This window comes from Vicia villosa, linkage group LG1, assembly GCF_029867415.1.
Source record: "Vicia villosa cultivar HV-30 ecotype Madison, WI linkage group LG1, Vvil1.0, whole genome shotgun sequence".
Taxonomy (NCBI): domain Eukaryota; kingdom Viridiplantae; phylum Streptophyta; class Magnoliopsida; order Fabales; family Fabaceae; genus Vicia; species Vicia villosa.
The window spans coordinates 77,774,159-77,846,247 of NC_081180.1; the positions used below are offsets into that span (position 1 = coordinate 77,774,159).

A 72,089-nucleotide genomic window follows, 5' to 3' on the forward strand; every position below is an offset into this window, starting at 1 on the left:
CATTTTCTTTTCGCCACAAGACTTCATTTGATTGGTCAACAACACCAATCATGAACAAAAATATGTAACTTCCTCGCCTTCATTCATCTGTAACATTTCACTTCCTTCATACCCCCCTTCTTATTAATTTTTTGATTATGAGAAACACTATTCTTGCTTGTCTCTCCTTGAAAATTTGAATTCTTACCAACACCTTCATCATCCTACCTCTTATTTCTCTCATCTTCCTGAAGTACTTGACTTGCAGGGCTTGTTCTATTACCTTCTCATAATTCCTCTACCGCAACTTTAACTCATGAGCCTCCAAGGAATGCTTGTAATTCTTCAAACTTAATCTTAATTAGGTTCTTTGACTCTTCAATTTCCAAACTATATGATTGGATTTTGTAGTTAGAGCTCTCAACACCTTCTTAACTTTATGCACTTCAGTTATCTTTTCACCACAAGACTTAATTTGATTGGTCAACAACACCAATCATGAAAAAACTGTAACTTCCTCGCCTTCATTCGTCTACTTGTTCTCGTATTGTTAACTCAAGGATTGCAATTTGACCTTCTTCAACTTCTCATCACCTTCATACAACTTCTTAAGTGTATGCTACACACCCTTTGTCGTTTCTTTCTCAATTATCTTCTCAAAGATATTTGCATTCACACATTAATGGATCAAGAACAATTTTTTCCATTCTTGCTCAACTCGTGATGATCAGTCTTTTGTGCTTCTGTTGCACTGACTTCCAATATTGAGAACTTATCATTCATTATTTCAATCACATCTTGAAATCTGAATATGACATTCGTTTTCAAACACCATCTGGCATAGTGTTCTCCCTTGAACGCTCTTAGATTTGTTGAGAGATGATTGGAGGTTGTGCTTCCATTTCCCGTTAATGAAAGTTTTGGATCGAACTAGTCCTCTTAATGCCAATTTATTATGATAACTTGTCATACAAGGTAATAAGCATAAAGAATAATATACGAAATTAAAGAGGGTTATAATGAAATTAAATGAAGAGAGTTTAGATGATTTCATAGAGTTACAAAGAATGAAGAGAGTATATATAATTAGAAAACCAACTAATTGATTTTCAAAATTACGAAGTTGTGACATTTTGCTTGTGTTGCAAGTCACTTAACAAAAGAGGCTATGGAAGTAGAACCCAATTCTGCCAAAACCCACAACACAGTCAAACTGTCATTATTGTTGAATTATAATTTTTTTTTTTTAAATGTACTTTACATATAGTTTTTTTTTAATTATATATATTTTAAAATGTACTCCACTTTGCATATAGTTTTTTTAGGAACTATTTAATTGTATTTAACCTTTAGGTTACATGTACTATTATTATATATTAAAAGAAATAGATCCGCGCACTTATAAATGTTTAATGTTGACTCAATCATTTAATATAAGTCGCACATAAGAATTTTTCAACAAACTAGAAAAGTGTAGATTGATGTTTAATTTGTGTGGCAATTGTTAGTTGCAATCTTTCCATGAGTTTGAACATATTGTGCGATATGACCAATTAAAACCTTAGCAGCTGGCTTGATGCATTGATCAACTAATCAAATTATTTTGTGCTAATCAAGAATTTAACTCAACTTAAACATCAAGTCATTTCATACCAAATTCAATTATCACCCATACATTATCTCTTCATGATGCTCATTGCTCAGTCATAGCACCCTTTAATTAGAGCTATATATGATTTTAATTCGTCAACTTTTTATTAATAATTTCAGTCTTTCAAAATTTTAGTTGTTATTTAATGTCTCAATCTATTTTATATTTGCTGTGTCAAAAAAATTCTCCATCTACTGTTGACACCTACTACTTGTTGAACCGATCTCATACAAAGAATTTCTGAAACCAATCGTAATCGCAAGTCTTATGTCTGCATGTCTTAAATATTGGACTCTTCCATACCTTATAATTTCTTTGCCACTTTTAGTATCAATTATGCCTTGGCATGCCGACATCTTCACCCACCACCCACCACCAAATGCATATACATATCTCTAGAAAAAAGTGGAAACTACGTACCCTACAATAAGAAAGAGCTTTCATTATATATAACAGAATCCAACATCCTAAGAAAACTATATATGAGGCTCAAAACTAATCTAACATGCCGTCCCACTTAGTATGACTTGTAGGATCGAGTGGTCCATGGCATAAAAATGTATACTTATTATGGGAAGTAATTAAGTTTATATATGGTTGACGGTTGAAACTGCTTTTATTAGATGCGGCATGAACTGTTGGAGGTCGTTGGATTGGATCTGATCTGATGGCTTAAGACAAGCTCGTGGCCCGACTCTAGTGTACAATTTCGTCGTGCAAGTATATCGGTTTGTCTGAGATGAATATAAATATTTTGAATTTGACCTTTTATATTAATCCGGTTTTATTGGACTGTTTGGTCGGCCCAAAAGAAAACAGACATTTATGTTTACTTCTTCTCTTCCCACATGTCATCACTTACCATGTTGTCTATTTTTGGTGACTAAAGTCAAAGCAAGAACAAGCTTCCAAACACCTACCTAGCCAAAAGAATTGTTCATACTAGTACTATACTATAGATATGAATGTGCATGAAAAAAAATTAAAAGTAAACATATGTATACACTTCATGTGTAAATTGTCTAAAAGGACATTTGAATGTCTATGACATGGAGGACATTTGAATGAATATCATAATGCTCAGGTGAGTGTTTACTAAACTTTAAGGTTTGGGTCCCCCACCACCATTACGTGTTGTACTACATGATGAATTATTGTTTATGATGTTTGCGTGATTGACGTTGAAATTCTACTATTTTTATTGGTTTCCTAGCTTTGAGAGAGATCTATCCGAATCTTACTAACTCCAAAGATAGTGAGAGCTTTTTGTAGGTTTGTAATCTCCCACTTAAAAAGTTTAATTAATTTATCATTATCATAAGGTTTTTTCTTTGGCCACCTCCCTATGGGGGTCACTCCCAGCGAAAATCCCAAAATACCCCTGCTTCGGAAATGAACTTCCGAAGCGCTTTTTTATTTTAAAAAATTTCCTTAATTCGGAAGTGCATCTCCGAAAACACCCCATGGGGGGTGCCTTCGGAGATGAACTTCCGAAAACACCTCATGGGGGGTGTCTTCGGAAATGAACTTCCGAATTATGCAGAAACTGTGTTTTTTTTTTATGTTTTTTCATAACAGTCTCGCATTTTAATTAAACGCAAACGCCAAATAAAATAAGCAATAGATAAACTGAAAATACTAATATGATAAATAAACAAAAAAAAAAAATACTAATCCGATGAAAATAATATATACAAACCGAAAAAAATAAAAATAGTGTGCTAAAGATACAATCCGATAACAAAAAATATATAAACCCGACCACTACTGGGTGTGCCTAAACCTCTCCCCCTGAGACCTCCTCTGCCGCCTGTATGTCGCCGCACGGTCCGCTTCAGTGACGATCATCTCCATCACGGCGACTGCCTCTGGACCGCCCCGCTCCACGATACCTCGATCCAACGCGTCTCGCCCAAGCATCGATATCCGCTGGCAGATCGGCATGAGATCAATGGCGTGATCATCCTCGGCCTGCTGGTTCTCCAGGATCTCCTCGTGTGCTGGCCTAGGAGCGCCGGGAATGTCGGGTCTCAGAAGAGGATGTGACACCCGGTAGAACCATGTGACGTATCCCTCCTCACTGTGCCAGTCCTGGGTGACCCGAGTGAGACGGTACTCCAGCGGTACCACATGATCCTCCCAATGCTCCCATATGGCAGTGAGCTGCACTCGAGTCACAGTGTCGGGAGCAGCCTCAAAGGGTGACCTGGGTATCCGCTGCACGAATCCGAACTGACGCATGCACCGCTCAGGGAGATATCGAACCATGATGCCGGTCCCGCATGCCAACCAGCCTGAATATAGAGCAATGCCGTCAAAGGGGACAATCTGAGCGTAGTCGACGAACGGCCTCCAGGGGACGTCGTCGTGCATCGTGCGGTCCAGGTATCCACGGTATGGTCCCATCGCATCGTTCCCCCTCTGGAGAACGTATCTGGCGGCCCTGGGCATGGCGTCCACGTACGCAGGATCTATGTGAAAGCCGTGGATGCGGGAGAAGTAGGAGATGATCCAGCTCTGAAACAGAAACAAGATAATGTATTAAAATTAAATACGAAACATATATAAATAAATAAATACGATAATGTATTAAAATAAAACGTACCGTAAGCAGTGTGCAGGATCCGACCAACTGCCTCGTCCTCCAGTTGGAGGCCTCATTCAGCTTCTGGTAGAGATATGCCAGAGTAGCTGACCCCCAGTTCCACTGGTGAACGGTATCCAGGTCCATGAAATAGCGGAGGTAGGCCACGTCGACGTATCTGGCACTCTTGTCCACAAAGCATGCAGCGCCTACCACATGCATGTACCAGCACCGGAGAGCGCAGCCGCGGTGGTACTCCCTGAATAGGTCGTTACCCTCCTGCTCGGCCTCGGCCGCCGCGTCCAGGTGGATTTCAAAATAGAGGCTCAGTGTGTTGAACCGGACATGAGGCCCAGAAGTCGAGACGCACTCCAGGTGAGCAACCTCGTGCGGCATGCCCAAATAGTGCATCATCCACTCAATGGCCTCGACCCTCTGGATCCTGGAGTGGTCCAACAGCGGCCCCCTAATAGGCAGGTGGAGAAGACACTGGACGTCATGCAAGGTGATCGTCAACTCCCCCACCGGCAAGTGGAAAGAAGACGTCTCCTTGTGCCAGCGCTCCACAAATGCCCCCTGCATGCTGGTGCTGATGGTGGTGTACCCGGTCATGCAGAGCCCGCTAAGCCCTGAACCTCGCACATGGTCGTTAAACCACTGAGCTGATGGTTTAAACAGACCTAAAATCTTCCTGGAGTGGTTCACCATTTTCAATGGCTCTCTCTCCTGTTACAAAGAAAAAAACAAATAAGCGAGAAATAAACGGTAAAATTATAAAAAATGGTGACAAATAAACGGCTAAGTTAAAAAAAATACCTCTCCCTCCCAGATCCGCCGAGCGACGTGATCCTGGTAGTGAATCAGCAGGGAAGTGTCAAAAGGCCCTCCCGGATAGCTATCCACCTCCTGCTCCTCCTCCTCCCCGACTGGAGGGTCAAAATCCGGTATGACCTCCTCCTCCTCCTCATCCTCATCCTCCTCCTCTCGTTGGCGGGAAGAAGATACCCGAGCCAGCCTACTCCTAGAGCCTGAAGCAGATGAACTCTCCACCAAGTCCTGTGGAACGTGCACACGGCGTCCCCGGCCCCGCCCGCGTGTCGACGCCAGCTGCGCCGCCGCCCGCTCGCGTCTAGCCGACGCAGTCTGGGACTCCCTGCCCTGTCTGATGCGTGCTGGTTGGTTGCCTGACATGTTCCTGTAAACAATCGAAATCGATTAATATGCGAGACAAATGAAAAAACAAAAAAAAATGCACTTCTGATACAGTTCGGAAGTTCATTTCCGAAACTGGGATGGAGGTGTTTTCGGAAATGAACTTCCGAAACACCCCTGCGCAGAGCTTTTCTGCAACCTACAATGGCAGACCCCAAAATCAAACTTTAAACCTATGTCTACACATTCTAAACATCCTAAATACCAGTACCAACCTAACCTAATACATATTTTCCTATTTGTAAACACCCTAATATCAATTTTAAGCATAGATCTAAAACTCATAATGCTTACCGATTGAAGAGGTTGGAGTGCTTTTTAATGTAGTATAGGAAGCTTGTTGGAGCCTTTGATGTTGCCTTGGAAGTCTTTTAACAAAATTTCGCCTTTGGTGTTGTTTGATGTTGGATTAGGGTAAATGAATGGGGGAGGGGGAGTGTTCTGCTTAATCTGCAGAACGCGCATTGTTTCGGAAGTTCATTTCCGAAATGCTATTTTCGGAAATGAACTTCCGAAATGAGACAATTTTTTTTAAAAAAAAGGCGCTTTCGGAGATGAACTTCCGAAAACACTTTTTTTATGCAGTTCGGAAGTTCATTTCCGAAGTCAGGGGTAGTTTGGGTTTTTCACCAAAGGTTAACTAGAAGGTTGGGAGGTTGGCAAAGAAATTTTCTTATCATAATGGCTTATACCACCAGGCTTTTATAAGATTTTTATATCAATATACATTCTTTTCCCATTTTAAATATCAATAGAATTAGTATGTCCTCTTTTTTCATTTTCTTTTTATATTTTAGTTTTTTTTTCGGATCTTTCTTTGGAAATTTACTCATACAAATAAAAAATAAAACCCGCATTTTATAAATAAAGCTTATTCAAATCAATTTTGATGAATAAGAATCAATCTTTCAAATTGATTACACCACTTGTTCTTCATCCTTCACTCGCGTGAATCAACTATATCTTGGTTGCAAGATGATTCACGCTGCACAGAAATTTTAAGAAGAAAGAAAAGAGAAACTAGGGTTTGTGAGAAAATGGGAGGAAGAAGAAGATTCTGCAGAGTTTCTCTCTGCTTTCAAACTGAAGTTTTATTCAACTTTTCTTCACACTTAACAATGATAGGGTACCTTCCTATTTATAGTTGAGTTTGTTTGTTCACCAAGCAAACTCTAACCAACTAACTCAATTAAAACATAAAAAAATACTAAGTTTAATTTTGTCAAGGCTAGCTCTTTAGATGGCTACATGATTCGACTACTACATGCATTTCGATAACTACTTGATGTATTTGATTCTCAATCAAACACAACAAATACATACTCTGTCGAATTCTTGCTTTGACACAAAAAATTACACTTTCAACACACCACATAACTCATTGTGTTTAAGCTATATATATTCATCATAGTTCTCAATTTCTTGAACATTTCGACCTACCCACCCTTCGTCGTGATGTTTGCAGTTTGATTCTCAGCTATGTAGTGTTCTATGTTTAGTTTTCCATTTGCTACTTTTTCTCGAAGATAATGGAACATTTTCTCGATGTGTTTGCTTCTTCCGTGTGCTATTATCCAGATTGATAGCAGACATGCTGTCAATTTTCATGGTCATTGCTTCATGATTCTTTATTGTAATCTCTTCAACCAAATTTACCATCCACGTTTCTTGACATGCATAAAGAAAAGCAGCTACGTACTCTAATTCATACGATGACAGTGCTACTATTGGTTATTTCCTTGAGCTCTAAGCAATTGGTGCACCACCGAGCATAAACACATAACCATCAGTGAATTTTCTATCCTCAGCACCACTACACCAAATTGAGTCGGTGTAAGTTTTAACCCACTAGCTTGCATTATTTTCCTTCATCAAATGCAGGAAGCAAAATTCCATAGTCGAGAGTTCCTTTGAGATACCTTAGTATCCTCTTCGTAGTTATGAGATGAGAAACATTTGGCCTTTGCATGAATCTACTTACCATACCTACATTGTATGCTGGATTAGGCCTAGTGTGACAAAGGAATCTTAATGATCCAATAAGTCTTATGTACAGTATTGGGTTGACTTCATCGTCATCAGAGTCTTTCGACAGTTGTTGTGTTGGTTTAGAAGGTGTCGAAGTTGCATTACAATCTTCCATCTCAAATATTATGAGTATTTCACTTGCATATCTTCTTTGATACATCATTAGGCCTCTACTACTCTTGTAGAATTTGATACCAAGGAAGTATGAAATGTTTCCCAAATTCGACATTTTGAATTCCTTGATGAGATCACCTTTTAAGTCTTCGATCTATTTCTTTCAGCTACCTGTTATTAACAATTCATCAACGTAGAGACACTATATAAGCAGTTCACTTCTACTTCTTCTAATGTATACTCCATGCTCAATTGCGAACTTCACAAATTCCTTCTCTACTAGGAAACTATGTATCTTCTTATTTCAAGCTCTTGGAGCTTGTTTAAGTCCATGCAATGCTTTGTGTAGCCTGTATACCTTGCTTTCTTGACCTTGTTTCACAAACCCAACTGGTTGTGCGACATAAACTTCTTCATCTAAGGGGCCATTCAGGAATGCACATTTCACATCCATCTGACACATATACCATTTTTCATGTTTTCTAGACCAACAATCAACCTAATTTTTTTTATCCTAGCAACTAGTGCAAAAACTTTATCAAAGCCAATTCCTTCTTACTGAAGAAATTCTTTTGCTACAAGTCTTGTCTTGTGTCAAGTTACTTCTCCTTTAGGATTCAGATTTATATTGTATACCCGCTTCACATTGATTACCTTCTTGCCTTATAGAAATTCGACTAGTTACCTAGTGTTTTTGACTTCGATGGACTTCAATTCCTCCTTCATTGTTTGCATACACTTTGAGTTCTTTAATGTCTCAGTTACATTGACTAGCTTAACGTCTGCATAGAAAGCATAGTGAACAAGTTCACCTTTGTCATCGGCCACACCATATGATGTAATCACACATTCTTGCAACCTTGCGGGAATGTTTCTTGTTTTTTGAGATTTGCTTGTGCCTACTTGACCTCTGACTTCTTCGTATTTAACTTCTCTTTCAACTTCACTAGCTGGTTCTTTACATAAGATTCTTACTGAACCTTTCTTGACATTTTCAGTCCAATGTCATTCCTTAAGATCATCTATGATCACGTCCATATTGATCACAACTTGTTGGTTCATTGGGTCAAACAGCTTGTATCCACCAGTCGAATGATATCCTATTAGAATCATTTGACTCGACTTGTCATCAAGTTTTCTTCTTAACTGATCAGGCACAATCTATGTGCTATAGATCCAAATACCTTTAGATGGCTTAAGCTAGGCTTGACACCAGACTAACATTCTTATGGTGTGATTCCTTCTAGCTTCTTTGTCGAACATTTGTACAGGATGTATGTTGGAGTTGACACAACTTCACCCCAAAATTCATTCGGTAAATGCTTTCCTTTTAACATACTTCTCACCATATTCATGATGATTCTATTCTTTCTTTTCGCAGTTCCAGTTTGCTGTGGAATGTAGGGTGGCACCACCTCATGTACAATCCCTTCTTTTTCAGACAGTGCATTAAAATCTTTCGACGCATATTTTCCACCACCATCATTCCTTAGAGTCTTGAGCTTTCCACAACTTTGTCTCTCAACCACAGATTTAAACTTGGCAAATACCTCAATCACTTCATTTTTCTTCTTGATCAGGTAAGTCCACAGTTTTCGACTGAAATCATCTATCAATGTGACAAAGTATCTGTTACCTCCAATCAAATCCACCTGAATAGGACCACGCACATCAGAATTTATGACTTCAAGAATTACCTTCGACTTGCTTCCTGCATCTTTGTTGAAGGTATTCTTGTGTTTATTTGCCTGAATTCATTCTTCACATACTTCATTTGGAATGTCAATTTCTGGTAACCATGAAACCATATTTCCTTTTTTCAAATTTATGATGTCATTGAAGTAAATATGGTTAAGTCTGTAATGCCATAGCCATTCATCTCTGCAAGTTGTTTGGTCCATCAAATTAAGTTCGATCTTGTAGGTTTTATTCTAAGACATAGGAGCCTTCAAGATTAATCTACCACGTGAGTCAAGAACTTTCATCTTTCTATCTTCGATTAACACTTTGTAATTCTTCTTGATTAGTTACCCTATGTTGAGCAAATATCTTTTCATGCCTGGTATGTATAATACATTTGAAATTACTGACCTTTTGTCATCTTTCCTCATAATCAAAACTTCACTAGCACCTTCAACTTCTAGAGTACTGTCAATTGCGAATTTTACCTTGTTCTTCATTGAGGGACTCATGTTGACACACCAATCTTTTCTACTCATCATAACTGAAGAGCATCATGAGTCCAATTACTATTGGTCCTTGAATGTTTCTTCATCAGTTGTTGTGACCATCAGCAACATCTCTTTTTCTTCATGTTTTGCAAGCCTTGCATCATTTTCTTCATTCTTTTATTTTCAAGACAATCACTTTAATAGTGACCATACTTTTGTTAATTGTAACATTGAATGTGATTTTTTTCGGGTTTTCTTCCACCACCTCTTCCTCTACCTGCAGTACCACCTCTATGGTTGCTCTGGTTTTAATATCTTCTTTGATTTGACGAGTTTCCTTCTTGCTGATTTCGTCTACCATTCAAATTGTTGTAGCCTCCTTTACCTTTGTTGTCAAACCACCTTCCTTTGCCTTTCTTTTTATTTTGCTTATTGCGTCTGCAGAGTTATATCGCTTTTCGAATTACTTGCAGATCTTTTAGCCATTCTTTATTCATAAGATTTAAGTGTCCCTTGAAGCTCTTCCTTTGTCAAGTTGACAAATCTTTCAATTTTTTATGACTACTACCATGTGATCGAACTTCGGAGCCAATGACCTCAAGATCTTTGCGACAAATGATCTTGATGTCAACGTTTCTCCATATATCTTGATTTGATTCATAAGTTTCATAAACCTAGTGAAGAAATTAGTTATACTTTCACTTTCTTCCATCTGAAGTAGTTCATACGTTCTTTTGTGAGTTTGTAACCTCACCTCTTTCATTGATTCTTTCGTTGATTCTACATTACAATGCTTTTCAAAGTTATCTAGTTCAACACATTGATGAATTATAAAGAGAGTTTTATAATCTTTCTTCTTTAATTCTTTATGTGCAGCCTTTTGTTCATCCATAGAATCTTCTCCAATTGGCGTTACCCCTTCATTCACAAGATCCCAAAGATCTTGATAGCATAAAATAATCTTCATCTTGGATCTAATGGGTACATGCATCAAAACCGAATCCACCATTGATTCAGGGTTAGTCCATGGAGATAGAATCCCACTTCCACACAGGTATCTCCAACGGCTGCAACATTCCGCCTGGTCGCTGATGTTCAATCTTAACCTGTTGGCAGATAGGACACTGTGCCACATATTCTGCAATCTCCTTCTTCATTCTTGGCCACCAAAAGTCTTTCTTCAAATCTTGATACATTTTGGTCGATCCAGGATGAATAGAAAATTTACTCTGATACCAACTGTAACACCCCACACATATTTGTCTAGAATAATATGCATAAAGTATTAAATATGGTTTCATAAAGACAACGATTACATAATGTCGCAGCGGAAAGATAATGAAAACAACACAAGCACGAAGTACAAAAGCCGAATGTATCATGGCCAAAATGATAATACATCCAAAATAGTACAATATCCAATAAGGTACTACAAAAGCACAAAACGCAAACAAAAGATAATGTCTAGCAACAACGCCAAAGGACTAATCCGCCTTGCCTTTGCCACGATCTTGCCTTGAACCACCTGAAAAAGATAGAATTGGAATGGGATGAGATTACTAAATCTCAGTGAGTCCACCTATCCTATTAGTCCACTCGGATCTAATGGGTACATGCATCAAAACCGAATGCACCATTGATTCAGGGTTTATCCTCACATCCGGTACAAGTACGGAGTAAACAAGTGATTCATCCACCATTGGACTCATCTTATACAAATACACAAGTATATCAACAAACAAGTATGCCAAAACCCATACCCATGTACGGGGAATCCAGAAGTGTCACAAACCTCGGCTAGATTATAGAATGAACGCACCCTCGATGAGTTCACCCATGCATATTGTCAAGTGACTCGTACAAGCACACTGCAAGAGTAGTTAAGCGGGTTCGCACAAGCCTATTTGGCCGCGGGATGACATTAGCCTAAATGGCGTCATTGTCCCGGTAACTACCTGTACGCTCGTGTGTTCACACCAAGTACCGAACCGCCATCTTGACGCATGAGCCCACCGGGCGAAAGCCTAGTAGTAGTCTACATGACTTCACTAGAGGTGAGTTACCGAAAATGTATTGGCCTACGTGGCCACATAATCCCACCATACCGAGCACGCAGGTGTGTTAACGCCAAGTGAGTAAAACCCCGTACGGAAACTCACGAGCACACCGCAGCGGTAGCTCAGGTGCGCGACCTATGATCACATCATCGGACTATTCTACGGAATCCATGGCCCGGGAAAATACCTTGACTTCATAGTAAGAGGTATATCCCAATCTAGCCACCGGCCACTTCGATTCAAGCATACGTACATACAACAAGCGTAAGGTCATAAACCAAACCAATTAGAATGTTTAACCAAAACATTTGGATATCAACATATTTCCATACTTGTTCTCATCATAGTATTCAGAATTAATCACAATTGAATAGACAAGAACTATAGAATAAACATATTCACTATTACGCATAACATTCCACGTAAGCAGTCGAATTGAAATAAAGGCAATGCGTGTCATAAAACAGCACACATTAAACGTACATAATTGTACTAATGGTTAAGGAGGAGCTTGGTTACCATTAGGAACCCAAAACTGCTCTCAGGGAAAGAAAAATAAAATTCTGCTCAGCACTGGCCGCTTAGCGGGCTGTAAGCGGGCTTTCCAGTGGCGAACCCCAACTGTTCCTCCGCTTAGCGGCCTCGCGTCGCTTAGCGGCCTCGCGATAATTATTTTCTACAAACAGCATCCTCCGCTTAGCGGCCTGGGTGGGTCCGCTCAGCGGGATTGCAAATTTCTGGAAAAATGCTCAGCATCCGCTCAGCGGCCTTAGTCCGCTCAGCGGACCATAGCAGATGCAGAAAAACGCAGAACTCATCAGTTCTGTCCTGGGGTACCCTAACCCCTTAAATCCACCTGCATGCACGAATTAAATACATATCCAGCCAGCACATGGTATAAACAAGTGATAAACAACATTAAAACATGTTATTAGCAACAATTTGGGCATAATCTCTCAAAACCCTTAAACCCCAAGGTTCCCAATTGAATCAAAACCCCATTTTCTATCTAGGGACTCACCTTTAGATGGAAGAAGTAGTCGAAACTGAGATGACTGGGACGAAAATCGGAGCTTGGAGATGGTACTTGGTGCATGCAATGGTTGAAGAATGACAAGCCTCCCTCTTCCCCCTTCTATTTCACGCTTCTTTCTTCCTCTCCCTCTCCAAGAATCTGTTTTTCTGGAACAAGAGAGACCAAACAAGCCTTAAGACTTATGGTGAGGGGAAATGTCACAACTGCCCTTTAACTAAGTCATAATAGCCATTTTGCCCTTAGTTCTATCTCAACTAATATCATTACCATTTATTCTAAAAGAAATAAATAGGATATTACAACCTAACAAACCAGGATATGAGAAAAAGGAAAAAAGTAGCAAAGAAGGAAATAACCACTATGGAGAGTTTATCACAATATCAACCTCAATCATAGATTTTGTCATAGGTAATAATCTATCACTTCTACTTCTACATGGACTTTATTTCAATCTAATGTTATGTTAATATTTAAGTAGCGGGAATCACCATAACCATCAACTATAAGACCTTCTTTTTTAAGGCATTCTCTTGTTAGGCCAACACTTCTTCATGTTAGACTACCACTGCATCCTCATGCTATGTCACCATCTCTTCATGTTAAGCCACCATAACCTCATTTAATTACATGTCTTTCAGAACTTGAAACTTCATCAATTTGACCACCGGCAACTCATTTCAACCTCCACGTTCATCTCAACCTCTACAAAGTGGACCTAGTTGTCCTGGACTCATGCCTACTCTTGGATATACACATAGGCAGTCTACTTGATGTTTCCTTCTATTTTAATTAGTTTGTCTTTTGGATTTGATGACATTATGATGTTTGGTTTTGAAGTTGTAATTGTTGGTGCAATTTTCTTTGAAATTTTATGGTACTTTGTTTGTAAATTTTATTTTGATGTTACCAAAGGTTTTGAATTTAGAAGTTCTAATTGTTGATACAATGGTCTTTGGAATGTGATGGTACTATAATATTTTAAATTTTAAAGTAATTGTTAGTACAATTATATTTTGTGTTTGATGATTTCATAATATGCATGGTAATGTATGGGTTTCGATAGAACTTTTGATCTGATTTTAATATAATGGTACAAAAATATATCTATAAATATAGGGACTAACATAATCCAATTAAATTTTGTAAGAAATTAAATATGATTTTTTTTTAAGGATTAATTTGAATTTTGTAGTTTTTATGAGGGGGCAAAATATGTGATAATTTGATCCTTAAAATTTAAAAAATGTAAGTTTTGATTTTTATTTTTTTATGAACTTTTAACAAATTTGATTTTATTTTAAAAACATTTATGGGACCAAATTGTACAAAAAATAATGTAAGGCTTAAATGTCTCTTATATTTATAAATAATAAACGTGGCAATTCAGTCACAGCTCAAAAATAAAATAAAAAACAAATTATTTGAAAAAAAATATATTGATAGAAAGAGTAACATATCCCAGTTAAAAATAAATTTTTTTTTTTTTAGAATTAATTTGGATTTTACAATTTTTGTGAGAAATTAGAATGAATTTCTATTATAAAAGTTATAGACACAAATAATACATGGTAAAAGTTAATTTTAATTAACTTATTAATAAAAAAAGTATTAGTTTTTAATGTTTTACAGTAGAAACTCTTTAAATTAATAATGTTAGGACTGGAGAAATTTATTAATTTAGAGAGTTATTAATTTATCGATAAATTAATAATTATTAATTTAAAGAGTTTTTAAGTAATTATACTCTACATATCAAACAAAAAGGAAAATTAGTTTATGCCTCTTAGAATTACGTTGCAGCGAACCTTTAGACTCACCGTAAATTAGTAACTACTATGTTCATATGCATTGGAAATCAATAATGACTTTTGAACTTTAAAGGAAAATAGAAAAAACTATTGAATCATATTTCAATAGAGTGTAATATTATTTTTTCAGTTTCTATGAATTATTAATTTATGATTTTCTTAGGACCGAAAATTATAAAGGGATCTCCCGAAAAGTTATTATCTTATTATTTTATCGAGTTTTTCAATTTTTTATATTGGTCCAAGTCGGGACCGGACAAATTTATTATTTTAGAGAATTTATTAATTTACCGAGTATTAATTTAAAGAGTTTCTACTGTATAAGCAAATTGTTAGCTTTTTTTAATAGATTAGAGTATATATTTACAAAAAACATATATTTTAATTATTAATTCCTTAATATTCATAAATTTAAGTTGAATATCGGTATTTCTAAAATAATTTATTATAAAATTTAAATTAATTTTAATAATAATTCTAAAATTTAAATTAATTTTAAAATAAATTAAAATTAAAAAGTGACGAGAGATAAAATTATACTATATAATTTTATTGGTTAAGATACTTGTACCTAATTAAATTCAAGGTATTGGACTTAAGAAATAAAGTCATCTTACTTCTAAGTCTTTAATTATAAAAAAGCTTTTAAAAAAAAGCATAATGTGACTTAAGAAATAAAGTCATCTTACTTCTAAGTCTTTATCGCAACTCTTAATATGACCCACTATGTCCCCTCTTTCTTGTATGTGCGCTCAGTTTTAAACCCCACTTTCTAAATTAGTCAAATTTTCCCATGTAACCAAAACATTTATAATTCGCCGTGACACACAAATTCACCTTTGGAGCTGAAAAATATATTCGTTTTCAATTATCATGAACCATGAATACTTTTTTCTTTTATATAAGTGGGGTCAAATATATCCGTATTATATCTACGAAAAAAATCAGATATAAAAAATTAGAAAAATTAATATTACAATGATAAAAACAACATTCATAGATTAAAATTAGCAATATGATTTTCATAGAAAATTAAATATTGCATTTCAATAGTCTGGTGGATGCTTGCACATCTCTAAGATTTGTTCGACTGTTCTTTGTACCGTCGCTACGAACTCGAGTGGGATTTTCTCTTCAAAATCGTAATACGTTTGCCACATCGTCAAAACATCCTCTTGGTTCTTGAGCTGTTGTAAACGACGTTCCCTCCGTTGTCAACTGAAGGTGAATAATACTCGAGCTTCACACCCTTTCGTTTGTCTTCGTAAGGTAGGCAATAGTGGATTTCGTCAATGATATCGTCGAGCGAGGTGTAATCGTTGAGCTTGAATGTTCGCTTGGGTGTTCTGCCGTCGGAGTATGAGACACTTGTGACATACCAACGGATGTTGATATCATATTGAGATATTTGTGTTTGTGTGAAATACAACGTAAGAAACCCTAAACTTATCGAAAACCTAGGTGAATATGGACCGCTCATTTTCTGTCATAGAATATTCTGTAGGTATATCCGCGGAAAGAACTTAAATATTTTGTTTTAGTATGTATATATACAGAAAAAACTCAGAGTTTGCAAAATAAGTAACTTCTGTAAATACATCTATGGAACTTTCACTATTAATTTTTTTAGAAGAACTGAATGGAATTGCATAACAGAATAGTTTTGGAGCTACTTAACCTTCCATTAGAATTTAGAATTGGCAAAAAATTGCAATGTTAAATAGTGCCTATTTACACTTTCAAAATTCAAAACAAATCAAAATAATTGTCGCTGGCTAAATCTATTGTTGGTTCCATTTTTTACTTTTCCGCATTCAATTCTTTTTTGATGTTGTTCAATCTTTCGAATTCATGCATTCTATCAACATAAAGATTTGACCACGTCTCGACATCTGCGGTAGAATGAAGCGTCCATTTCGGTAACTTGTGTGGTATGGGGCATCCCGGTTTCAAGTAAATTTGTACAAAATAACTCGATTTTGCAAGTCATCCAATATCCCCCCTTAACACCTTGATGTTAAGGACGCAATATTATATACTTATTTGATATTTGAGATATTTTCAGGTCTTTTACGTTTCAAAGTTTCAAGTTTGTTTTTGGACTGCATCATATTAAATGCCATGTCTCAAATGATTTCCTTCTCTTCGGCATAAGGCAATATGCAATGGGATGGCTTGGTAACTTGTCACACATGTCATGGTTATGCAAACCATAAATCACATTAAATATCCATTTGTTATTAGCCAAAAGATAACCACACAACTTAAAGGCACACTCACATTTTTTCAAGTTGGTGTCATCTCATTTAAATTTTCGGAGAGGAGTTGTGTACTTCTCACTTCTTTCGCGTCTCATTATCAAATGCAACTTTTCTATCTGAACCATTATTGGACCTTTCTATTGCAACATCAAACCTCGATTTAGATGCCTCTATGTGAATTCATTGAATCATATGATCACGAAACTCAAACTCGTGTCCATTTTTAAATTGGTTGTCATCATTTACCTCCTTCACATCAACACGTTTGACATCCATAGATACGATAGGTTTGGGGAAAACATCTGGGTGCACCTTATCTAATGCAAACAATAACGAAAAAATATTTAAAAGGAGATTGAAACGAACACTGAACGATTCTGAAAATGCACTTCCGTAGAAATTTATCTAGGAATCGAAAATGGATTTCGGACGGAGCGTAACTTTTTCAAATTAGAAATCATATTAAGAGCAATGAGAAATAAAATAAATGATGATTACCTTGAATTTCAGCTTCTTTTGCTTCTTTTAATGTGATAAATAAATAATATTTAAGTTTTAGAGTGCAAATTTTAATCGACAATGGGAAAAAAGTTTGCAAGAGTTTTAAAAGAAAATGGTGTTTGATCATGAGGAAGAAGAGAATGTAGGGTTTTGTCTTATTAAAAAAAATCTTGTTTTACAATTTCAAAAACGTACCTCCAGAATTGACTTACATGCAAAGGTGCCAGATTTTCAAATTCCTACTTCTTAACTCTGAAAATGCACTTCCGAATTTGTTATGGAGTTGTTAAATTAGAAATAAATTCATAGAATGAGTCTGAAGATCCATCTCTAAACTGAATTTTGGAGGAAAAATGGGCGAAACTCAGTTGGTGCGTGTTTCAACGAGACTCATGGTGCACCCAAAAATGCATTTTCGAAATCAGGTGGACATTTTTGAATTTTTATAGGGTGTTTTTCACTAGTTAGGGTTGAGATAAGCAATTCTCAATATGTGATCTAGAAAGTTTTACATGACAATCATCCACGTTGTTTTAAATATAGTTAAATTACTTAAAGTAGAAAACAAATTTCTGGCTTCTCTGATTTACTTTCACTTCTTCTCTTTTTAACTTTTCTAGCTTCTTTATTTCATGAAAGACATATCCCAAACCCTTGATAGATTTTAACATTTGGTGTACACTAACCAGAACACACAATTGACCTAAACCAACTACCAACTATTCGAACCAAACACAAGACAATCGTCAATTTTACCAACCCTACCAGTCACAAGATTACCAACCCTCCGAACAATACCATCACTCCCAAGAATTCCAAACCTCAACACCATACCATTACTCCCAACAGTAGCAAAACCTTACCATCACCTCAGTCACATTTGACAATACAGTTCTGCACAAAGGAGGACAAGTTGCTAATAAGCAATACCATATCATGCATTTTCTAGACTACAGGGTAGTGAAAAAAGATGTGTGCATCAGGAGGTATAGAGCATCCCTAATCAAGAAAAAGCAAGTTGTGACTGATCATACGCCTAGATGAAATCATACATGAATGCCAGTATTTGTGTTGATCGCGCACTTTCAAGGAAAGTTAACACAGCCACACAAAAAATAGTGTGGTTAGCCAAACATTAGGTTTTTGAACAGCTTTGCAGAAACAGATCTATCTTACAATGAACTGCCAATATATCTGAGTTGTGCAAACGTTAATGTCAGCTTAATAGAATCTTCGTGGAGGAAAAATTCCCCACAAGAAGCTTTAGACTTGAGCTTAGAGATTATTTAGCCCTCTGAAGCCCAAAGAAACTTTTCCACAAGCAAACTTTAGGTACTCCCATGGTATACACCTCTTAGTCTGCACAGCAACCTTTTATGTAATTTGAATCAAAAGAGCAAATGAACAACTTTTTTTGTGTAAATCTGATATCCTTTGCGTCTAAATGCAGAGATTAATCCCTCAAATCTTGTGATGCCCAAACGGACAGCAAACCCTCCCTAAAATTTTTGACTCAGCTACATTTATCCTGATTCTTCTAAAATAAACAACTCAGTAAAATAAATAATATTCACCTACCTACTTTATAGGAGCCAAATTTAAAAAGTATAACATCCACCCTAGCTATTTATCATATTAGTATTAATAAATAATATTCTTTAATACTATTTATTAATACTAATATGATAAAGGAAAAGGGAAGAAAATGCCAGTTACAAGAATGAACATATGATATATCATTACAGTATCAAAAATATGTATGTTCAAGATGCTACAAGGGAATCGGAAAATTTGGGTCTCATTGGACAGCAAAAATATGGGAAATAGTAAAAGACATATTCTGTATACCTTTGACTGCATCACAAACCAATGAACAAATTAACCAACCAGTTTACAATCTTATGGAACCAAGCAAATGAAAATATTGCAGGCATACACTACACCCGATATATCTGTGGGATGCTGTAAGTTTGATGCAATGACTGACAGACATTCAAGCATATTGTTCCAAGAGATAAGCAAAATGAAGTGTGTATTTCATATCAACCTCTTATCAGAACCAGAACCCGAACCCGACCCCTTAAGATTAAGGTTGAACCATTTCTTTTTGCCAGATTTATCCTTGCCATCTGATCCTCCATCTTCCCCGGGGCTCTCACCTTTGGAATCTTCACCAGAAATTTTGCTAGAACTTCCATTGCTTAAATTACTACCACTTCCACTAATATTGGTTGGCTTAACAATGGTGAATGTAGAATGAATACCATCCCTTTGTTTCAGAAGCTCGTCTACCTGAGTAGCCATAAAATTTACAGACAAGTTACATCATATTGTAAGTGTAAGATACTGAATTGCAAAACACATTTAATGGTAAAGCCGGGATATACTATAATAAAATGTTTCATTTATTTACTAAGTTCATTTTCACTTGATATATTTTAAATAACAATAGAAAAAACAAATTGCTGTGTTTCATTTTGCTTCATACCTGTTTAGTTTTGGAAAACAATTAATATTTTCATTGTGTTCAGTTTTAATTGCAAAATGCATCCTCATTTTTACTGTTTCCTATTTTAAAAGCTTTTCATAAAAAAAAGGTAACAACAACTTCTCATGATTTTCTTCGTATTCTCTACAAAATGTAGAAAAAATAAGTAAAGTGAAAACACGGTTAGAATTTGCAGAAATGGTGAAAACAATTCAGGACATCTCTTGAAAACAGGAAATGGTTTTTTTATTTGACATTTTGTACATCATATTCACATAACAATGTACATTAAAGGCCAAAACCAGCATAATCATCGTATGGCATAACAGACGGGTTGTTTCCTTTTCCTCTATTAAATTATAACATGCTACAGATTATCAGCCAGCCAAGTAATCCAGGTGAGAAAAATGAAAATCTGCAACAGATCTTGCCACAACTTAATGGAGCAGATGGGAATTTTTTTTCAACAGATTATCAGCTAGGCTGTGGGGAAAATTAGTGTTAAAAAGAATGCTAATGTGTAAATTTCTAGATATGCATTTGTAATATAACTGTAGCACATGTTGAAGGAACGTACAGACTGTTTTTCTTTTGTGTATCTGTCTGTCACTTCCTGATAGCGTGCCAATGCCTGAAAAGTGTTCAGAAAAACATCACTTTAAGGACCACAAAACAAACTTCAAATCATGAATAACTGTCGAAAATAATAACCTTTCTATACTCTGATTCGAACTGGCGTAGCTCATTCCTCTTTCTTAAAATTTGAGCCTCAATATCCTTAAGTTTTTCGGTGGTATCCTCAAGTGTTTCTGCACATACTGCTTCAATTGTATAGCTAGCAGTCTTAAAGAAGTTATCTCCTACACAAGATCAACTTGAATTTAGTTTACACGGAAAAACCAGCACCAGCAAGCAAAAAAAAAAATGAATCAAACTAAATTATTCAGACCATAAACAGCAAATATATGTGTGCCAGGCTTTAATTCCGAGACTTCACAAGGTTGAAGACCTTCCAACCTTTTAAAGAAAGCCCCCTCAGGATCCTTTGCCATTGCTAACTGCACCACAGCACTAAAAGTAAGAAATACACACCTGCAGATGTCACAGTTGAATCCAAATATACACAATCAAATTATATACCGCATTCACAGTTGAATCCATTCTGTACACTTGAAAATGCAAGAAATACATTCCTGCAGATGTCACCTTCCCAGTCTTCTCACTATCTTCCTGTATAAACAGTTGCATAGAATACTAGCTCAATAAATGCCCAATTGTAATTAGATAACTACACCTTCAATAAACTAATTAAGAGCTGTGCATTTTATGAATCAATTACTAATAGCTTAAGAAGAATTAAGTGTATCTTAACACAATCCATCAGGTTGAAAGCACACAAAAACTTTCAACAAATGTTTGTGTTATGTCTTTCTCTGATTTGAGACCTGAGAGCCTAACAGAAAATTACTTTACATAATCCAGATGCCAGATTTGTTTCACAAGTTTTAAAAGTTTGAAGGACTTGATTATAATTTTTATTCAGATGAGAAAAACAGGAAACACAAGGCCAAAAGCTTTAGAAGCAACCACCATAGCTTGAAATTTGTATTGTCATGCTTCCGCATTTTTTGAAACAAAAATACAACTATGTGCAAAGAATGTTATTTAATGCCTGTGATTATCAATATTAGGCAGCAAGACACAAGTACAAGGGAAAAGGAGACTGGGGTAGAAGGAGGGAGAACTTGACTTATAAGTTAATGGGCAACACTTTGATGATCGAACATTCTGGAGACAACCATGCTTGAAGAAAACGCCAGTACTACCAAATTAATAGCCATTTCATTTTGGAGAGAATAAACCATGGGGTATCCCCATTTAAGATGTGATGTTTTGAATTTGATTAAGAGTTCTTTATTAAGTCTTGTGCTTTGATATTTGATTTTATGAATCTTTTATGGGTATCTTGTTATTTGTTTAGTTTTTCATTAAATATATGTTTTATAGTTATTATTCATATAATATGTTTTATAGTTATTATTCATATAATATGTTTTATAGTTATTATTCATATAATCAGTCCTAAAAATAGTCAAGTAGCGGTTATCCCGCTATCCGCTATCCCGTTTTTGGGGTCGGCCGCTCCACTGTTTGGGATTGATAACTCTGGTTCGACTGCATAAGCACAGGAAATATGCTTTCTTTTCCTATTATAGCTTCTTTGAGATCTGAACCCACGTTCACGTCCATGGTGGCTGAGACTGCTTACAAGTTACAACCTCAACCCATTCATGGTGGTATAACAATTTCAATTTAATACTAATATTTTGGTAAATTATCAAGTCAAAGGGAGTAAAAGTTGAAGCCCTAGATAAATATTACCTGCAAGGCCAAACCATAGCCACCGTTTGCATCTTGTTCGAAATAGAGCAACTGAAAAATCAGCGTTCAATATTACAATCCAATGCTACATTAACTGGAAGAAACTTCAAAAAAAAGGCATTATTAGTGATACCTTGAATTTGCTTTGTGCAGTTGAAGTAACTCTAACGACAATCCCTGACTGAGCTTGCTGCTCACTTATTGTCACGCCAAAAAAATGAGCACATTGCTTCTCTACCTGCATTGAATTGCCACAAAGTGGAATTAAGAACAGACAGATACCAGGAAGATTACTGTATTGCTTCACTCATCACGAAGAAGGAAACAACCTTTCCACTAACTGATGTTCCAATTGGAAGGGGTCTGACAGTAACTGTGCCATTCAAAGCCTCTTCAAGAACATTAGCTGAAATGGTAGTCTTGATGGGGACACCCAGCTTGCTATTACCAAATAAAGTAAGAAACAATGTAGAGCTAGATAACTTTGAAAAATAAATAGTCATACAATAAAATCCACACCTGAATAAAGCTGCAAACATCGTGTTCACAGTCCCAAGATTAGATAAATCGATTTCCATGTCCATGCTATCAGCATCAAGTGCCTGATATGCATAGACAAAATAACATTAAGTTACATAATATGAAAAGAGTTGTATCGGGACGGGAAGAATGAAAACTGAAACACAAAAAAAAAAAAAAGCTTTCAAGGACTATATAGCAACGATGTATTAAAACAACCCATTTTCCTGAATGCAAGGAGCAGAGTACTAATTAAACTAAACTTTTCAAAAATATACATGCAATAATAGTAAAGATAAATGCAAGAATTAATCTTAAAATATAGTAATCTATCAAAAGATAGACAGGAATTACAAAAACAGTACATATGTAAATGATATATACCGAAACAAGGGGCCCAAATTTCACAGCTAACAAGTGTAAACTCAAATTTTGGCTAAATAAATATAAAATTAAACATGTAGGTAAGCAATATGAATGCATTAGCTCCTCCCTCCTGAGATGTAAATGTTGGAAGCATAAGAAGAGCTTTCAGGTTCAATTTTGACCATCATAGAAGTATGATGTAAAATGGCAGATCCCCAGAAAAGGTGGGGAAAACAAATCTAGTAGTCAAGCAATGTATTTCATATCTATTTTCCCAGCTAGATAACTAAACTAAGTAGAATTTTCTTATGCCATCAGCCATAATTTGTCTCATACTGTAGGAAAGACTGGAACAGATAAACAGAAAGAGTATATACATACTATATAGAAGAATGTTGGATTCACATGGGAAGTATAGACCTTTTCAAACAAACAAAAAAACAAGTGAAGGATAGGAAGAAAAAGACCTCAAATCCTGCACTGTCATACTGCCTTCTCTTCTCTGGGTCAGATAAGATATTATAAGAATATGCAACCTCTTTGAATAGTTCCGAAGCCTCGGGATTGCTGGCATTTTTGTCAGGGTGATACCTGTCAATTTTATATAGAGATCAGTGTTATCAATCCTAGATAGCAAAGCATAGTGGCCGACCCTAAGAACACCACAGTGAGATAGAAGATAAAAACCTCACAACTATTTTGAAATCCTTGTACATTTTATTTATACTTTATTATATAATATATACAAAATAAATAAAAACCTCACAACTATTTTGAAATCCTTATACAAAATAGAGGATGACCACTATTTTGAAATCCTTGTACAGTTTATTTATACTTTATATAATACTACAAAATACATAAAAACTTTACAACTCGCCATGACTAACTAATGAGAGGGTGAAAAAATGATAGCAGGAGTGAGACAGTAAGAGTGGAGAAGCGCAAACACTGGTCGGGTGTTTTTGAATTGCAAAATGCCCTAAACATATAACTTTATGGACTTCTCAGAATCTTATGAACTCATTATGAGGTTTGGCACTATAGCAGCTGCAACAACCAAAATTTTGGCCAATAAAGCCACTACACTAAACCGATCCATTATAGCAGCCAGCTTACAACATTGATAAAGATATATTAAAAAGACCTACTTAAGTTTATAGCAATAATTATAAAGAAAACAACCAAATAAACTCCTTGATTCCACAACATCAAAACATTAACTATTTCATTTTGTATATGCAAGTAATAAATCACGAGAAAGCAAAAATACCTAACAGCGACTACCAAAATAAAACCTTGTATAAACTACCCAAATGAAAAATTCAAAACTCAAAATAAAAGGGACGAACTTGAGAGCAAGCTTTCTGTAAGCGGTTTTAATTTCCTGGTCAGTGGATTCCCTCGAAACGGACAAAACTTCGTAAGGATCCCGGCGAACAGCTGGTGTGGAAGTTCCTTCCATCTTCGAACCCATTCCCGTTCACCAGCTCCTTTTTATCTCTATTTGAAAAAGAAGAAGCTGAAAAGGGACCAAATTAGGGTTACGGAAATTACTACGAAAATGACATGGTGTAGTTTGACCTAAGTGGTTAAAAATGGAATTGAAAAAGGGGAAAGGAATCGGAGATGATGAAGGGCACGTGATTCAAAGCGACATTGGATCGGTTTTGTGGGAACGAGAAAAAGAGGGGAAATTGGGGAAAGCGTGTTAGGGATCTGAATTTGGATTGAGAAATAGCGTTTTGAATTGAAAAGAGGAGAGAAGAGAAGAAACAGAGTCAGGTTGGTTCTGTATTGTTGTATGAGACGGGGTCGATGGCGTCCTTTCTTCTTTTTTTTTCTTTTTTTTTATTTATTTATTTGTTTGTACATTGAAAATGCTCAATCGCCATTCTATGATTGGTTGGTTTAACTTTTTTAACTTCGACTCTTGGATTCGACCCCTTTTTTTTTAATATTGATAATAAAAATAATTATAAAAAATAATAATAATATTATTTACTTCAATACTAAGATGAGTTTAAAAGGTAGTGCTAATCATGTAAAATATTTATAGGATAAGCACATTACAATTCTTAAAAATAATATATTTTATATGTAATTTAAATAAAAAGTCAAACGTCTATAAAAATTAACGGTTATGATTTTATTGACAGTATAAAATTATTTTATATTGTCAGTGTATTTTCATTACATCCATATAAGATTAAGGTACCGAATAATATTATAAAATAATTTAATATTTTTATTCAATAGAAATGTATTAATTCGTATATAAGAAATGTCACTCTACGTGGCATATACACTCTAAATAACACTCAAACGCCATGCTACTATGTCATGATAAAAAAAAAATGGTGCATACACTATAAATTAAAGAACATGTGCAACACATGTTGACTATTGTATTAAAATATCATCTATTACATGATATAGGTGCATGCGTTAGAGACAATGTATCTCCTTACAAATTAGAGTGCATGTGTCCATTTTCTTTTTTTCGAAAAATTGTCATTTTGATAATATTTTTGAAACAATTATTATTTTGGATTTTTTTAAAAAATTGGTTATTTCGTTGATTAGTTGTTAATATGAAATTATTTTATATTATCAAAAATAAAATATCACATAAATCTCTAGATACATTTCAAATGATAAATTTTTGAAGTACTCTTAATAATGATTTTTTCTAAAAGAATTGACGTGTATCTCTAAAGACTAAAGTTATTATTTTAAATTATAAAATGTTTACAACAGATAATTGGGAGATAATTTTCACACTTTAAATTAGTTTTGTAGAAATAAATTGCACATTGTCGTTATTCCAAAAAAATAACTGAGTCATCACTGAATTTTATTTATCTCAAATAAGGAAAAAGAAATATCCAACAAACCTCAAATAGGAAAATGATGGTCTCGCAACTAAGAGAAATGTACGGAAGTCGATTACGCAAGGAGAAGGTATTAGCACCCCTCGCATTCCACCCTTGTTGTTTCTAATCAAAGGGTGTGTTATCTAATGCTTACTTGTTAAGGGAATACATGTTATATGTTACAAAGGGAAAATAAACGGGCTATAAATAATTGAGCTCGCCAAGATTGTTCGAATCTTGTGCCTACGTATCTCTAACATGCAAAAGAGAAATCACAGATATGAAGTTCTTCTCAACATTTTCTTATGTTTGTTTTCTGTTTTTTAATGAGTGACGTTAACGTTCGCACTCTAGCTCTGAAAAGAAAAAATGTCGATGAGGCAAAGAGTTTGTTGGTGTTTTATTAGGAGAACAATTTCAAGTGATTCCCTTAAACAAGAGAGACTTGAATCTTTTCTGCTTTAATTGTGTAAGTGTTTTAATTTTGTTAAGTGTTTTTGAATTAGTGTTTAAGAAAATGTTTTAGTCTTTTATGGACAAAAAAATGGAATGAAATGGAAACTTACTATCCTAGTATTATCATGTACAATCTACCTAAAGTTATCATGTACAATCTACCTAAAGTTATGGCTTTTAAATGAGATTATTGACCTAAAGGAACATTACAGTAAATGGGGGGTGGCGGCAGCTTCAACTTCTTCTACGGATTTTTGGAGTGATCTTACACAGTATTTCGTGACAGATATGGTATGTTTACCTCATGTCATACACAAATTTTTTTTGTTTATATAATTTAATGCAGTTATGTCATTGTACGTTTTTGTGATTGTCATATTTTTGAATCACGAGATAAGGTTCTAGAATGGGCATGTGCTATTGGAAGAACTCATGGTGTTGTTGTTGTTACAATCCAATCCGATTCTGCTAATGGAATGCGAGGGAGGAAGGATAAATTGATTATGGGTTATGACCGAGGAGGAAATTACAAAAAGAAAAATGAAGTTGTGGCCTCTTTTGATGGCAATTATACTATGAGGCTTAGATGCCCATTTAGGCTGAGATCTGCTCCGAGTGGTATTAGTTGGAAGGTGGTTGTTAAATGTGGGATGCATAATCATAGACTAGATAAGGATATGTTAGGTCATGACATCTTGGGGCATCTAAAATATGATGAAAGAAAGTTTATGAATGACATGATAGAGTACAATATGGCACCAAGGTACATTGTGTGTGCTTTGAAAGACAGAGATCCAGAAAATCTCATGAGTATTACCCAGATTTACAAAGCTATGGCAACATATAGACTGGGAAAGAGAGGTGCACTGACAGAAATGTAAATGTTATTGAGCCTTATTCACCACGAGAAATACATGTGTTGGTCTATAAATAAGGAGAATTCAGATATTGTGGTTGATATCTTCTAGACACACCCTGACTCGGTCAAGTTGTTGAATATGTTTCCTTTGGTGTTGATTTGTGATTGCACGTACAAGACAAACAGGTCAGAATATTAGTATTAATTCTCCCATCTTAAAATATGTAGAGTAATCTAGTTTATGGATATTTTTTAATCGTGCAGGTACCAGCTACCACTGTTTGAGATTGTTGGTGTTACATCAACAAAATTGACGTTTTCAGTTGCTTTTGCATATTTGGAACACGAAAGGGAGGAGAACTTCACATGGGCAGTAGAGAGGCTCAAGGAGTTGTTCTATTATGAGAAGTTGCTAGAAAATGTCATGGTGACGGACTGGAAACTTGTATTAATGAATGTCATTGATTATGTGTATCCAAATGCGTCTCATTTGTTGTGTACGTTTCATATTTCAAAAAATGTTAGAATGAAATATAAAGAGTATGTCAAATCAGAAAGACAAGAACATGTCATGGATCAATGGAACAACATGATGTATTCAAATACAAAAGACGAATTTGACGTACATCTCAACCACTTCGAGAGTGTATGCGGTGATATTCCATCATTTGTCAAGTATGTGAAATAAACATGGTTAACACCATATAAAGAAAGATTTGTTGCTGCATGGACTAACATAGTCACTCATTTGGGGAACACAACAACAAACAGGTACATTCTAAAAGAACATATGTTTATGTTTTCTATTTTTTTTAGTTGTTTATTTAATGTGTCTATGATTTGTAGGGTGGAGGTTGCACATTGGAGACTGAAGAACATGTTGACGATAAGTCGTGGTGATTTATGTGCAAGTTGGGAGGTTGTTAACACAATGTTGAAGTTGCAGCTAGGTTCCATAAGAGTGACGTTTCAAAAAAGTATCGTCAACATTGAGCATCAGTATAATACTCCATTCTATTCTAAATTGCACATTTTTGTTTCAAGATAGTGTATACAAATCATTGGAAAGGAACTAGAAAGAGTCAAATTTATCGGTGCGAGCAAGCAGAGGTGTGGTTGTTACATTAGAATAACACATGGGTTACCGTGTGCGTGTCAGCTCGCCGGCTACCAGATTCTAGACATACCTATACATTTGGAATCTATTCATGTGTTTTGGATAAAATTGAAAATTTATAAATATGAGGTGAGTCCTGACAAGGGGAAGTGGGATTTAGAAGAGGAGTGCGAAGAGTTGAAGCGACAATTTAGTACTATGGATATTGTGGGTCAAAGAGCATTGAAAAAAAAAGTTCGTGATATTGCATATCCATCCACATCTTCAATGTGTCCACCGCCGTTCAAATATAAACAAAGAGAGGAGTTAAGAAGAGTAAAAAGGAGGAAGAAAATGATGTGCATCGTGATCTAAGTCAATGGGAATATGTTAATGCTTCGCATGGGAGTCAGACTACAAAGAGATCATGCACACAACCAAGTAGGAGTCAATCGTCAACCATGCAGATTGGTAAGCAACCTTCTATCAATTCTGCAAAATACAAGTACTTGTCACAGTTTCCTGCTTCTTTCATCCATACATCAATGACATTGTCGATGTTGAGCCAGATGGAAATTGTGGTTTCTGTTGTATTTCATCTGCATTACGGTGGGGGGAAGATGCATGTTATGATGTTTGAAGACAGCTGCATACTCAAATCCAGCAACACGCAAATTTGCTTTCCAAGTTGTTCTATTACACTGTCTCTGATGTTAGTAATTCATTACTCGTAAAACACTTGGGTTTTCGGGATAAGGGAAAATGGATGACGATTCCTGATATGAGTTACCATGTTGCTTCTAAATACAGTGTTGTATTTGTTTCTCTTTCCATGTTACTGAACGTAACATTTTTCCCGCTTCTCATAGCTCCACCCCATACACGAGTCGACATACAATCATTTGTTGTTGGTTTTGTCAACGGTAATCATTGGATTCAGATAAAGTTGAGACCCGATTGTCCACTTCCTCCCGTCACTGATCGTTGGAGGAATAATTGTTCTAATAATGCAAAAACATGGGAATCAGCATATGCGGGTCAGTTCAGACACTGAGAAGCACTGGCTTGAAAGTCAGACGTTGGGAAGAATGTTTCTATGGATGTAGAAACTGTTGTGATATTGTAATGATAGATATGTATGACATTTATGAAGGATAGAAAAACACTTAGAAAGGGGGGGTTTGAATAAGTGTAGCTTTAAAAACTTGACCGATAAAAATAAATTGAACAGTTATTTTTATCCTGGTTCGTTGTTAACTAAACTACTCCAGTCCACCCCCGCAGAGATGATTTACCTCAACTGAGGATTTAATCCACTAATCGCACGGATTACAATGGTTCTCCACTTAGTCAGCAACTAAGTCTTCCAGAGTCTTCTGATCACACACTGATCACTCCAGGAACAACTGCTTAGATACCCTCTAAGACTTTCTAGAGTATTCTGATCCACACGATCACTCTAGTTACAACCTGCTTAGATAACCTCTAAGACTTCCTAGAGTATTCTGATCCACACGATCACTCTAGTTCCTTACAACTTAATGTAATCAATTCTAAGAGTATTACAATTGCTTCTTAAAAGCTATAATCACAAACTGTGATATTTCTCTTAACGTTTAAGCTTAATCTCACTAATATATTACAACAGCAATGTAGTGAGCTTTGATGAAGATGAAGATTCTGAGCTTTGAATAGAACAGTGTTTCAGCAAGTTAATATGAGTTGTTTTGTTCAGAATCGTTAACCTTGCTTCTCATCAGAACTTCATATTTATAGGCGTTGGAGAAGATGACCGTTGAGTGCATTTAATGCTTTGCGTGTTCCGTACAGCATCGCATTTAATGTTATACGCTTTTGTCAACTACCTCGAGCCTTGTTCACGCTGTGTCTACTGACGTTGCCTTTAATAGCTTCTAACGTTCCTTTTGTCAGTCAGCGTAGCCTGCCACATGTACTTCCTTCTGATCTGATGTTTGTGAATACAACGTTTGAATATCATCAGAGTCAAACAGCTTGGTGCAAAGCATCTTCTGATCTTCTGACCTTGAAGTGCTTCTGAGCGTGATACCATCAGAACTTCAGTGCTTCTGATCTCATGTTCTTCTGATGCTTCCATAGACCCATGTTCTGATTCTGCTTCGACCATCTTCTGATGTCTTGCCAGACCATGTTCTGATGTTGCATGCTGAACCCTTTGAGACAAAGCTTCTGAGCGCTGAATTATGCATACTCTTTATATATTTCCTGAAAAGGAAATTGCATTGGATTAGAGTACCATATTATCTTAAGCAAAATTCATATTATTGTTATCATCAAAACTAAGATAATTGATCAGAACAAATCTTGTTCTAACAATCTCCCCCTTTTTGATGATGACAAAAACATATATAAATGATATGAATTTGCGATCAGAAAGAGCAGTCGGCAAAAGACAAATTACACAGCTATAGCATAAGCATGTGAATATGTCTCCCCCTGAGATTAACAATCTCCCCCTGAGATAAATAATCTCCCCCTGAAATAAATACTCGAAGAACTTTAATAAAAGACTTCCCTGATTATTTCGGTAGAGACGATCACATAAGCTTCTGTCTTCAGAGAATTCATAGCTTCTGACTTCTGCTTCCATTGGACAGCTTCAGAACTTGAATTTCTTTAGATCCCTAGAACACTCATAGCTTCTGATTCCTGCTTCCATTTAGGACAGCTTCAGAACTTGAATTTCTTTGATCATCAGAACATTCACAACTTCTGATTCCTGCTTCCATCTAGGACAGCTTCAGAACTTTGAATTTCTACCAACATCACTTCATGCTAGATTTGTATCAGAACATTGTTGAATGTACCAGAGCATCATCAGAGCATCTCTACATCCTGAAATGTTACAGAACAAAAACTAAACGACAAAAGTCAGCATGAACGAGTCAGAACATAAAATGTATATTAGAACACATGATATGTATCAGAGCCATATAGGCTAAAATAATGTATCAGAGCAAATAGAATTTTGTCAGAGCAAATAGACAAATATGGATCAAATTCTATTATCAGTGCTTCTGATTCTGAAGCTTGACAGCACTCAGCTTGCTTCAGTTTCCATAAGCTTATTCTTTTTACAGAATAACGCTTCTTATGGTTTTGCTTCTTGTGTGCTTTGAAGATTCTCTTCACTTCTTTATACCTGCAAAACACTTAAACCATATAGAACTTGCAGTTCTTGTTAGTAAATGTGTGGGAGCTTTACCCAGCAACTGATAGATTAATCAAATCATTTATCATTTATCTTCTCCCCCTTTTTGTCATAACATCAAAAAGAATATTTCAAAAGATTCAGATGTATAAAACGACAAATAAAATCACTGGAATGTAAAAACAAAGAAACTTTTCATTGATAATCAAAAGATATTACAAAAGGTTCTTATGTTTAACAAGATGAGAAACATTCCTAGCAAATACATAAAAAGTCATCCCAAGAGGAAATGACTACAAAAATTAAAAACAAAACCCTAGCAAGACACATTCTGTGTCAACCCATCAAGAATCCCTGTGGTCTTCTTGTCTTTCCAGACTAGAACCTCCACTGTAGGAGAGATCCAAGAGACCAAAGAGGAAGAGAGGGACAGTTCACAGACAGAGAACTGCTGTTGCAAACGGGGCTTTCTCTTAACATAGAAGTTAAGAATATCATTCTTAACCTCTTCCCATAACTCAAGAAAGTCTTCTGTCTTTGGGTGAAAGTTGATAACAACATCAAAGAAGAGGTCTGACTTGAGAGGTATTAGGAGAGCCATCCCGAGATATGCATAGATCTGCCGCCTTTGAGTTAGAGCATGATTAAGAGATCCAGACAAAGGATTCAAGATGAACGCTAGGTTTGAACTAGGATTTTTTAAAGAAAGAAAAACTTTGTTTGAGCAAGAGAAAAAACAGGAGAGAGAGAGAGAAAACTTGATGAGGAATGCAAAGGAACGGAGGATTTAAATAGACAAAAAAAAATGAAAAAGTACAATAAAGAAAATGGTGAAAAACAATTAATGTTACATGACAAGACGGGAGAGAGATTTTGACAAAAGATAAGATACGCACAGTTACCTATGGTCGGCGTCCCTTCAACTGCACGCGCGCTTATCCATGAACAGTAAAGACAGGTTTACCATCCGAGATAAAACGTTACAGCTGTTTTGCTTTAAAAGAGGTTCTGAATCAACTTAGACAATGAAACGTTAGTAATAACCGAATCATAATTTCTAAAAGATTTCAATCAGAACTTCTGATTAAAAAAATAATCCACTTTCATTTCAGAAGATACTCATACATAAGAACTTCTCATCTTCTCATTCTGGGCATAAATCCATACTGATGTTCTTCAGAATGAACTTAAACCTATCTTCAGCCAGGGGTTTTGTAAAGATATCAGCCCATTGATGGTCTGTATCCACAAAGTTTAAAGATAGAACACCCTTCTGAACATAGTCCCTTATGAAATGATGTTTAATCTCAATATGTTTAGCTTTTGAATGAAGAATAGGATTCTTAGATAAACATATAGCAGAAGTATTATCACAGAATATAGGAATGTTACTCTCATATATCTGATAATCTTCTAGCTGACTCTTCATCCAGAGCATCTGTGTACTGCAACCAGCAGCAGCGACATATTCTGCTTCTGTTGTTGATAGAGCAATAGTTGCTTGCTTCTTGCTATACCAGGAGATCAAATGACTTCCAAGAAATTGGCAACTTCCTGAAGTACTCTTTCTTTCAATTCTGTCTCCAGCATAGTCAGCATCGCAGAATCCTACTAAGTTGTATTCTTTAGATTTTCTGTAAACTAAGCCAACATTAGTAGTACCTTTCAGATACCTTAGAATTCTCTTAACAGCAGTTAAATGAGATTCTCTAGGATCTGATTGGAATCTAGCAGACAAACAAACACTGAACAGAATGTTAGGTCTAGAAGCAGTCAAATATAGAAGAGATCCAATCATACCTCTGTATAACTTCTGATCTACCTTCTTACTTACCTCATCCTTACCTAGGATGCATGTTGGATGCATAGGAGTTTTGGCTTCTTTGCAGTCTAGAAGATTAAACTTCTTCAGAAGTTCCTTCACATACTTGGTTTGGTGAACATACGTTCCTTCTGATGTTTGATTTATTTGTATTCCAAGGAAATACTTGAGTTCTCCCATCATGCTCATTTCAAACTCAGCCTGCATAGACTCAGCAAACTCCTTTCCAAGTGTAGCATTAGATGTTCCAAAAATAATATCATCTACATATATTTGACAAATTAAAATATCCCTTTTAAAGGTTTTACAAAAGAGAGTAGTGTCCACTTTTCCTCTAGTGAAACCATTATCCAGAAGGAAAGAACTTAAGCGTTCATACCAAGCTCTGGGAGCTTGTTTCAATCCATACAACGATTTCTTTAGTTTAAAAACATGATTAGGAGACATGGAGTCTTCAAAACCAGGAGGTTGATGGACATAAACTTCTTCATCTATATAACCATTTAAGAAGGCACTCTTAACATCCATCTGATAAAGAGTGATGTTATGTTGAGTGGCAAATGAAATTAATAGACGAATAGATTCTAACCTGGCCACTGGTGCAAAGGTTTCTGTATAGTCAATCCCTTCTTGCTGACTATAACCCTGAGCCACCAGTCTGGCTTTGTTCCTTACCACTTCACCTTTCTCACTGAGCTTGTTTCTGAAGACCCATTTTGTACCGATTATGTTGAATCCATCTGGTCTAGGAACAAGATCCCAAACATCATTCCTTGTAAACTGATTCAGTTCTTCTTGCATAGCAATTATCCAGTCTGGATCTTCTAGAGCATGATCAACAGAAGTTGGCTCGATCAAAGATACAAGACCTAATTGACAGTCTGCATTGTTCTTAAGGAATGCTCTTGTTCTGATTGGATCATCCTTCTTTCCAAGAATGACATCTTCTGAATGACCAGAGATGAGTCTGGATGATCTTCTGACAGATGGTTCTTCAGAAATGCTTAGATTCTCCAGAGAAGCTGATACTTGATCTTCAGATTCTTTGCTTCTGAGAAGCTCTGCTTCTGATGCGTTGCTTCTTGGCTCAACAACTTCTGATACATCAATATCACAATCTGCAAAATTATCAAACTGCTTTGGTTTTTCAGAACCAAGCTTATCATCAAACCTGATATTGATTGATTCTTCTACAATCAATGTTTCAGTATTGTATACTCTGTAGCCTTTTGAGCGTTCAGAATATCCAAGAAGGAAACATTTTTGTGCTTTGGAATCAAACTTACCAAGATGATCTTTAGTGTTCAGAATAAAGCATACACATCCAAAAGGATGGAAATATGAAATGTTGGGCTTTATATTCTTCCACAATTCATAAGGAGTCTTATTTAGAATAGGTCTGATAGAGATTCTATTCTGAATATAGCATGCAGTGTTTATTGCTTCTGCCCAGAAATGCTTAGCCATATTGGTTTCATTGATCATGGTTCTGGCCATTTCTTGCAGAGTCCTATTCTTTCGTTCTACAACTCCATTTTGCTGTGGAGTTCTAGGACAAGAGAATCATGGGCAATACCATTTTCTTTGAAGAACTCTTCAAAGAATCTGTTCTCAAATTCACCACCATGATCACTTCTAACCTTTATGATTTTACACTCTTTTTCAGATTGAATCTGAATGCAGAAATCAAAGAACACTGAATGAGACTCATCCTTGTGTTTCAAGAATTTTACCCATGTCCAGCGGCTATAATCATCTACGATGACTAATCCATATTTCTTCCCTCTGACAAATGCTGTTTTGACTGGGCCAAACAGATCAATGTGCAAGAGTTCTAATGGCCTTGAGGTAGAAACAACATTCTTGGACTTGAATGCAGGTTTGGAGAACTTGCCCTTCTGACATGCTTCACAAAGAGCATCTGATTTAAATTTCAGATTAGGGAGTCCTCTGACAAGATCCAGTTTGTTAATCTGAGAAATCTTTCTCAAACTAGCATGACCTAATCTTCTGTGCCAGACCCACTGCTCTTCAGAAACAGACATAAGACAAGTCACCTTCTGACTCATAAGATCTTGCAGATCTGTCTTATAAATGTTGTTCTTCCTCTTGCCGGTAAATAGGATTGAGCCATCCTTCTGATTTACAGCCTTGCAAGACTTTTGATTAAAGATTATATCATAACCATTGTCACTCAATTGACTGATAGATAAGAGGTTATGTGTTAATCCTTCTACAAGAAGTACATTTGAAATGGAAGGAGAGTTACCAGACTTTATAGTTCCAGAGCCAATTATCTTGCCCTTCTGATCTCCTCCAAACTTGACTTCTCCTCCAGACTTAAGCACCAGGTCTTGGAACATAGACCTTCTTCCTGTCATGTGTCGTGAGCATCCAGAGTCCAGGTACCACGACATGTTGTGCTTTGTCCTTTTTGCAGCCAAGGATATCTGCAATAGGAATAATCTTATCCTTAGGTACCCACATTTTCTTGGGTCCTTTCTTGTTAGATTTTCTCAAGTTCTGATTGAACTTGGGTTTAACATTGTAAGCAATAGGAGGAACAGCATGATAATTCTTAATGTGAGTTTCATGATATTTCCTAGGTTGTGTCACATGCTTCTTAGTGTGTGTAATGTGAAAACTTTGAGCATGTGAAGTGTGCCTAATATCATGTGAGTGGCCATACTTGAACTGATCATACAGTGGCTTGTATGTGATTTTCATCTTATCAACAGGTTCAAGTTTGTATGGGGTTTCACCCTCAAAACCAATGCCAACTCTACTGTTTCCAGACACAGCATATATCATAGAAGCTAGCTGACTTCTGCCAATACTTCTAGATAAGAACTTCCTGAAACTTAAATCATATTCTTTCAGAATATGGTTTAGACTAGGAGTGGATTTTTCTGAATTGGAAGGAGATCCAACATTATTGGATAATTTTAAAACTTTTTCTTTTAATTCAGAATTTTCCAACTCAAGCTTCTTCGTTTCAAATTTAAATAGCTTTTTCAGCTTTTTGTATTTGAGACTAATCTGAGACTTGAATTCCAGAAGTTCTGTTAGACTGGAAACTAACTCATCTCTAGTAAGTTCAGAAAATACCTCTTCAGAATCTGATTCTGATGTAGATTCTGATCCGTCATCTTCTGTCGCCATCAGCGCACAGTTAGCCTGCTCATCTTCAAAGTCTGAATCATCTTCTGACTCATCCCAGGTTGCCATAAGACCTTTCTTCTTATGAAACTTCTTCTTTGGATTTTCCTTCTGAAGTTTTGGACATTCATTCTTGAAGTGTCCAGGCTCATTACATTCATAGCACATGACCTTCTTCTTGTCAAATCTTCTGTCATCAGAAGATTCTCCACGTTCAAATTTCTTTGAACTTCTGACGCCTCTGAACTTCCTTTGCTTGTTCTTCCAGAGTTGATTTAGCCTTCTGGAGATCAAGGACAGTTCATCTTCTTCTTCAGATTCTGATTCTTCAGGATCTTCTTCTCTAGCCTGAAAAGCGTTAGTGCATTTCTTGATATTGGATTTTAATGCAATAGACTTACCTTTCTTTTGAGGCTCGTTTGCATCCAGTTCAATTTCATGACTCCTTAGGGCACTGATCAGCTCTTCCAAAGAGACTTCATTTAGATTCTTCGCAATCTTAAATGCAGTCACCATAGGACCCCATCTTCTGGGTAAGCTTCTGATGATCTTCTTTACGTGATCAGCCTTGGTGTATCCCTTGTCAAGAACTCTCAATCCAGCAGTAAGAGTTTGAAATCTTGAAAACATCTTTTCAATGTCTTCATCATCCTCCATCTTGAAGGCTTCATACTTCTGGATTAAAGCGAGAGCTTTAGTCTCCTTGACTTGAGCATTTCCTTCATGAGTCATTTTCAAGGACTCATATATGTCATAGGCCGTTTCCCTGTTAGATATCTTCTCATACTCAGCATGAGAGATAGCATTCAGCAAAACAGTTCTGCATTTATGATGATTCCGGAAAAGCTTCTTCTGATCATCGCTCATTTCTTGCCTTGTCAGCTTTACGCCACTGGCATTTACCGGATGTTTGTAACCATCCATCAGAAGATCCCATAGATCACCATCTAGACCAAGAAAGTAACTTTCCAGTTTATCTTTCCAGTATTCAAAGTTTTCACCATCAAATACCGGCGGTCTAGTATAACCATTGTTACCGTTGTGTTGCTCAGCAGAGCCAGATGTAGATGTAGACTTTGCAGTTTCATCAGCTATCTTTTACTGAAGCGTTTTTCTCTTCCTGAATCTTTTCTAAACACGGTTAAGTGCTTGCACCTTAGAACCGGCGCTCTGATGCCAATTGAAGGATAGAAAAACACTTAGAAAGGGGGGGGGGGGGGTTGAATAAGTGTAGCTTTAAAAACTTGACCGATAAAAATAAATTGAACAGTTATTTTTATCCTGGTTCGTTGTTAACTAAACTACTCCAGTCCACCCCCGCAGAGATGATTTACCTCAACTGAGGATTTAATCCACTAATCGCACGGATTACAATGGTTCTCCACTTAGTCAGCAACTAAGTCTTCCAGAGTCTTCTGATCACACACTGATCACTCCAGGAACAACTGCTTAGATACCCTCTAAGACTTTCTAGAGTATTCTGATCCACACGATCACTCTAGTTACAACCTTCTTAGATAACCTCTAAGACTTCCTAGAGTATTCTGATCCACACGATCACTCTAGTTCCTTACAACTTAATGTAATCAATTCTAAGAGTATTACAATTGCTTCTTAAAAGCTATAATCACAAACTGTGATATTTCTCTTAACGTTTAAGCTTAATCTCACTAATATATTACAACAGCAATGTAGTGAGCTTTGATGAAGATGAAGATTCTGAGCTTTGAATAGAACAGTGTTTCAGCAAGTTAATATGAGTTGTTTTGTTCAGAATCGTTAACCTTGCTTCTCATCAGAACTTCATATTTATAGGCGTTGGAGAAGATGACCGTTGAGTGCATTTAATGCTTTGCGTGTTCCGTACAGCATCGCATTTAATGTTATACGCTTTTGTCAACTACCTCGAGCCTTGTTCACGTTGTGTCTACTGACGTTGCCTTTAATAGCTTCTAACGTTCCTTTTGTCAGTCAGCGTAGCCTGCCACACGTACTTCCTTCTGATCTGATGTTTGTGAATACAACGTTTGAATATCATCAGAGTCAAACAGCTTGGTGCAAAGCATCTTCTGATCTTCTGACCTTGAAGTGCTTCTGAGCGTGATACCATCAGAACTTCAGTGCTTCTGATCTCATGTTCTTCTGATGCTTCCATAGACCCATGTTCTGATTCTGCTTCGACCATCTTCTGATGTCTTGCCAGACCATGTTCTGATGTTGCATGCTGAACCCTTTGAGACAAAGCTTCTGAGCGCTGAATTATGCATACTCTTTATATATTTCCTGAAAAGGAAATTGCATTGGATTAGAGTACCATATTATCTTAAGCAAAATTCATATTATTGTTATCATCAAAACTAAGATAATTGATCAGAACAAATCTTGTTCTAACAATTTATTCTATTTATATATTAAGACGGTTTAATATTTATGTTATTCAAGTTTAAAAAAATTAACTCCCAGTACCCGAAATTTAAAATTTCCGGTATTTTTCTTTTATAGGAAATTTAAAATTTTCGGTAGTTTTATACACTGAAAGCATACCGGAAATTTGAAATATCCGGTAAATTTCTGGTATTATTATTAACTGGTGATTCGTATCGGAAAATTCAAATATCTGGTACCGGAAATTTTAAATTTTCGGTATAGCTCATCATGCGCAGTAAATTGGTAAATCCTATCAAATATCTGGTACATTTGCAAAATTTCCGGTACGAACCGGAAATTTCAAAAAATCTGATATTGCCAAAGGGATAAAGTGGTCAAAACACCATGCTTGGGGGTGGTAGGTATAAAAATGGGGGTGAGAAATTAATTTCTCTAGTATTACATATCTTATTACATTTTCATAATATATATAATATATAAGTTTTGTTTGTTTTTTATAATATAGTTTCAATTCTTTTTAATATAAACACACTATGCTACGCTTACAACATATATCTACGGTTGGGGTTTGATTTAATAGTTAGCGTACTTAGTCGGTTTCAACATGTTTAACCGTAGTCAAATTTCAAATTATATATATATATATATATATATATATATATATATATATATATATATATATATATATATATATATATATATATATATATATATATATATATATATATATATATATATATATATATATAACTAATTTCGGGCAATTTTTTGGTAACACTAAATTGAATCGAAATTGACAACCAAAAAATAATGCTAATTCGTGCAAAATAAGTGATCGGTTAGGAAAAAATACATATTCAAACACAAATCTCATTATACATTCATAAATAGCGCAAAAAATGGATTCAAATGGTATATGAGTTCCTGCAAAACGGTTAAGGTATAATTTTGCCATTTTTCGATTTCGACATAATTACGGATTCGAATTACATGTGATTCAGGTTGTTTTTATGCAAATCTTTATTCAAACACAATAATTAGCAAGCACACGTCACAAATGAATATGAAATGGAAGGGAAATTATCAACAGAATTGAAGAAAAGTATATTTCCATATCGCACGTGGGGTGTGCGATATAATGTTTTGGTTGATTATTTAGTTACTTGAATTGGTATTTTTGGTGTTAAATTAAGTGTTTTACCACATGCAACCAACAAAGCTATTTATACAAGAAAATTCATGGATACGGCATGGAGAAGGTGAAGATTCAAGGCTTACCAACGGAGTGGAGATTTGCTTCGGTTGTTATTGAGTTTTACCGACGAAATTAAACAAAAAGAAACTCGAAAAACTTCAAAAGGTAATCCTTTAAGCTTCCAAATAATTCTTGTTTGATGATAAGATCAACATAGATTGATGATGACATAAAATCGATAAAACTCGAATCTTGAATTGATGAATAGGATTATTCATGAATTGTTGAAATAGATGGAAATTGAATAGAACTTGTTGAATGTTTGATGTTGAATCTTGATATAGATTATAAATGAATTGTTGTATGTTTGAGGTTAAGTTCCACCAAGTTCAGGATTTCAATGTGAAATCCTAAAGGGTGATGAAAAGTGAGGTTTGGTGAAAGTGATGACAATGGTGGAAAAGTGTGGAAGATTAGAAATTAGAGAATGGTTGAAAATGAAAAATGGTTAAAAGCCCTCCAAAATTGGGGAAAATGGTAGTTTATATATTATGAATCATTGGATCAAAGGTTTATTAATGGTGGATGTTTGTTAGAAAATTGGATATAGTTTGTGTTTGTTTGAGAACTCTAAGGAGGTTGGACTTAGTTAGTAGCAAATGTTGCAATAAGTCAAATATTGTTATTCTAGAAAGAGATATTTTTGGTATCAATTGATATGTACAGTTGTTATTTTATTTTTAGTTTTAAAGCCTCCTATTATTAAGGAAAGGCATTAGTAACAGAAATTGTATATATATTTATGCCCTCTGTGAATAAGATAATATCAGATTTTTCTCTTTGAAACTTTTCTATATGGTATCAGAGCCAGACCGGAATCCCTGGTATAGGAGTCGGTTACTTTGGTTTCTTTGAGTAATTTCTGATGGAGCCTTCCAGTAAGGATAAATCTGATTCTGGGACTACTCTCCATCTGCAGGAGTTTTCTTTCGCTCTTACACCTGAACGACTTGACGGCACCAACTACGTCGAGTGGTCGCTAAACGCCCAAAACAAGATCCGAGGCAGAAAACGTTGGGGTTATGTCTCTGGAACAAAGGCTGCACCAAAAGATAAGAAATCTGAGGAGTATGAAACATGGGAAGATGAAAACTGTTTGGTTAAGTCATGGCTTCTTGACTCTATGACCAAAGAGATCAAATCACTCTTCATTCGTTTGGCTACGGCGAAGGAAATATGGGACACCGTCAAGGAGACGTATTCAGTCAACCAAGATGCATCTAGGGCTTATCAATTATATCGTGAGGTAATTTCTACTCATCAAAATGGAGGCTCTGTGATTATATATTTTGGAAAATTAAAAAGGTTGTGGCAAGAGTATGATGCCATTGCAAATTGTACCATGGAGTGCACTAAAGATGTTGAGAAGTATAACAATACTGTTAATTCTCAACGTGTTTATATTTTTTTGGCTGGTTTGGATTCACACTTAGATGGAGTCCGTGGTCGTGTTCTTGCTACAACTCCACTCCCAAGCATTCAAGCTGTTTATGCAATTGTTTGTGCTGAGGCAAATCGCCAAGAAGCTATGCTTGGTAGTGAGTCTTCTGAGGGATCTGCCCTTGCAGTCAAGAAGTATCCTAAGAAAGGAGTTCGCAAGTGTACCCATTGTAATGGAGATAATCATGTCATGGAGACATGTTTTAAACTCCATGGCTATCCCGATTGGCACCCAAAAGGCAAATCTACTTCCAGTAATAAGGCAGAAAATATTAAAGGCCATGTTTCTACTGCTGCTGGATTTGTAACAAAGTCAGGTATATCTAACTTTGCTCTTAATCTTTCTGTTGTTACTAGGAGTAGTGATTGGATAATTGATACAGGTGCTTCTGATCATATGACTTGTGATCCTCACATATTTACTAATTTTTCCCCTTATTGTTCCAAAAATGCCATTATTAATGCCAATGGAGTCAAATCTCTTGTCGAAGGTGTTGGTACTGTATCACTCTCACCTTCCTTATCTATACCCGATGTCTTATTTGTTCCTACTCAAAATTGTAATCTTATCTCTGTTAGTAAATTAACCAAATCACATTCTTGTGTTGCTATGTTTTATCCAACCCATTGTTTTTTTCAGAACATGCATACGAAGGAGAAGATTGGCAGTGGTAGACACAATGAAGGGTTGTATTATCTTGAAAAAGTCTCACAACAAACCCATAAAGGAGCATTGGCTCATCTTGCGAGTGATCTCATACAAGATAAAAATAAAAAAGAAATTTGGCTATGGCATAGACGATTGGGACATCCCTCTTTTAGTTATCTAAAGAAATTATTTCCATCGTTATTTCATAACTGCAATATTTCAGATTTTTTTTTGTGAAACTTGCGTAATGGCAAAAAGCCATCGTGTTGTTTTTCCCTTAAGCAATAAAAAATCTGTTTTACCTTTTTCATTAGTTCACACAAATGTTTGGGGCCCTTCCCCGCAATCTACGCATAATGGAAGAAAATGGTTTATCAGTTTTATTGATGATTGTACTCGGGTAACTTGGGTATATTTGCTTAAACATAAAAGTGATGTGAATGATGTGTTTCGTTCTTTTTATAAAATGATAGAAACACAATTTAACGTATGTATAAAGATCATTAGATCAGACAATGGAGGGGAATATTTTAAAACCGAATTAACAGAATTCTTGAACTCTAAAGGCATTTTGCATCAGACTACATGTCCATATTCACCCCAACAAAATGGAGTGGCTGAGAGGAAAAATAGACACATATTAGAGGTGACAAGATCACTCCTAATAGATGGTAACGTTCCATCTCATTTATGGGGTGAGGCTGTGAACTCTGCCGTTTATTTGATTAATCGGACCCCTTCTAGTGTTCATAACTTTAGAAGACCTCTAGATGTATTGTCTGATCATCATGTTCTTCCCTCTATTGTTCATTTACCACCTCGTGTTTTTGGATGTGTTATATATGTTCACTTGCACCCACATCAACGTTCAAAACTTGATAAAAGAGCCATTAAATGCGTCTTTGTTGGTTATGGATCAACTCAAAAAGGTTATCGTGCTTACCATCCAACATCCAAAAGATTTTTTATTTCTATGGATGTAACATTTCACGAAGATAACTTTTTTTTGTTGATCCTACACTTCAAGGGGGGAATGAAAATGAAGTGCAGCATCTTGATGTTAGTATGTTTGACATCTCAAATACAAAATTATTTTGTGAAAATAAATTATCTTGTGAGGATCACTCTGCAGGTACTGAGCCAATCCTAAATATGGACCTATTAACTTTAGATAATACAACGTCTCCAGATCATCACCAACTAGCTCAATCTTCTCCACATGTTCAACTTGACTCTTCAGCGGTAACTCTTGATCCTTTCCCTATTGATACAAGTATAGATGAAGTTGATTCTGTTTTTTATTCTGAAGTTGATTCTGTTTTGAATGAAATTAATCATTGTTTGCATGATACCACCAACACACCTAACACTGAACCACCTAATATCCAGTATAATCTTCCACCCCGTTCTAACCGTGGTAAACCACCCGTCAGATATGAACCAGACTTCCAATCCAAAGTTAAATATCCCATTAGTAATTATGTGTCGTCTCACAAGTTATCTCGGTCATATGCATCATTTGTATCTCAATTATCCTCAATTCCTATTCCTACTAATGTGCAGGAAGCTTTGGCAGATCCTAAATGGACCGAAGCAATGGTTGAGGAGATGACAGCTCTAGAAAAAAACAACACTTGGGATCTTGTAACTTTACCAAGAGGCAAGAAAACAGTGGGGTGCAGATGGGTTTTTACAATTAAACACAAAGCTGATGGAACAATTGACAGGTATAAAGCACGACTAGTGGCTAAAGGTTACACTCAGTCTTATGGTGTAGATTATCAAGAGACATTTGCGCCAGTAGCCAAGCTTAACACTGTGAGGATACTTCTATCACTAGCAGCAAACCAAGATTGGCCTCTTCTACAATTTGATGTGAAAAATGCTTTCCTACATGGTGAAATTTTAGAAGAAATTTATATGGATATCCCACCAGGTATGGTAGATTCAAATGGTTCGAAGGTTTGCAAATTAAAGAAGGCTCTATATGGATTAAAACAGTCTCCAAGAGCATGGTTTGGAAGGTTCACTAAGTCTATGAAGACTTTTGGCTATAAAGCAAGTAACTCGGATCACACCTTATTTTTGAAGAAAGGAGAAGGTAAAATTACTGCCTTGATTATCTATGTAGATGATGTGATAGTTACAGGAAATGACCAAGATGAAATTTCTAGTTTGCAAAAATACCTTACCGCTGAATTTGAGATGAAACAACTTGGAAACCTCAAATATTTTTTGGGTATTGAAGTAGCAAGATCAAAACATGGTATTTTTCTATGCCAAAGAAAGTATACTCTTGATTTGCTATCTGAAACTGGGTTGCTTGCCTCTAAACCAGCAGAAACTCCTATTGAACAAAATCATAAGCTCTTTCATTGCTTAAACTCAAACATCACAGATAAAGGGAAGTACCAAAGTTTGGTAGGGAAGCTGATTTATCTTTCTCATACACGACCAGACATCACTTATGCAGTGAATGTTGTGAGTCAGTTTATGCATGATCCGCGTAAGCCTCATATGGATGCTGTTGAGAGGATATTAAGATATTTGAAATCTGCTCCGGGTAAAGGAATATTGTTCTCAAACAATGGTCACTTGAGGGTAGAAGGATATACAGATGCCGATTGGGCAGGTTCAGCAGATGATAGAAGATCTACCTCAGGATACTTTACCTTTGTGGGAGGGAACCTCGTAACTTGGAGGAGTAAAAAGCAACCGGTAATGGCTAGATCAAGTGCTGAAGCAGAGTTTAGAGGTATGGCACTTGGAATGTGTGAATTGTTATGGGTAAAAAGTGTATTGTCGGACTTGGGTTTTGAACCAAAAGAAGCTATGAGTTTATATTGTGACAATACATCGGCCATAGAGATTGCCCATAATCCTGTCCAACATGATCGGACAAAACATGTTGAAATTGATAGACATTTCATCAAGGAGAAACTTGAAGCCGGGATAATTGTTTTTCCGTTTGTAAGATCTGAGCAACAATTAGCTGATATGCTCACTAAAGGAGTAGCAAGCAAGGTGTTTAACGAATCTTTACTCAAGTTGGGAATGTGTGACATCCATGCACCAACTTGAAGGGGGGTGTTGGAATAAGTCAAATATTGTTATTCTAGAAAGAGATATTTTTGGTATCAATTGATATGTACAGCTGTTATTTTATTTTTAGTTTTAAAGCCTCCTATTATTAAGGAAAGGCATTAGTAACAGAAATTGTATATATATTTATGCCCTCTGTGAATAAGATAATATCAGATTTTTCTCTTTGAAACTTTTCTATAGCAAAAACATGCTGGGCTTTAGCATAAGTACCAAGTTTAAATGTAATTAGTAAAGGACCCGTGCGCCCGCACGGGTCACGTAAAGTCGGTATAAATATTAAATAAATATAATATTGTTATGGTTAAATAATTATATTAAAAAAAATGAAATATGTATAATAATAAAAATAAAGAAATCGTAATTATTAAGAAATAAAAATGAAATATGTATGACTAAAAAAAATAATAATAAATAAATAAATAAATAATTAGAACAAAATAATAATTATTATTAATTATGAAAGAGAGAAAAAAACATTTGAACATCAATGTAATAGTTTTTATATTAAGAAATCTTAAACGTGTGATAATGTATCAAAACAAATAATTTAAATTTTTGGATTACATTATAAAATAAATAAACATCAGTATATTTCTTTTCCACACAATTAACAAATTGACTCATATATAAATAGTGTGGAATTAATTATTACTCTTAAAAAGAGTTGATTGTATTTAGTTCTGCATGCACAAAAAAAGGGCATTTCAACAGTTTCCAAAACCTTTTGCACGTTTACCTACTAAAAAGAAGTCTAATAGGTAATAGGCCTTTGTGTATATATGGTGATAAAAACTTATTAAGTCCCACACTTCAAGTAACAAAGCACGAACCCTAAAGCATAAGTTGGAAAAAAATGGGTAGTTTCTCCCAAGTAGCCAAAGCTTGCAGGTGGTTGATCTTTTTCTTTTAATCCAATCTTTTTCTTTCGTTTTTTTTCTATGGATTTTGACTCTGGTTGATGCTTGTTTCTTATTATGTAGATCTTTGAAGTTTCTTGTCGTTGAAGACCCTGTGGAACGATTCGCGATAAAACGGAAGATGAAGCAAAGATCCAAGCTACTGCGAATGAGGTTGAGGATGAAAAAACAACGTATTACCAGGTTGTGCAGTGAGTGGGCTTTACATGCAGTCAACAGTATTGCATACGGCTGGGAAAGGGGGAGAAAGATTAAGAACATATCAAGGGTGTGGCAGAATGAGATGCTTGGAATCAAGTGGTCGGGGAAGCATCAGGAAATGAAGGCTGGCTTGGGTTTTGCTTTGTTGGAAGACGTTCAATTTGTGGCTGATCTTATGGGAAGTGTGGGACTGCAGATAAATCCCATAATGGTAGAGATATGCAATTCAGTGTATATTGGGAAGATCGGCTTTGAAAATGAAAGGTATAACATTCTTATTCAACGAATGTCTTGAAAGAACATGATAATAGGTTAGATGACTTTAATTCGATTTCACGCATTAAGTATATGTTTGTCTTCTGGATGACAGTGAATGGATGATATGGACAGAGATGGTGAAGAAGCTAAAAACAATGGTTAGGAATATCTCTATACACACAAAATCTATTGTAATATCTACATTAAATGATTTGTTTGTTGATCCGTATGTTTCTGGTAATTTTGTGAAATTATGATTGTTGTGTAATGTAGGTTTAAGTGATAATATAATGTTGAGGTGTTGATGGCTAGACTGGATGAAGTGGTTTGGCAGTTTTGGAAGAGCAGCAGTTTGTTTTGAATGATGTTGCTGGGTTATTTTGTTTTAATTCTATGAAGTTTAATGCAATGTTTGGGACTTTTTTTATTTAATATTCATAGTTTCTATTTGAATTGTAACAGACAATGGTTTGATAGCTTTTTTGTAATTTCAATATCATACTTGTATGATTTGCACTGATGCATGGAAATTTAAATGATTATCATGGTTTACATTCAGTTTAATCTACTGTTGTTATTGTAATGTGGTTATGTTTCAGTTTTTATTAATTTGTGTAAGATATGTAAAGTTAGTATGATACAACTGTTAATAATATATTTGTTGAAAAATAAACATAAGGATATCATTATGTGTAAGTAATATTGTAACAACATTTACAGTTCAATATAATTGGTAATAATAAAATTTTAAAGAAAAAAGCATATCAAAGCACAAATTATGTATAAATTACGTTTATTTTTGTAATAAAATATTAAGTGTTTAAAATTATTTATACTATTTTTTATAAAAATAAGATCTGTAGGATTTTTTAATTTGTAGGATAAATAATAATAGGAATATTATTAGAATGGAATTAAATATAAATTAAATTTAACAATTTCGAAAAAGATATTGAAATTTAATAATTTTATGACACGGCCCAATTTAAAATTCCAAGTGTTAAGGCCCAATAATAAGTGTGTTAATATAATATTCTTTTGAAATATAAATTTCATGCTATCTAGAGTTATTGATTCCTAATTATTATGTGAGTGGAAAAAAATAACCTGACAACTTTTGTATGAAAAATTTGTTCTAACATGTACATAATAATTTTAAAAAAATTATATATGAAGTATTTATAAACTAATATGTGACTTAATTTCTGCATATGATAAATTTTATTTTGATTATTAAATGTGATGACAAAACTAATAGTTCATTTAAAAATAGTTGATAACATATAATAATTGTCCCTAAAAATTGGATTCTACTATAAAGGTATAAATAAAAAAATATATATATAGTTTTTTACTGTTTTGAAATGCCGGAAAAAATGGAAAAGAGAAAGTAATAAAAAATAAAACAAAGGAGAACTGAATATAAAAAACACTGCATGGTATTGGTAAAGCTAAAAAAAGTAGTGTATGCATGTATATTTGAAGTTAACGGATAAAGATAAGTTAAATGCATTTTTTTAGTTACAATACAAAGCGTTGTTTCCAAATGGTTTAGTAATTGCTTTGGTTACACCATGGATAATAGGCAACAGTTATGATTGATTGAGATAGGTGTCATTTATTGAAGAAGTCTAGGGAAACTGAAGCGTGCAAGGTAGAGTCACGATATATTTTGGACTATTCACATTACATCACTTTTCCTGTTTTCAATCCTCTCGTTTAGAGAAAAAACAGACATTTCTTCTGAAGATAGTAAGAAATGAAGACATTGAGGGGTGGACGAAAGCCAACGCATGGGTGGATATCAGACGACGAAGAAGAGGTCATCAGGTCAGAAACATGAATTCCTGCTCTATTTCACTTGTTGGGATTTTTTCCATGCCCGATCTATTTAGGTTTTAGGGTTTTTTGATTTATGCTGCATGGTAAAATGGATTTGTGTGAGTTTTAAAAAATGATGTGAATGGAGTTTTTTTTTACTATTTCTGAAATCCACATTTCGGAATATTGTGAAAGTTTGATTAATCTTTGTTTGCCTGTTAGTGTTACTCACTATTTCATAAGAGTTTCATTTTCGGTCCAGATTGTCATCTTATATATATTTTCAAGTTGTTAGTCTTTCAATTTTTCGCTGTTTTAAGTAAGACTTAGGGTTATTATTGTTTATTTCGCATTCATAACGTCCTAACGGACTTACAACTGTTCTTCCAGCGAGGAGACAGCAATGAATGAAATAGAGAAACTCGTGAATGAGGTTGCAGATGGTTCTGAAAAACAATCTTGTGCCAGGTCTGTTAGAAAAGATAGGGCAAAATCGATGAAATCTGTTACATTTGCAGAAACTTGCAAGAATGCCCCTGAAGTTGTTTCAAATGTCATCAACACATTTGTTCCTATAAGGAATGTTAAGGTTGAAGAATATGACGTGCCCCTTGTCTCTAGGAACGATAGTGAACCGAGTAGCAAAACCACTGAGAACTCCAACACTGTTGTTGAGAAAACAGTTGGGAAGAAAGCAACTGTCCTTGATAAGAGAACAAATAGGCAGGCTCTGTGCAGGACTGCCAACAAAAGAACTGTTACAGATGGGAATCAGAAAAGAACAATGAAACTTGCAAAAAAGGGCAAAAATGTTTCAAATGTTAGGATAAGAATGTGGGGGGGGGGGGGGAAGCCAACTTACTGCTGGGATATTGCTATAAAGAATTCAAAAGTAAAGAAGGATAATGTCCATGTAAGCATACTCGAAATTTTCCTAGTATTTTAATACTTTGCTGATGTCAAGTGTTTGATCAATGAATCTCTGTGTTGTTGCAGCATTTCCCTAAGCAGATAGCAATAGACTGCTTGGCAAGTAATCATAAGGAGGTAACCATTAGAGATTGTGATTTGTATCAACAATTCAAGTGTACTGTGAAGACGACATATCGTAACGGGGTTCCAAGTCCATCTGAGAAATACATGACTCAAGGATGGTACGCATATGTGAAGGCCAAAGGGTTTAAGAGAGGTGACAAACTGACATGTCAATTGGCGCGACATGGTACTTTCATTTATGTTACGATGAAGAAGAAATGATGGGTCTTGGAAAAGTTGTGGAAGAAACTTGCTTACTATTATGTTGTTTAAGTATTTTCAGTTCATAAACTCTTTTTCCTTTATGTATGGGGTAATTTAAATCTTGTTGTTGGATGACATTATGTGTTTGAACTTTTCCTGCAATGCTCCTTAACTCTATCAAAAGTTAATTATCTTTTTTGCAAAATTTCTAATGGTTACATCTTTTTTATAATTCTGATGTTATGGAATCTATAAGTTTATTTGTATGTTATGGATAACTCTTGTGACATCTAACTTTAATGTGATTCATATGTATGGAATATGAAAACTATTATTTTGTTACAATGCTGTCATTTAATATATGAATTCCTTTTTACTGTATTTATTAAGAATGTGAAAATATTTAAAAAATAGATAAGTCCAAACTCTATTGGATTTTTAAATAGATGTTTTTTATAATAAAAAAAACTATAGGAATTAATTTATGTTGTATTGCGAGTAAAATAAGATTTATATTTGAAACATAAATAAGAAATTAAAAAAAGTAATAATGTATGGTTTACAATATATGTATACATGTTACAAAGTATAATGTTGAATATTATTTAAATTTGTTTTGGTTTTTATGTCATATGAAATAAAGGCCCATCAAGTTCCACGACCCAAAATGTAAGTGTATACCTATGAGCATATATAGGAAGTTGTAGAGAAATGGAAATATCTTGCTCTATTATCACTACAACTTTGGAGATGGTGAAGTGGGGTGTACCATTTGTTCCTTCTCCTTCCAGCAGATAAGTAGACTGTGCATGCTTAAGTAGAAAACTTATGAAAGACATAACAATATTTCAGTTTTCTCTATTGTTGCATGCACTGAAAAACTTGATCTCATATAGGGATATATAGTTGAAAACTAAGTATTTATTAAAGATTTTTGTTAGATCTGTACTAAGATGACTGTTGTTCTTAACAACAACAAAAAATGCATAGTTATATTCGAAAAAATTATTTTATAATTTTAAAATAATTATACTGTTGTATATAATGTTTAAGTGATCCGGAAAGAGACTCCCTTGAGTGGGCACGTCAAATCATTAAAGAGTTCGACGAAGAGCAAGATAAAATGTTAAAAACTCTCATAAACGATGGATTTCTTACTGAAGTGGAATGCATGGCTGATTATAGTGGTGAAGTAAAGTGGAGGAAGCATGTCACAGAATCAAACATGCTTGGACAAAATGCACTGGTAAATATCTTGAACAATTTAATGCATTTATGTTTATATTTGTAATTATATTTTACATATCATGCATGTTATAAATTCTGTAGAATATTCCAATGGAAATATCAAAGACGTGTTTTGGTAAGACGCAGAATGCAATAAGGATGGTAGATCTTGTTGATGGAAAAGGATATCACTGTGTAATTCTTAGGGCCGGAAGGAATCAGTATGAAAAACATATTGGGCTTGGATGGTACTCTTTTGCAAAAGAGAAAAAGCTTAAATCAGGAGACGTGCTTGAATTCTCAATGATTCCATTTTCAGATCTGATATTTGTTGAGTTAGTGAACAGGAATTGATGTTGCTGGTATGTTTTAATACGAAGGTACTGTGTTGGGTTGGTTGTTTTTTATCTTTAATGTTTGTGTTGTGAAATGTATTTGTTTAAGAATATGGATTTTATGTTGACTGTGATTTAGTTTTACCACTGTTAAATTCTATGAATGATGATGCAAATGTTACATTGTTTGATAACAACGTGAATTACGGTGTCGTGGTCTTATTTTATTATAGAGTGGATCTTTTATGATGTAATTATTTTACAGCATGTTTATGTTTCTCTAAATCTTTAGATTAATGATTTATAATTGAAGAATGTGTGAATTGAAAAAAAAAAGATATACATGAGTTGCATATATCATCTATTGCAATTACAAAAAAATGAAGATTGTGCATCTACAATAAAATCATAGTATCCTTCAAGATCTTCATTAGAAACCCCGAACTTGAAATGATTAACGTGCATGGCGTTTAAAATTTCAAAATACTATTTGAATACAACATTTAAATGTCCAACTATAAATTTTCAAAGACTTCTTTGAAAACGACATTCGTCGTCACCGACAATGGTTGTTTGTCTTTGTCGTGAATTAAAATCTTTAGACCCTTTTTGCTCTTTACTCTTGAAACTGCCACATAAAATTGACCATGGCTGAACACGCTTCTTGGCAAATATATACCGACAAAATCTAAAGACTGACCTTGAGATTTGTTAATTGTCATAGCGTAGCATACCGTTATAGGAAACTGTCTTCTGGTCATTCGGAAGGGCCATGGGGATTGAGTCAGAGTTATGTCCATTCGTGCAATGTATACGACACCACCAATGTTCTTTCCAGAAATAATTTTTGCTTCGATAACATGATCGGCCAATTTGGTAACAATGAGACGTGTTCCATTGCAAAGACCTTCTGCTTGATCAATATTCCTGAGAAGCATTATTGGAGTACCGATCTTCAATTTGATTTTATGATTGGGGACACCGGAAGCTTGCAAGGCATTCAAAAATTCAGGAGTTAAAACATCAAAAGATTCATTGTCGTCACCGTCTGTGGTATCAACTGAATCCGAGCTTAAATACTCTTTCTCTTGACCTGCAAGTTGATAATATTATTTGTTGTCGTACATAATATTGGGCATGAAAAAATAAAATACACAACGAAATCTTAGAAAGAAATGTTGATTATCGGGAACAAATTCTAAAATATACTGATTGATTTGATCAACAGTCTCTATGGTTCCAGCTAATATTGCCCTTGACTGTAGAAAATCTACATTATGGAAATTAACATCAAAATTTGGGTAAGTGTTTTCAAATATTGCCTCAAGGGGATCATCAAAATCAGAAATCAATCTTTAGGAACGTCGATCTCTGCGTAACCATCATTTGGTTCTGATATCTTCCCATCTCCAACAGTTAAAATCCAATCTGAGAAATGTCTTAACTCTGCAGAACTGCTGGATGTTGCCGACTGCTGTAGTCGCATGTTCTTTGTAAGTTTCAAAACCTTGCAGTGATCCCATATGTATGATGAATTTATTGTAGCATGAACTATATCTGAGCGGCTGCCTCTTGGAATAACCGAAAGAATTTGCCTGAAATCACCGCCGAAGACTATTACCTTACCTCCAAATATTTTATTTGATGCTTTGGATCCACCCATGATATCCTTCAGAGTTTTATCCAATGCCTCAAAACAAAATTTATGACACATTGGAGCCTCATCCCAGATTATCAACTTTGATAGTTTTAGTAGATCACCTCTATCGCTCCCTTTGTTTATGTCGCATGTGGAAGATTCAAGCGTGGGAATCGGAATTTTGAATTTAGAATGCGCCGTCCGGCCACCTGGAAGTAATAGTGAGGCAATTCCAGAAGAAGCAACTGTCAAACATATTTGTTTCTTTGATCTTATATAAGAAGCTAATGTTCTCCACATATAGGTTTTGCCTGTACCGCCGTAACCATAAAGAAAGAACACGCCTCCATTCTGGTTATTCACAGCCATCATGATTTGCTTGAATACATCCCTTTGTTCATCTGTTGGTAATTAGAAGATTATTCTAAATTAAATTAAGATACTATGCATTCATATATAATTTGGTTTTACATTTATAACAAAATACAAATGGACAGTGAAGAAACCTGTGAGATTCTAATACAGCATGTTAAATTCTTGAAGTTGTTCAACGGGATTGTAGTTCCGCTCTTCGTAAATAAGCTTGTTGCCAAATTCTTCGGGAACATATCCTTGTGGTTTTGGCATCCCAGGAAAGTCGCTTAGGCTCTTACGATTGCGTTGTAGTAGCTTTTCTATCTCAATCAAAGTCAGATTGTAGATTTCTTGTTCTGATAACCTCAAACCTATTTTAACAGAAGTGTGCAATAGAATTATTTAAAAAATGAAGTTAAGGAAGTTGATATCTACTTTTTGCTTCAATGACATGTTACCTCTGTTGTTGGCAATAGTCTGCTGAGAGTAAAGAATTCCATCGGATAAAAGATGTCGTGTTTTGCTCCATACATGCCTTGGTCTGTTAATGCTACTTGACAATAACATGTGGACAAAAAGTAATCTTAAGTAATGACCAGAACCCCAATGAAATGCCTCTGAAATAGCAGCTATAAATTCGCGATCATCCCCAATAAAACCCATTGCAAAACATGCATCACGGAATGTATCGTGCTTGACGTTATTAACTATTTTCAGTTCTGAATAATTTCGAGGGCCCTTCACATGTGTTAGCATCATTCTGAGAAGGTACAATTCTCCTGTAGTTGGAGGAACCCAAATTAACCTGCCAATTGTGTAACTCTTCTGCCTGGGTTTCCACTCTCTTTTCTTTTTGACATATACAAACTTTGAAACAAAATTGCTATAACTTAACTGTTGAGCTTCGGTGTATTTCTGATTAGCTTCAAACCATGCCGTAAACATCGATTCAGTTACACTTGGTTTCTCAAGAACATTAGAAACATTGCTGATGTCAGTATAGTATACTGAATGTTGACCTTCGCAATGGAAGTGTAATCTTTCCACAGCTGGTTTCCTTCCATGAATGGGGAAACCATAAATTTTCCAAGATGCTTCACTTGGAGAAACATATCTACAGTCAATATACTGCTTGATTTCATCAACATCTTGACTCTCGATAGGACATCCATTTTCATTCATGACAATTGCAGCGGTTATTCGATCATAGCCTTTGTTGATGTATTTAAACAAATATTTTATGGATGTGCTTTGATTGCACCATTCCATATTAATATGAGTTATAAACTTCAACAACAATTTTGCATTGTAAGGAACAACAAATCTATTGTCAACCTCTATACCATTCCTAATGACAGTGTGACCGTTGTCCCTTCTTCTGTAAACCGGATAACCATCTTGATCGACGACTGTATCAGCCCGAAAGTCTTAAGGAAAGTATTTGGAACATTTACCTTCCTTCATGCATTGCGAAGACCGGTTTGCGTTTCCGCATGGTCCGTGAATCATGTGACTTTTTACCAAGTTATATAAGTCTCAGTCAGTGTCCTTGTTCGGAATTTCGGCAGATATGATATGGTCAATATCAGCTGGTGTTGGATATTTGCTGGATGGATGTAGAAATATCAAAATATGAGCGTGGGGCAGGCCTCTTTTCTGAAACTCAATGGTGTACATATCTACAACAAAAAAATTGTATGAATAATGATGTTTAAGAATCAAAATAATATATGCCAAGTTTTGAAATGAATCAATACTTACACGCAAGAACTTTGCCCATAATACTTTTTTTAGTTAAATCTGATAGTAACTCATCGAATTTCATCTTAAATATTCTCGTGATGAGGTCCGGCCGATCTGCTGGTGTCAGATTATTAGAAGCAAGTACACGTTTCAATTCTGGTCAGTTTGGACTACACGTAAACGTTATGAATAGATCAGGAAATCCAACATAACTACATATTGCCATTCCATCAAAGTAAAGTTGATCCATGTATCTGCGACTACCAACATACGAAGATGGAAGGACAACCCTTTTCCCTGTGTTTGCACCATCGGTATGTCCATTGGTTCTGGCATCTGTTAGATAGTTATACTTTCCCACTCGAAGTTTAGATTGATTTTTTCTTAACCATCGAAGTCTCTCAGATTCCATCATTGTATAACCATCAGCCAAAAACTGTTGAAATAACCTTCTTGATCTGATAACTGTTTGGGCCTCGTTCTTCCTGGCTTGAATACGAAATGCGAACCACTTTCTAATTGTCACTCTATTTCTTTTAGTTGCTTGCTCCCATGAAACATCCTCGTTGTCGGCTACTCCAATCATTGATTATGAGTTACGTCTATTGTTGGAATCTTGATTGCGATGTCTAATGTTAGGCATGTAACCATCTTCGCCATAAGGGAAAAGCAATGGATATTGAAATCCCAAATATGATGTATGATATTCATCTATTATTTGAAGTTGTCCAGTCTGTTTGTGCATTATTATGTCCCTCTTCTCAGCAGTATCAACATCACCAACAATTAGAGCAGCAACTTCGGAAACAGTTGGTTGATTATAAATTCTTCCATCGGTGCGTCGCTCGGAAATGAGACGGAGCTTTAGGTCAGAAACATTGCCTTCGGAAAGTATATCCCTTGCCATCTTAAAACTTTGAGCATGAACATTGTGTTGATATAACATAGAAGAGAGTTTTTTCACTATGTCAACATCTATTCTGTCTTTTGTCCTGCAAAGAATGAAAACAAAAAAATGGTATATGGTCCATATCGCATAAAACAGAGCATATTATTATACATGAAATAATCAAGAAACATACTTGAATCCGTTTACTTTATGTTGTATTTCATGTTCAGTATCATAAATATAGAGTTGTGCAAATCGGGGATTTTGTCCTGGTAATGGTAACATGCTACCTATATGATGACATGATTGTCCTTGAATTCGATAATTTGGAGGACCTCTACCATTGTTAAAACGGTTGTCCATTTTAGCACCCGGAGACGTAAATGCAAACATCATGTTGAAAAGACGTATTTGTTGTTGAAATAGTTTTGATTCAGGGTTTGTTTGGTCAAACAACAGTTTCTGTAACACCGGTGGAGGTTCTCTCAATAGAGGAATTTGAACTTTACCATCCCCACAACACATTGTGAACTTAGGATTTAATGTTTTCCGGTACTTGGTCTTCCTTTCTAAATACCACATGTTTGCACCACATTTTGGACATTCAAACACTGGATCACCTATGTCGTAAAAATCTCCTAAATGAATGCATAGCTAAGTTAACAGATCAAAGGATGTTTAACAATATAACTTAACTCACAATGATTACATGATTGTTACAAAACCTGATGGTAGTGCATTGACCATTACAGTTTGATTGTCCATATCTTCTTCATCTTCGTCCATCCAACCTTTGGAAATTGATACATGCAAAGTTAATTAGAAATTTGTTTAATGTTTAAATTCATTGAGAATGTACATTACCATAAATAAACCATACTCTCTGACGAATCATCATGCATATTATCCTCTTCGTTGTCATCTTCAAAAGGTTCATTAATTTCAGTAGTCTGTAAAGGTGAGTTTTTTGAAGATGTAGAACCACATTCACCAACAACGTTATCAAATCTCTTCTTTAAATTCGTCCCTATATTATTGATGTTCCTGCAAGTAACGACTCTTGCACGTTTTTTATTCAACGAATTTGCAAGACTACTGATCACCGAAGAAGCATGAGTTTTCTGCAAAGTTGTTAAAACCGAATTGCTGGAACTTGGAATGTTCTGAGAGATGGTAGAAAGTGGAATTCTTGTATGAGCATTATCATGTCTACTAATTGGGGTAGTCTTTCCTACATTCTCCTTCTGCAGTCCATTCAATTTCTTTGCTCTCTTGAATTGGAGCTGACGTTTACGATGAAGTCTTGCTTCTGCTGATCTTTTTCTGCTTAACATTGCTAAACCATTTATCTTCAAGAGCCTTTTGATTCAGATCATCCATATTTATGCTAATTTGATATGTTTAGACATAATTTCGGACAAAGACTTGGGACGAATATAAAGCCATAATATATGTATGTTTAAGTTATGTGGATATGTAATAATTATAGTAGGAGTTGATATTAGCAATCATGCTTGTATTTGGTCCTTTGCTTTCATCTGCACGCTTAGCATAGTCATTAATTAATCTCTTTCATACACAATTTTGTTTTGAAATTGTAATGATTATCATTCTTGGCATTACACGTTAAGTGTCATTAAACATCCAAAGCATGATAGAAAAGCAATGATGATTGTTTAAAGTGTGAAACAAACTTAACTTGTCTAGTTTCCAAAGCATGTAATAAATGAAATGAGTGAGTAAGTGGCTTGAGTAAAAAAGGGAGTTTATTGAAAATATTTCATAAATAAATTAAAACTATTATAAGTTTAGCAACAAAAATAATGGAATAGCAAAAGTTATATTGGTTGATGAGAATATCTGTTTTTGAAAATATTAATAGGAGACATGATTTAGTAATTCATACCATATTTAAAAAGAACCCTAAATATGAATAAGCAAAAGGTTCAAATTAAACTTGTATAATGTTGTTATTATGATTTTGTAAATTAAATATGTATATTAAATGTGAGATGGCTACATTGTTACATAAAAAATTTAAATAACAATATCTGACCTGCAGCATATATTAGAATCATATTATGTAAACTAATATGATTAAGTAAAAATACAATTGGATTGAGCATAAATGTAAAAATACCATACATGCATTTTGTCCAAAAGTGATAAACAAAAGTATATATAATTTTGAAACAATACAACCCAAATAACCTGTCATAACAATAAATTCAGAATAAGATATTGATTAAAATAGAACTAAATAATTTCATGACAATCTCGAAATTGAAATTAAATAGAATGCTTGAATACAAAAAATGTATGTTGTCCAAAAGTGAAGAGTTTGTTGGTACACAAAACAGTACCACTAAGTAAATTAAACAATACATCCCATAAACTTAACAACAACAAAACATAAACCATAGGATTATAAGTTCCAGCAAATAAGATATAGGATGCATAAAATAAAAAAGTTGATGAAGTCTTCAAGCATTTGGTTCAATCTTCACTTTTTTGGGTGGTTTGGTTCTTGAATATTGTGTAAGCCCTAAAATCTGACAATCCGATTCTTCAACATCAACAGAATGAGAAACACTCTTTGAAGGGGTATTGGCCAAACTCTTGTCAGGATCATTTTCTCCAAATGCAGATAAGGACTCCTTCAAATGTAGTAAACAGATTTAGTAAATATGGAATAAAATACATGTTTTGCATGAGAACATTGCAAATTAACAAATAACATACCATGGAAGTATCAACATGATCAGCAACAGCATTTTGCATGGGAGGAAGACTATGAGCCTGTGTTATACAATAGGATATTATTAATACAGTTGGATTCCAATTAATTTAAGATATTCAATCGGATTACTATAAACTGAAAAACCTCATCAGCAATATAATCCTTTTCAATTTGACTGACAAATTCTTCATCATAAGACAACTTCCAAACAGATGCTTGCCCAAAGGTTGGTTGTACTTTAGCTCTCAAAGCCATTTTCTTTTCCAATAACATGTCAAGCTCGTCAGGATAAACCATGGGATCATCTTCACCATTCTAAAGTTGAAAAAGTATGTTAGAAACCATATATTATTCTATTATACAAAGAAACTAAATTATTAACATACCTCTAACATTGATTTATGCATGCTATCAGCAGACTGTCCTATAATCTGCTCACAGTCGGCATCCCAAAATACAAATCGGAACTTTGATTCACCGTCATAAACATATATATCAACTTTGTACCTATTATATAAATACATATAATAAAATTGAGTGATCTTAGACAAAAAGGGTTAAAATGTCATAAATAGAAAATATTATAACAAACAACCTTGGTATGGGTTTGTGAACATTTTTGCCACAGATACACTTGTATGGATTGTTCAAATCAGTAGCCTTCACAGAGCACTTTGTGCAACCATAGTAAAACCAACCATGCTTGGATACATAAAATTTCGTGGTAGTTCCAACAGTCACACATAACATGTCCTAAAAATAAAAATAAAAACATTACAAATACATATAGATAATTGGTAATAACTTGAATAGACATTTACGAATTTCTGAGTTATACTTGTTTGATTTTGCAGAATTGACTCAAAGGAATGCACTTTGCCTTATGAACAAATTTTTCAAGTGTTGTAAACTGAGATCCACCAAACCAAAGAGACATAGATTTGGTAGATTGCGAAGGCTTTTGGGATTGCTCATTTGCAGGCAACCTGGGAATATTATAATAAATCCATGTTATAAATTGGAATCAACATACAAAACTAATTGAATTGAAATACTGCCTAATGTTAATACTTTGACAAAAACTCAGAAATCTCCGGGATGTCTTTGTTGATTAGCAGCTTAGAACCACTCCATGCATTGGATACTGATTGAAGGAAAAAAAGTTTACAACATTGTTGAAAAAATGTGATAAGGGAAACAACAGAAAAAAAAAACAAACCCTGGGAATCCTTGATCATTGTATGGGTTAGTATGATGACAATAGCACCCGTGTTATTTGGGTCATTATAATAATCCAAAAACTTAGAACCATAGCTCTCCCATAATGTGCAGTTAATAATGTCACCACTGAGATGTTAAACCAAAAATTCAGTTAAGAAAATTTTACATTGAATCATAATTATCGATAACTAAATACTGAAAGAGGATTAAGGGGAAAAAATATACCTCAAATCTTTCAGACTGAGGGCCACAAATGTCTTTTTCCCTGGAGTGTTTGATTGCATATTGTTTATCTCATGTACAACACCTATAATATCTGCAAAAGAGATCAAATATAAAAAATGTTATAAGTAAATGGATCCTTATAAGAAATAAAGCGTGCTTAATGCTTTTTTCTACCTTCAAGTCTGTTAAGATGACATTTGCCTGCATTAATTTCGGAAAACTCTTTGAAATAATACTTCAGAGGAGGAATATTTTGGACATCCATTTGTTTCATGGTCGTACCACCAAGGAACACGAATTTTTTCGAATGGTCACACAGCTTCCACTAAAAATTGTTGTCAAATACAATACTGTTGTTGATTATGCAAGTCATATTCTCTTGAATTCTTGATTTCCACTTATCTGTATGATCAGCCCGAATCAAAACTTGAATTCGATCACCCTAACAACAAATGTAAAACATGGTTAATCCCTGAAAAATATTGCTAATAATGAAAAAATGAAAGATTAAAGCAAAATGAAATATTTATACCGCAACATCCATGATAACCATCTCCAGATGTTCAGCACCCTTACTGTTAACAACGCTCCATAGATCAATAATTCGAACAGCCAATCTCCATGTTTCCTTCTTGTCGCTGATGTCTTTTATGCAGTCAAATTTTCGACTCATATTCTGCAGAAATCGAAAAATAGAAAGGTTAAAACAAAAGTCGTTTAGAAAAACAACTAACAGTGTGACATGGAGGATGTATCGCAGAATCTACGTGAAAAAGATAAACCTAATATTGATGGGCGGAAACAGGAGAGGGAGATAAGCCAAATGTAGGGTTTGGAGCTTGAAATCAAAAGCCATAATATATATAGAATGATGATAGAAATTTGAAGTTTTTTTGAGCAACCAAAGAGAAAAAGCGTGCAAAGGGTTTTGCTGTATTCCATGCAGATTTGCACAACTATCTACAAAAGCATCACATTAATATTAATTATGGAGAAGAAATTGGACAATTGAAAAGTTATGCAATGATTAAGGAATGTATATTTTTAATTAAATTATTAAAGCAGATGCAATTACCGTTGTGTCCCCGATTATCACCCTCAAATTGGTGATTAGAGGGTTAATGATAGGATTTCATATGTATTCTACTTTATTATATTAAAAGTAGATGTGAATGGTCACTTGATTATAACTTGAAGTTGCCTTGAATTTGTATTGAATTTGCCTTTTACTTTGGACTTTCATGAAACCATGCTTTTGAATGCTTCTTTTGGGAATTACTTTTTTTTGAAATAAGCACTCTTGCTTAATGATTAAATTTTGGGTTTTTTAGCTTGCAAAAATTGGGGAATGTTGCAAAAATAAACGTTACTATGGCAAATTTTTCCCAAGTCGAAAATGTCATTTTTCTCATATTTTCTTTTGAAATTTAGATAGATTATGCTCAAGATTCATGTAGACTAACTTGATTTCAATTTTCCTTGCAGCGAGACAAACATTCCAGTGGAGATTTAAAGTCGGGGCAACAATGGTGATTGAAGAGAAGTTCATGAAACTTTTGCACTTTGTTGAAAATTGTCTCTTGTAACATAATGATGTAATTTTGGATTTTCTCGAGAACGATGATGACTGTCATGTCAAATCATTATGGGATATGTCTAGGAATACTCAGGAGACGAAGTCAAGTTTAGAGTCGAAAGTTAACTAGAAGTCAACGGGTGACCAAAAAGTCAACTGTTTGACCAAAAAGACAACCTAACCAAAATTGTGCAATTTTTCCTCCTCTTTCTATGTAATCTATCCTCTTGACTTGATTTTCAAACAAAATTCAATTTCCATTAATTTGAATAAAATGTTCTCTTTTATTCCCATTATGCCATTTTCTTCAAATTCCAACAATTTTTTGAATTAAGTGATATTTCTGACAACCATGAATCTCAAATAAAGAGATGCTTTACACTATGAGTAAGTATGGAAAATGAACTCAATTAATTACCAGATAGTGTCTGCCTCAAAAACTCACTTCGAACCGATTAAAACCAAAATTATTGAACCTTGACTTGAGGATTGTGTTTGCAAAATGTGATGTATGGTATGTTAAATGCATGACCTAATTGAATTAACTGATGCAAATGATTTTAACATAAGGCATATATATTGGGAAGGGTAGGACAAATTTGAGGTATGGCACACATAAATTATATTTTTAACATGGTATCAACTATCAAAGTTTTATTTTAAAATTAAATCATTTGCTATCATGTTTTCTCAATCAAACTACTTTAATTTTGTAAGAATGGGTCAATCCCTTATTTCTTAATATTTAACTTCTATAAAATTCTTTGATGAGTAATTTAAAATCGTTCACTCGCCTAAATTTTTAAAAAAGATTGAAACATTAAGGCCTTGTTTGATTTGGTTATTTGAAAAAAGAGTTTTACAAAACACCTTTCATTTTATACGTTTTTAAAACTTTCCGTAAAAAAAATGAAAAACCAAAATTGTCTTTGAGAATTTTGAAACTCAAATTTACTTTTGATTGGGTGTGAGAACCCTAATCGACAACTTTATGAAGGAAACAATGTGTTTTATTATAATGAAGTGGCAGACGTGCCTCTTGAATTTTCTTGTTTTTTGATTCGAGACTTAGTGTAATGGATAACGTTAGCTACCTTTTTTGGTTGGTATACTTGCTCATTACATTTAGAATTTGATGTAATATTATATTGATTCATTCATTATGTTTAGTGAGTCCACGATGTTCCCTGTGGTGAAGCCGATGTGACATAGTTGTATCTTTGTATTATGCTCTGCATCATAGAGGACCGTTCCCCATCCATGGGTAGGATCCTCATCCCTTACCCTAAGGTTTAGCTCAGATTGAGGTGGACGCCTTCAGGCTCCACCACCTACGTCCTTAGATTGACTAAATCTGAGGAGGGGTGCGCCAGCTACGCAGAAATACATGTAGTATGCCTTAAATGAGAGTCATGTGAGATGTGCGCTTAACCCGTGTCAGAATTGCATAAATGCATAAATTTTGTATCAAATATGCCATCAGGCATGATATGTGTTTAAGCCATGTCAGAATCATACAAAATGAGTTAAGTTCGTATCAGATATGCATTCATGCAAACAATGTGTTTATGTCGTATTATAATCGTAAAAGTGAGTTTAGTCTATATCAGATATGCAATCAGGCATGAAATGCACTTAAGTTGTATCAAAATCACAGAAATGCATTAAGTCTATATTGGATATGCATTTATGTAAACATTGTGTTTAAGTCGCATCAGAATCGCAAAAGTGCATTAATTCTATATCAAATATGAAATTATGCATTTCATCTTTATTACCCTTGTCTTGAGCACTATAACAGAAAGAGAGGAAAAGAAGCATACAATAGCGAACGACCATGTTAAGGTACCCCACTCTGTATCTGTTCGTCAATATATAGTTGGATGGTTGACTTCTCCAAGGATGTAACTTGAGGACGAGCGTTGAAACCTCATGACCTTAAAATTGTCTTTGATGAATTACTCTGGTGAACACTTTCTGATACTGGGGTCAAAACATCCTGGCTCCAACATTTTGGGAGCCATGATGATTTTGAAAGAACAACCTCACACTCACAGGATTTGAAAAAAATATGTAATGCAAATGAGAGAAGGGTAAATACTTATTTATAGTGTGTCATCTGATGATTTAATCATGTATTTCTAGAGAGCAATTAATGACGATTATGCTGATTGAAAATAAAATTAAAATCTTCCCAGACTGAGTGTGCCAATTAATTGGCTAATGAATTCAACCGATTGGTTAATCATATATCTCAGGATTTTGTATGTTCATCATCAATGTTGTGATTTAATTTTATTGGAGGGAAAGTTTGGATTTGATTTGATATGAAAATAGGTGTGCCAAGCTTCTTTAATTTATTACCATGGTGTGCCAATCGATTGGGCTTTCGTTGTTCAGCCTTATTTTGGACCTTGTGATGGATTTTATTGCTTTTATACACTCCCATTTAATCTTATTGCACCTCATTTCTATAAAACTCTTAGAAACTCATCTTTTTGGTTAGTAAAAAATAATTTATAAAAATGAGCAAAATTAAAACCACTATTTTAAAGGATTAATAAGTGTTTTATTATTATTTCAACCTTAAAATAGTGTACTTCCTTTTGTATCAAAAGACTTTTATAAAAACTCCCCTTTAAGGGGAACACAAAACATATTATGGCGTTTCCTTCTCTACACATCATTGGATGCGAGAGTTGGTGTAAACAATAAAATGAATATGTTCATTACACACAAATCTATTCAACTGATCACTAAGAAACATAAACCTTGATATAAACACTTTCTTTGATCACCATAATTGATATTTGTCACCATCCTACATTCTTGGATCATAGACTTTATACATATCGTATACTTTAGAAGTACACCCTTGCTTTTCACAACTTTATTTATAATCGTTAAAGCTTTGAGCTGCAAAGCATACCCGCAAAATACTAAGGTTTCACCTTTGGTTTCTAAATCTTCTTGGGACCAGGTGCATTATATCCAGAAGATCTAAGGTTGTTAACTTTAGATCTTTTCACTTTGTCAAAATAAGAGGCTCTAAATGGCCCATTCTTCTGCAGTGTGTGCATTTTTGAATTGGACAATTGTTTTTCTTATGATATACAACTTTACTATATTTTCAATCCTTTTTTAAATCACAGTCCATTCTTATTTAAGGAAGATCTTTGTCTAGATGGGATTAAGTTAACTTTTTATTTTCCTTGGGTAAAATTACCTATGGTCTCATGTAAATCAACTACTTCCTTTTTCAGGGAGACACGACTCTCACATATTTCTCTTGAATTTCTGATTTTAGTTATTTCTATATCGAGTGATTTATTTATTTCTTCCATATATCTTAAAGACACTTTAATACCTAAGTTGCATTCTCTAAGTTTATCATTTTTATCTGATTGAGTAGTCATTCTAAACAATTGTTCATAATATAGTTTTGTTACCTTAACAATGTCTTCCTTGTAGGATGCCTTAAGCAAACTTCACCTTCTTCGTTGGAAGGAGGTTCATTTATATTTCTCCCCGAGGTTGATGTCTTTCCTCCTTTTCTTATTCCGATTATTGAGGGTACTTTCTCTTCTTCACGGTTCTTCGAACATGAGGTTCCTTCATTTGACGTTCAATCTTTCGAAGATTGTTCAACTACTAAGTATGTTCTTTCAAAGGATTCCACCTGAGTTGTATGATAGGAGTATGATGAAGTTGATGATTCTTTGGTTTTCGTTTCTTCATCTTTGATTAATTGAACTAGTTCATTTAATTTCTCTATGATATTCTTCTTTCTTGATTTTTTTCTGAAACTCATGAAGGCTATCTCATCTTTTAATTTAGGAATTGGGTTAAAGTTCCAATACTTAACTCTTAGACATTGGTTAGTGACCAACTTTCCAACATAACTCTTGATTTTGAAATCTATTTCAAACTTTCTCTTTTCTTCTTCATTCAAAAGGGATCCAGGTTTATCCATTACTTTTCCATTTACTTGGTAAGGATAAACTGACCATTGATAATAGTTTCCCATCATTCATGATTTATATTTGAATAAAAGTTAGGCAAAATACTCTTTATGGTCCTTTATGTTAATCTTGGGTTTCATTTTGGTCCCTTAACTTCAAAAAGTGTCATATTGGTCCCTTAACTCTTCAAAAGGTATCATTTTAGTCCCTTTTGTCACATTAGCGACGGAAAAACTCAAAAACCGGTCGCTAAATCAGTCGCTAATATGACAAAAAGGACTAAAATGACACCTTTTGAAGAGTTAAGGGACCAATATGACACTTTTTGAAGTTAACGGACCAAAATGAACCTCGAGGTTAACATAAGGGAACAAAAAAGGTATTTTGCCTAAAAGTTATAAACATAGGTTGCCATATATTAAATCTACTACAATTAAAAAATGGTGGTGTATTTTCGAAAACATCTCTTATTAGAAGTCATCTTCCTCCTGAGACAATTAGTCCTAAAATAGGAGTTATGCTCTAATACCACTTGTTGGACACATGACTTCGCACATAAGAGGGGCACGGTAAATTATGTGTTTCAAAAAACTTAAGTTTGATTTTTTTGGGATGAAAATTAGAGTTTAAAAACATTTTAGAACATTTTTATATTTAAGCAGCGAAAAATAAAATTGCAGAAGATAAAATACATAAATAAAAAGTTTAAGGGAAGAGATAAGACATTAGGAATTATACAGGTGTCTCATAAAAGTGTCTCATTTGCACTTTTTCTTCGTCTCAAAATAATTGTCCTTTTACAATATAAATGCAACATTTATTATTATTTTTCCACTACTATACCCCAATTTATTAACTTTCACTTTATTTAACTACTCTATTAAATACAATTAATAAGGATATTCTAGTAAATTATATTAGTTTTATCATTAAAACCAACACATCTAATCATTTTCTTAAGAACCGTGCATTGCTCAAATATGACATTTTTATGAGACGGGGGGAGTAAAAAAAATATTCCCTTGGTGAAATTTTACAATTCTACCCTTCTAAAAATTACAATTTCCTCAATCGTAATATGACTTTCTCGAAAGACCACTAAAGCAAATTTTTCAGTAAAAGAAAGTATACAAAAGGAATTGTTTAGAGAGAGGGTGAGTGAGAAATGAAATCACGTTTTCTGGATGTGAAAATATGTGGGAAATGACCTCCATTTATAGGTTGTAGGTTGACAATAAAAGGAAAATGTTTTAGGGCCATTTATGACCTGACAATCAATCTTAACATGCACTAATCGATTGGTAGGCCTAAATTAATCGATTAACAAGCTAAAAAAGGAAAGGAAATATATTTAAGCATTTAGGGTGCATTTTTTAACTGTCCCAATCGATTGGAAGAAGTGCAAATCGATTGGCAAGAGCAAAAACTTGCTCATACCTTTTTTGATATCTTCTAACTCACCTGGCACGACTTCAAGGCATTTTTGAAAATGTTTTCTTGAGAAAAATAAGTTTGAAAACTTCTTTATATGTGAGTGTGATTAGCCATGCACTTTTATGAGAAAGCCCTTATGCTTTTACAATATGTTCACTTAGACGTGTCGAGTCAGACTTTCATATACTTCAATTCTTGTCAAATGTTTCTATCTTGTAGACACTGACTTAAGTTCACTTGAGACCAGACATGAGTTATGTTCCATTTGGTTGCCATCATCAGAGAGTCTAATACATCAAACCCTAATAATTTAGTTTGCATATCACCTAGAAGTAACATGCAAAACAAGGTTCCACAATACCTATTGATATAGTATAGTCATCATGCTTTTGCCGCACAAGTGGCTTTGTCAGTGGGTCAACAATGTTATCAAGTGTTGGTACTATGCATATCTTCACATCTCCTTTATCTATTTTTCTCTCAAATACGGTGATAACGCACACTTATGTATTTGTATCATTTTTGAGATCAAGGCTCTATAGTTTATGCAATGACAGCCTTGTTGCCACAATAGAGTTCAATGAGATACACAATTCTATGGATTATGCCATATCCATTAATGAACCTCTTATCAAGGCTGTCATTGGGTCAACAATGTTATCAAGTGTTGGTACTATGCATATCTTCACATCTCCTTTATCTATTTTTCTCTCAAATACGGTGATAACGCACACTTATGTATTTGGATCGTTTTTGAGATCAAGGCTCTATAGTTTGTGCAATGACAGCCTTGTTGTCAGTGGGTCAACAATGTTATCAAGTGTTGGTACTATGCATATCTTCACATCTCCTTTATCTATTTTTATCTCAAATACGGTGATAACGCACACTTATGTATTTGGATCGTTTTTGAGATCAAGGCTCTATAGTTTGTGCAATGACAGCCTTGTTGCCACAATAGAGTTCAATGAGATACACAATTCTATGGATTATGCCATATCCATTAATGAACCTCTTGATCCAAACAACTTTCTTTGTTGCATTTGAGGCATCAATATACTCAACCTCGATTGTAGAATCAATAGTCTCATTGTAGGCGCCCATTTCTCTATAGTACATTTGTTTGCTATCAGTCAACGTACCTTTTGGGAATTGGTCGTGAAACATGTCATTGCCTCCCTAAGGTGAGCCTATCTAAGCAACCTTAGGGGCACATATCCATTTCTCTCTCAGAGGGGGAGTGTGAGCCTCAAATCCTTGAGGTTGTTAAATTTGATTCTCTAGACCGGAGGATGAAGTAGTGAAGCCTTCTTATTAACATGGGTTTGCTCTTACAACCGCACTTGACACACATTGTGGACGATTAAGGTTACAAACGAGTCTTCTTCCACTATTGGCAATTCCTTGAGTATTCTAATGAAAGGTTTGAAACATTATTTATGTTTTCCACAAACATCGCCAATATTCCTTTCCATGACAAAGCTTTTTCTCGAAATTATCAAATTCTGATTGCTTTGAAGGGTGATCTCCTACTCGTACCTCAGTTATCTAAGAATATAGGAAGAGATACCTGTACACACTCAAGTGAATCTTAAAGGGTCGTTTACTTTATCAAAATATTTCTTTTATTAGACCATTTACAATGGTTGAAAAACTCAACACCCACTTTTTCAACTCCCAACACTCCACATCATTTTCTCTTTCTTCCACCTAATAACTCAACACCCATTCAACTTTTACCCTCTCCAATGGTTTTTCACTCAACACCCTACCCCACCACTTTTTATTTTCATATTCTTATTTAAATTTTATTTTTATTTTTATGATTACATAAAATTACAATTATCGATTAAAATTAAATTAAAATAATAAATACTTAATAATTTATTTTTTAATTTTTTGTAATAAAAACAAAATTTATTTAAATAATTGGATACGATACAAATCATCTTAAATTAATTTAAAATACAACACACAATTAACGTAATTAGTACGTTACAAATAATTTAAAATGCAATACAACACACAAGTAACGTAACGTGGTTGATCACGGAGAGCGTGCCATTCTTCCATTAAAGTGAATCTAACATTCTTGCCACATGCATATAATTCCTGCGCTTTTGCCAAAACATCATTCTCCGACCAACCACTTCCTTGCATACGCTTAGCGCCATCATAAGCGCCAATCCATTTACCCAACACTTTGTTCATATAATTAAAACGGTTTCGGCATGCAGGTCCATCACGCGGAGGATCGAATGAGCAATGCTCATTACAATACTCAGCAATTTTACCCCAATATGTTTCACCTTTCTGGTTTCTCCCGACAACACTGCTTGTTCCAAATTTAATCCACCCACTAATTAGCACCAAATTTTGTTCAGTGTTCCATGCTGGTTGCTGAGTTTTCCTGCTCTTAGGAGTTGAATCCTCTGAATTTGGAGCGACTTCATTAGAAACTATCATGCCACCAATAGTTAGTTGTGTTGAAAACTCGGGAAATTCAGGTACACCACCACTTGGAAAATTTGCATTCGCCATTGTCACATAACCATTAAACGGGGGTGTTTGAGATGGATTTCTCGGCATAGATCCATAATATGGTTGAAAGTTTGGAACAGAGGATGACTGGTTGAAATTTGGTGGAAAACCAAAGTTAGGTATGTTTTGAGGATGTTGGTTGGAAAATTGATTTGGATTTTTATAATAGTTGGGATTTTGATAATTGTTGGGATTTTGAAAATTGTTGGGATTTTGGTTAAATGGAAAATTAGCAGAATTTTGAGTGTTAAAATGATTATTGGGATCCATTTCACTAAAAAAAGACACTTAACTTAAAAAAACACTAATAGAAAGATAATAATAGAGAAAGATAGTGAAAAACTTGGTTTTTTTTTCTGTGTCCAAATCAAATGAACCAAGTCTCTATTTATAGAGAAAAAAAATCATGAATTTTGGTATAAAAAAAAAATTTAATTTGCAACGAAATAATTGAGTTCAAAGTATTAAATGGATAAAAATCTGGCCAGCCAATCACAAACAGCCAAGTGGCATTAATTATCTCTTTTCTCTTTCTCTCTCCGCGTGGGATAAAGCCCACTCTCACTGCCAGAGAGTGGCTCACACGCGCCAGCTTTGGGCCATTCAGGCGCTGCCACGTCAGCCTGTGGGACAGTTTACTTGGTGTTGAGTTTGTTCAACATCTCTCTCCTCCAACACACACTCAACACCACTTTACACACCCCATTGCACATCATTTTCCCATGTTGACTTCAATTCAACTCACCATTGCACTTGGTCTTAGCAAGTAGAATTAACAAAAAATTAAAAAACAGAAATAAGAAATGTTAGGGAGACTTAAGACACAAAAGTAGCTAACAATTTCAACTAACAATTTGAGCACACACCATCATCCATTCATCCCACCTACCCACCTTTCATCAAACTTCGTTTTCACCATCAATGCTCTCAATCAATAATACATATTTTGGTTTATAATAGCAATCAAACAAAGCGGTTATTGAATATTAGCGATAAACCGAATATTATTCATCTAAACTAAGTGATATAAAACGGTTATTAAATGCTCTAATGAAAACCATTTATTACACCTCTTTTATATTCAGTTAGTTGTAGTAGTTGTAGTTGTTTGAACCTCAACTAAACTAAACCCAATTTCACTTTCTTTAGCAATGGCAACTCACAAACTCGCGTTGATCATTACGAATCCTTCAAACGAAAACGAGTTTCTACTCGTGAAGCAGTCACGTCCTCCCAAATTCAACGACGAAGAATACGATTCTTTCGTTGATTCTGATCTCTGGGACTTGCCTTCCGTGCAGTTGAATCCACTTCAACCAGAATCGGAACCCTCGGTTGAGGTTAAGATTTCTGATTCACGTTCAGAGGAGTTCGATTTCAGGGAATTCGATGTCCGTTCTGCTCTTAACGAGGTAGTGTTGTTGAATTTCGGTATGTTTTGAATCGTTGTGATTCTATTGTGATGAATTTGATGTTTAATGGTTTTTGTTATTAGGTGTTTGGACAATTAGGGTTTGGGACGGTTGAAGGGGGAGTGTGGAAGTTTCATAAGTATGTGAAGGAAGCGGCATTCGGACCTGGTTTGCCTGTTAACACGGTTTTTATTGTTGGGAAACTAGTAGATGAGGCCAAGGAGTTATCAGGTTTGTTTTTTCTTTTTCTTTTTAGAATTTGTTTGTAGTTGATGTTGGAGGTTATTGTTTTATTTGCTGAAATGTGTATGCATTGGGAAGCTGTATTGTGATTATAATTGTAGGAATATATGAGAAAATGAAGAGAAATGAGAGCAAGTGAAATGGGTTCCGAGAGAGACAATTGGAAAAAACAATACAATATTGATATTTCGAAAAGGTCATTCATTTTGGGATAATTTTTTATAAATGGGTTTCTCATTGTGTGATGAAGAGAGTATAAATTTTAATACCATATGTGTCAAAAATGTATGTTATTACTTCCAGAAACTAAAGCTTTATATACAGATACGTTTAAATGGATGTCCATTCAAAGCTGTCTTAACTGGCTTCTGGAAGTGATTCCACATGGTGATCGTATTGGACCATTGATAGCTGTTGGTCTTATAAATGACTCGCCTGTTTCTGCAAACCGGAAAGTCCCTCCTGCCATCAACTACCAGGTTTACTTTTTTCAAATTTTCTCTATTTCACTGGTTGGATATTTATTGGGAATTGCAATTTCAGAAATAAATTTGGGAATAGCGATAGAAGCTTTGGTTTTTAAAATCAGGACAAAAATTTCAAATAACATGCAAACAACTTATTTTTAGTGAAGTCTCTACAAGATGCCGTTAAAGTAAG

The 72,089-nt window shown here is 34.8% G+C and overlaps 5 protein-coding genes across 6 annotated transcripts in view; 2 read left to right on the forward strand and 3 right to left on the reverse strand.

Annotated features, from left to right (window-relative positions):
- Positions 1-19,114: 19,114 nt before the first annotated feature.
- LOC131642844 (chaperone protein dnaJ 15-like) lies at positions 19,115-24,988 on the reverse strand. Its single transcript, XM_058913021.1, has 11 exons — positions 24,510-24,988; positions 23,625-23,748; positions 22,792-22,874; positions 22,602-22,713; positions 22,406-22,510; positions 22,273-22,323; positions 21,031-21,120; positions 20,840-20,948; positions 20,602-20,750; positions 20,468-20,521; positions 19,115-19,694 (listed from the first exon to the last, which is right to left on the reverse strand). The coding sequence occupies exons 1-11, from the start codon at positions 24,632-24,634 to the stop codon at positions 19,440-19,442; spliced, it is 1,257 nt and encodes a 418-aa protein (XP_058769004.1). The 5' UTR covers positions 24,635-24,988; the 3' UTR covers positions 19,115-19,439.
- A 1,082-nt stretch (positions 24,989-26,070) lies between these two features.
- LOC131646563 (uncharacterized) lies at positions 26,071-28,819 on the forward strand. Its single transcript, XM_058916575.1, has 6 exons — positions 26,071-26,121; positions 26,691-26,780; positions 26,888-27,366; positions 27,613-28,023; positions 28,195-28,267; positions 28,508-28,819. The coding sequence occupies exons 1-6, from the start codon at positions 26,071-26,073 to the stop codon at positions 28,817-28,819; spliced, it is 1,416 nt and encodes a 471-aa protein (XP_058772558.1).
- Positions 28,820-51,965: 23,146 nt separating this feature from the next.
- LOC131646573 (uncharacterized) lies at positions 51,966-53,458 on the reverse strand. The gene is made up of 2 exons (XM_058916586.1): positions 52,831-53,458; positions 51,966-52,543 (listed from the first exon to the last, which is right to left on the reverse strand). Exons 1-2 carry the CDS (start codon positions 53,456-53,458, stop codon positions 51,966-51,968), a joined length of 1,206 nt encoding a protein of 401 aa, XP_058772569.1.
- A 2,317-nt stretch (positions 53,459-55,775) lies between these two features.
- Positions 55,776-57,409, reverse strand: LOC131646584 (uncharacterized). Its single transcript, XM_058916595.1, has 4 exons — positions 56,956-57,409; positions 56,801-56,866; positions 56,269-56,713; positions 55,776-56,178 (listed from the first exon to the last, which is right to left on the reverse strand). The coding sequence occupies exons 1-4, from the start codon at positions 57,407-57,409 to the stop codon at positions 55,776-55,778; spliced, it is 1,368 nt and encodes a 455-aa protein (XP_058772578.1).
- Positions 57,410-70,658: 13,249 nt separating this feature from the next.
- The window catches only part of LOC131642851 (uncharacterized), a 9,170-nt gene continuing 7,739 nt past the window's right edge, over positions 70,659-72,089 (forward strand). The window contains exons 1-3 of one of the 2 annotated variants that reach the window (XM_058913025.1): positions 70,659-71,186; positions 71,270-71,417; positions 71,754-71,908. In XM_058913025.1, the coding sequence (XP_058769008.1) occupies positions 70,926-71,186; positions 71,270-71,417; positions 71,754-71,908 (564 nt within the window). In that variant the 5' untranslated portion in view covers positions 70,659-70,925. The remainder of the gene's footprint in view (positions 71,187-71,269; positions 71,418-71,753; positions 71,909-72,089) is intronic. The other variant, XM_058913027.1, reaches the window with a different exon arrangement.

Coding starts and splice junctions, on each gene's coding strand:
- LOC131642844 (XM_058913021.1), bottom strand. CDS start 24,634: ATGGGTTCGAAGATGGAAGGAACTTCCACACCAGCTGTTCGCCGGGAT. Junction 23,749..24,509: donor TACAGAAAGCTTGCTCTCAA/GTTCGTCCCTTT, acceptor TAAAATTGACAG/GTATCACCCTGACAAAAATG. Junction 19,695..20,467: donor ACACAAAAGAAAAACAGTCT/GTACGTTCCTTC, acceptor ATGGCTACTCAG/GTAGACGAGCTTCTGAAACA.
- LOC131646563 (XM_058916575.1), top strand. CDS start 26,071: ATGGTCTCGCAACTAAGAGAAATGTACGGAAGTCGATTACGCAAGGAG. Junction 26,122..26,690: donor GTCGATTACGCAAGGAGAAG/GTATTAGCACCC, acceptor ATTGACCTAAAG/GAACATTACAGTAAATGGGG. Junction 28,024..28,194: donor GATATTCCATCATTTGTCAA/GTATGTGAAATA, acceptor TATGATTTGTAG/GGTGGAGGTTGCACATTGGA.
- LOC131646573 (XM_058916586.1), bottom strand. CDS start 53,458: ATGGCTGTGAATAACCAGAATGGAGGCGTGTTCTTTCTTTATGGTTAC. Junction 52,544..52,830: donor GATATCAGAACCAAATGATG/GTTACGCAGAGA, acceptor ATCAACTTGCAG/GTCAAGAGAAAGAGTATTTA.
- LOC131646584 (XM_058916595.1), bottom strand. CDS start 57,409: ATGTTAAGCAGAAAAAGATCAGCAGAAGCAAGACTTCATCGTAAACGT. Junction 56,867..56,955: donor GCATGATGATTCGTCAGAGA/GTATGGTTTATT, acceptor CAATTTCCAAAG/GTTGGATGGACGAAGATGAA. Junction 56,714..56,800: donor GGTCAATGCACTACCATCAG/GTTTTGTAACAA, acceptor GCATTCATTTAG/GAGATTTTTACGACATAGGT.